Here is a 61,965-nt window from a genome sequence, read left to right as displayed (position 1 = left end):
GCAGCAGGGCAGGGAGAAGATGCCGACCATTGCTCGCTTCCTCTCCATTCTCCTCCGGCAACACTTACGTTAAGTTCAAAGCTGGACGGGACCCTGAGGAGCCACCAGATGGTGAGTTCTCAGGACTGGGGCTCTTCAGTCACAGTCTCCCAAAGTGACTGCTCAGCTGCCCCCACCCCAGTTGCATACCTGGAGTGACATAAATCTCACCATCTCGTGGGGCAGCTCCTTTGTTCTCTGTGCATCTCTGATCATTCAAGTTCTGTTTCAGATTTAAGGAGAAATTTGTGCCCCCCTCCATGATCCAAGGCCCTTTCCTGTCCCGACAGGACTAGCAACCCCTCCCAGCCTCCTTCAAGCATCCACACTGGCAGGAAGTCCTGCTTTATGTCCAACCTAAATGCTTTATGCTTCAACTAAAACCTTCATTGTCCAGTCCTTCACTCTTCTGCCCACCCCACCGCTCGTCACTGGGATGGGCTCTGTGGACATGCAGGGCGCACATAGACTAAAGGTCATGGAAGGACTGTTGACGAGGGGCGACCCTCAAAGCTGCTGGTGAATGGGAGTGCAATTCCAGGCCTCCGCAAGAAGCAAGGCTGTGGCCGTCTCTCCTGGAGGCCCTCGCTGGCTGCAGGAGCTTCATTTATTCATTATTGCTATTTATATTGGGCCTGGTATTTGCAGAAGGCTGCAGCAGCCGTGCACACTCATTAGGCCCCGCCGTGCCCTGGGAGCGGGAGCCTGCCAGGGCCCTGCCAGGAGGTAGGTGTGATGGGCCCCAGCCCGGAGTCCCCTAGTGCACCCACCTGACAGCTGGGCCAGGCTCCCTATCCCCTCCCCCAGGGACAAGACCCAATCCTTGTTGGACCCTCACTCCCTATTCCAGCAGCTGCTGGGCTTCTCTGCCCGTCCCCGAGGAGAACTTTCTAGCAATTGTAGCGGCTGGAAGGGTAGGGAACACCTGTCAATGGGCATAAGCAAGCTGGGACTAAAGGAAGCTGGGGCAGGATTCCTGCCCTAGGACATGAGATAGGTCCCTTCCAGGCCTAAAGATCCAAAGAGTACAGAGACAGAGATTCCAGTATCCTCAGAATCCACACGGATTTATTTCTCAAACACTTACAAAGCACTTTTCTGTGCCAGGCCCTGGTCTAAGCCCTTGACAAATATTATTAACGCGCTTAATCCTTTCCGCAGTCTTGTAAATTGTCACTACTATTTTACAGATGAGGAACCAGTGGCAGAGAGAAGTTAGGTGACTTGCTCAAGGTCACACAGCTAATAAATGGCAGAGCTGGTATTTGAATTCAGGGGACCAGGCTCCAGAGTCTGTGCTCTTAACGAGGATTCTGGATTCTAAGATTCAAAAACTCTGAGGCTTCCCTGGTGACGCAGTGGTTAAGAATCCGCCTGCCGATGCAGGAGACACGGGTTCGAGCCCTGGTCCAGGAAGATTCCCACATGCCACGGAGCAACTAAGCCCGTGTGCCACAACCACTGAGCCTGCGCTCTAGAGCCAGTGAGCCACAACTACTGAGCCCACGTGCCACAACTACTGAAGCCCGCGCGCCTAGAGCCCGTGCTCTGCAACAAGAGAAGCCACCGCAATGAGAAGCCCGTGCACCGCAACGAAGAGTAGCCCCCGCTCACCACAGCTAGAGAAAGCCCGCGTGCAGCAACGAAGACCCAACACAGCCAAAAATAAATAAATTTAATTAATTAATTAATTTAAAAAAAAAAAAAGGTTCAAAAACTCTAAGAGTCAAGGTTTCCAGGATTCCCAACAGGCAGAATAACCCCACCTACTAGAGCAGGGAGGGGATGGCCTGAGATACCCTCACATGGGCCACCCCGTGCCGCTTCGAGCACATTCCGCCGGGGCGTGGAGAGGGACTGCTCTCAGCCCAGTACCCTGGATGGCTAAGAACCAGGCCCTGGGAGCAGCCCACCATGATCAGAGCTAGGGATAGAAGAAAACCAATGGCAGAAAACGAACGTCAACATTCCAAGAGCTTTTATTAAGCATCTACTGGGTACCGGGCCTGTGCCAGGGCTGAAGGACGTGACAAGATAGAAGGGTGACAGAAATGCTGACTGCGGATGAAACAGGGTGGAGATCTGGAGTCAGACTCAGAGGGAAGGTGGGCCAAAGCTGGTCCCCCCAGAGGCAGGTGCTTGATGGGTTCAGAGAGGCCAAGGTGGACCCAGAGCTCAGTCTGGAGGGTCGTGGCTGGATTGGTCAGGGGAGAGAAGAACCGGAAGTTTCAGAGGGGAAAGGGCAGAGAGTGAAGGGAGAGGAGAGAAGATGAGAAGCCTGGGCCACAGGGAAGGAGAGCCCCTGGGAGGGGCCCCCAGAGAGGAGGACCCCGATGTGCCCGTCCCCTCTCCCCACAAGCCCCCAGAAAGTTGCTAGATGCACACAGGCCTTGTGAGAGTGGGGTTTTCAGTGTGGGAATGTCAAGAGAGGATGAAACCCCCTGGGAGCTGCTGTGCACAAGGCCAGCCCTGGGCACGTCAGCCAGTTCATCCGCCAACTGGACGAAGCTGGCGGAAGCAAAGGTCAGAGCCAGAGGGGCCCAGGAGGACACTGGCATCCCTTCAGGGTCGCTGCAGCCCCAGGAATCCTTCCCAGGCTGGAAGGGTGGTGGTCCAGCATCTCACCCAGCTGAGGAGAGGTAGCCCCTCCCCCAGGCAGGTGCCCATGTCCTCTATCACCCCACTTAACCCGGCGAGAGGGATCATGGAGCTCATTTTACAGATGAGAGAACCAAGATCCAGAGAAATGAAGTCAATTGCCCAGGGTCACATAGCTAGTGAGCGGCAGAAACAGGATTCTACGCCACAGTGAGTGAGTGAGCGAGTGTGTGTGTGTGTGTGTGAGAGAGAGAGAGAGAGACAAGAAGAGGGAGGAGAGAGATCCATCTCCAGCTGCCCAGGAAGGAGGCTGGAGGTGGCAGAGGGAGAGGGGACAGATCTCAGGACCCCCAGCTTCCTGCCAGGTGGGAAAGCCCTGACTCACAGCCAAAAGAAGCTTCCCAGATGGGGCTTGAAGAAGCTAGTCTGGGCGCAGTGGACAGGGCTGCCGTGCGCCCCAGACGTCTGCAGTGAGTGGGGGCGGGGCAGGGGCAAGGAGAGGCGGCAGCTTCATTCCAGGGTGAACGGCAGCCCTGCCCAGACCCCCAGCCCAGACAGGACACCAGAAACCCCCTAACGTCCGACTAGCGCTTGACCATTGGCAAATCACCCCCTCTGTGCCTCACAGCATCGGGCGCACGTAACCCGGCATGCAGTAGGTGCTCAGTATTTGCTCAGTGCATTCCTTGAATGCCAGCACTCAAACAGTCATTTCCAGGTCCGTGTTACTGATGAGGGAATTGCGGTGATGTGGCATGGGACAGTCACTCCAGTGGTCACTCAGTGGCATTTATGAACCACCTACTATGTGTCAGGTATTGGATGTAGGGAGACGAATGAAACCCAGCCCAGCAGGGGGATGGCCATGTTCAGATAACCGGTGGTAAGCGCAGTGGAGAAGGGGGCCCACAAGGAAACCGTCTTTTCTGGGGGGGGGAGGGTCAAAGCAGGCTTCACATGCAGAGCAACCCTCTGAAGGCTTGGGGTGGGGGGGCGCAGCGGGCAGCGGGTGGGCAAGGGCTTTCCTGGCAGAACATTGCAGGAAGGTCATCTCAGGCAGGGGTCAGGAGGAGAAAGGCCTGGGGCTGTGAAGGAGCAGAGCTCGTTTTGGGAAAAACCCTGCTTTGAATGCCAGGCCAAGGGGGTGCAAGGGGGGAGTGGCAAGGTCAGGTTTGTTGTGGAAGCCCGGACCTGGGTGCCATGTGAGAGCCCATCGCAGGAGGCAGGATGAGGGCCCGGAGGCCTAACTAGCCTGGGCTGTATTGCTGACAGGACGGGTGGGGACAGACTTGAGGGATGCTTTGGAGGCAGAGGGACAGGACTTAGAAACTTAAGGAGGGAGGGCCCTGGTTTCTGGTCCTTCCCCAGGTGGACGGTGGTGCCTGACATCCCCCCCAGCCTGGGAAGGCAGACAGTGGGATGGGGGGTGAGACAGGCACAGTGAGGGAGACACAGCAAACGAGAGAGATGGGAGAGTATGAGATAAAGGACATGGGAAGAGAGAGGTGAAGGGAGAGACCAGAGACACAGTGGAGCCGGAGGGGAGAGCGACGGGAGGAACCAAGGGGAATCAGCCTCTGCTTTCTTCTCTCTGTCTCTGTCTCTGTGGGAGCGCTTCTCCTTTTTCCTGTTCCTCTTTCCCATCTCCCTTCCTCCTTTCTCTGACTCTGTCCATCTTTCTCCCTCCATCCCCCTCTGTCCATGTCCACCTCTCCTCCCAGTATTCCCCTGTCTCCCTAACTCGGGGGGCCACTCCCTCTCCATCTGTCTTCATCCTCTGTGTGTAAGTCTCCCTGCACACGTGCTCTCACTGTCTTTTTCTCTCTGCCCTTCCTGCTGTTTGGAGAAAGAATAATGGAGCAGGCATCTCTTCCCTTTATCCTCCGCTGGACAAACAAACGCTGGCACCCCTGCAGTCAGGCCTCCGGGAAGCCACCTTCAATGTCGCCCTCAAGGAGAGATGATTGGGGGCTGTGCGGGTGGGAGAGGGGCCCTGGGCTGCAGAGGCTACTCCAGGTTGCCCTCAGTCCTCACCCTGCAACCCCGGGACCCCTGCTGGCTCAGGATAGGCATTCGACGGAGCAGCTCCTGGAGCTCCCTGCCTGGTCGAAATTCTTCCTTTCCTTTAAGGGTCTGATCTTTGTTAAAACTGGAACCCACCTCACCCCACCTCCCACTCCCCTACCCGCCCCACCCCTGGCCCCGGGAAGAATCATGGAGCCCAGTTCCCCAGCCCTGGGGCCAGGTCTGTACCTATGCCAGCTCTGGGTTTTGGAGAATAATCCCCAGTCCTGCCCTCTGTTTGGCCTTGGTCTTGGGGGTTGGGAGGAGGGGATGAAAAGCCATGATCAAATGTCTCCACCTAGAGAGTGCCTTTGCGTCCTCAAGGCCAGCTCAGTCTCTTCCCCCCATCACACCAGACGAGTGTGGTCCTCACCCCTCACCCCCACCCTGAATTGACGGCCTAGCACTTTGTCCTGCCCCTGCCAGACTGGGACCCCTGCAAAGAAGGGCAGAGCTGGGCATAGAGCAGGTGGCAGGGGCTTGCTGAATGAATGAATGGATGAATGAATGAATGATTATCGCACAGGAGGGTGTAACAGGGCCACTTTGTCCGTTTAGCAGCTCCTCTCGGAGCCCCAACTATGTGCCAGGCACAGTTTTAGGCCCTGGGGGTAGAGCAATGAACAAAATGAAGTTCTTGCCCTGTCACGGAGCTTACATTGTAGTCAACGAGTCAGAATATACGTAAGATAAAAATGTGCAATATATAGTACATCAGATATGATCAGCCTGTAGAGAAAAATAAAGCTGGGGAGAAAGATAGACAGCGAGGATGGAGGGGTCATTTTAAGCGAGGTAGTCAGGGACATGATCAGACTCAGATCCTAAAAGATCATCCTGGCTGCTGCATAGCGACCAGGCTGGGAGGGGGCATTGCTCATCGGTCCCCGCACGCTCTAGGGCCAGAGGACTGATGCTTTCTCAGCAGGTCCCTGGTCCCTGATGCACATGGCCCCTGACACCTGGGCCCACCTACCCAGCTGAGGGCCCAGACTCTTACTTCTCCCTGTGGGTGAGCAGAGCCTGGGGCTCAAGCTGCCCCACTTTATCTCAGCCCCTCCGTCCATCTCTCATCTCCCATTCTCTTCCACCATCCCTAGGGCACACACATTCCCTTTATAAAACCTTTCCAGGAATCCTTCCATCTAGGGCGGAGACACAGACCATGGTCAGGGTGTTTGAGGGGTCCCCGGGGGAATGGAGGACACAGATGCACATCCTCAGTAGAGATCTGGAAGGCTTCCTGCAGAGAGTGGCTTTCAAGATACACCTTGAAGGTGAGAGTAGCCATCCACAGATTAAGATGGGGGGACACTTCCAGTGGGGGGCGGGGGGGTCGCAGAATCCAGCCTCCAATTCTATTTGAATGTCAAATTATATATACACAGTTGGGGAAGCAGTATGAGCTAACCCACTGAGGCAGAAAAGCACGCACCTGATAGAGAGGCCTCAGGTGTTCTGGTAACCAGCATGACCTCACCACCTCCACATCCGTGAATTCCCTTGCTCCCCACCCCCAGCTTTTCAAGGTGAGCAGGGTCATCATGGTCCTCTGGCAGATGCAGAAGCAAGGACCAGAGAGGCCAACAGACTGGCCGAGGTCACACAGCAGAAAGCAACAGAGCTCAAAAGCCCAGCCTGGGTCCACTCTCTGCTCCCAGTCTTTGGGGACCTTGACATCCCCCGCACCCCAAGCCTCTGGGTAAAACAGGAGAGGGGTTCTCCACTACTTTCACTTCCGGGGTATAGAGCTGCACGCCCCCAGAGAAGAAGAAGCACACAGAGACACACAATCCCCACACTCCTGTGTGTACACCACAAACACCACAGACAGCCTCACACATACACCCAAACAGATAGAATTTTTATTAAATACACCCTCACAGCAAGACACAGATTCGCACAGATACGTTCACACTCCCTCTCAAGTACACACAGCCACTTGAGCGTTACTGTTATTAGGTTCACACAAACACAAACACAGAGCAAAAATACCCTTTCTCAAAGGCACTCATGCAGGGAGAAAGGCATAGTTAGGTGTTAGAGAGACAGAGGGAAAGGGAAGGACGAGAAAGAGGAGGAAGGTGGAAAAATCCAGGGAGAGGGAGGGAGGGAGGGAGGGAGGGAGGGAGGGAGGGAGCGGGCAGATCAGGGAGGGAGCGGGCAGATCAGGGAGGGAGCGGGCAGATCAGGGAGGGAGCGGGCAGATCAGGGAGGGAGCGGGCAGATCAGGGAGGGAGCGGGCAGATCAGGGAGGGAGCGAGTTTAGAACATCCAGGGGGAGAGAGATTTAGGGAGAAAGATAGGAGAGGAGAGGGGAATGTTGGGGAGGAAAAATAAGGAGACAAGGAGGCAGTAAGGGGACGGAGGATGAAGACGGGAAAGAGGGAGAGGGAGCCTGTGATTGGAGCCTAACTTTAGCTGCAGCAGCGCTGATGACTCACACTGGGGGGGGGGGGTGTGGAGCGTTGGGTTGGCTCCAGGCTTCTGTTTATATACCTCGATGAGCTAAATATACAGGCTAAGGGGTTCTTCTGTTCTGGTCCAGCAGCTCCTCTGCATTCTTCCTCCCGCCCTCACCTCCCCTCCCTAGCACACACAGGCACACACAGGCGCACACAGGCGCACACACGCGCGCGCGCGCGCGCGCACACACACACACACATACTCACTCAGAGCCCCTGCCTCTCCCTCCCCCAAGCCCACAGGGCCCTGCCTGTGCCCTCCTGCAGCCACCAGCACACATCCTGCCCTTGCCTACAGCTCTCCCCACCAGTGTATTGGCTGCCAGGAGCTGACCATGGAGCTTGGCTCCAAGCTCAGGAATGACATGGTCCAAACTGCCCCTTTCTGATTTCAGGAGGTCAGGTGGGAGGGGTTGACACGTGTCCAAGGTCACACAGCATGCAAGTAGATGAGCCCCACCAGAGCCTCCTGTGACTGCCAAGCCAGAAGCTCCCGCAGGAGGCAGAGGTGAGGGCCTGAGGTGGTGGGACTGAGTGCCCAGGGGCAGGCAGGCTGGGGCCTGGAGAAGGGAGAGTGGAGCTTGGAGGGAGAGAAAGCGCGAGCCAGATTCTGCAGAACACGGAAGAAATGGAACTGGGGCTGATGGTAGGGGGTGGTGACTGAGGGTCTTGGGAGAGAAGGAGAAAGAGAATTCCATGGGCGAAATCATCTCTGGACCCACAGGGAGCTCTTCTGTCATCATCAGCCCCCAACCCCGCTCCCTGCACCCAGACCTCCTGAGTTCGCGTGCATGGCTAGCCCACCACCCCGGTCATAAGCCTGTAGAGTCCCGTCCTGTAGATCGTGGGCCGTGTCGCTGTCCGTGGTGCTGAACCTCTCCAGGTCCTCTCCCAGGCCTGGACAGGGTCCATTCCCACCCAAACCTCTCCCAGCAGTTCAGCAGGGTTGAGGGATGAGATAGTGGTGGGAAGGAAGGGGGAGATGGAGACAAAGGACAGGGATTGTGAAGGAGGTGGCCTCAGCCAAAGGTTTTCAGGGAGAGAGAGCGATTTCTCCTTTGACATAATTTTCAAATAACCACAGTGACCAGGAACACCACAGCAAAGATGGCTGACGAGTCGCGGAACCAAGGCAGAGTGAGACGTCTGCAAATCTGGGCGAGTGTTGACACGCACAAACGAATCCAGGCCGGAGGGCGGAAACTGGGCAGCCTGAGGGTAACGTCCTCAGCAGACTTGAACCAAAACGCTTCTAGTTTTCCTGTGTTTTTATTACCCATCTTGATGAAAAGATTGTGCGTTTTCACACTGTCACAGAGCAAACAGAGCCGTGACTTCCGTTTCCCAGGGTACGTGGCTGGTTCATGTACTCCTCACAGCTCCATCACATTCCTGACAGTTTCGAAAATTTTTGTTTTCCTCTGGGAACATAGAAGCATGCTAACCCTCCCTTTCCCCATCACATGCCAGGCTCAGGAGCCCCGTTCCCTGGCACACACCTGCCCCCCCCCGCAATGCTCTAATTACACTTGCCCCCTCCCTATGCTGTCTCATGCCTCCAGGGCCTTTGCACATGCTGTTCCCACTCACACACCTGAAGTGCCTTCCTTCCCCCTTTTCTCCTTCTAGGCCTAGCTTCTCTGTCTCCTCTGCTGGACTCTGCAGGGCAGGAAGTACCACACTCATCTCAGTATCCCCAGCAGCCAGCATAGGGGCTGTCATACCCACTTACTGGGTTTCCCTTCCATTTAGATGAGTGAGCTGAACTGAAGAAACACTTGACTAAATATTCTAGGATTGGGGAGGAGGGGTGCAAATTGACTTTTCTAGCAAGGAGATTGGTGCAGGTGTTCAAAGGGAGAGGTCTCCACGTTCTTAGACAGAAACTTACTGCATAAAGCAACCTTAAGGGAAGTTTAATACAATCCTCCCTCCCTGCTTTGTCTCATTTTGCAGATGAGAAAACTGAGGCTGAGAGAGGAAGGGCCTTGGTGCACAGTTGTCCAGGGAGATAGTGAGCATCCCGAAGCTGCCCGAGACGACAGGGATGTCCTTCTGAATGGAGCAGGTGGGGAGGGGGCTGGCTCTCTCTTCCAGGCCCCTGGGCCCCAGCTTGACCATACATATCCCTTAGGAGAGAATCTATCAGCCCTGGCAGAAAGATGGCCCCACCCCCTCTCCTCCACCACCCCACCTGCCAGAGAATCCCAGCCTTCAAATAATGAACGATTCCTAATTTAATTACATCTTTAATTCATTTGGGTCTCTGAGGAGCTTTGATCTGGAGTCTGAGGAAATGCTCAATAGTTTCCGAGAGGGAGGGAGGATTTCCTTTCCTGTTTCAGAGAAGGGAGAAAGAGAGGCCGTAGTCCCCTTTTCCTCTGGGACTGTGTGTGCCCCCTACTTTCCCTGAAGGGAATCCCTCCATCAGACTTGGACTTTGAGACAAACAAGGTGCTGGCAGAGGGCAGGGTAGCAGCTGGTGGAGGAAGCAGGGGGTATTGGGGACCCCCCCACTATTTTAAAAGACACAGTGCTCGCTCACACAGCAGGGAACTGGTTGTGGACTCCCTTCCGTGTGCTGGGGCATCATAATCACTGCAATCATTTCTTGAGGGTCTTCTGTTGTCAGGCCCTGCATCCAACTTAACGTTTACCTCTCAATATTACCATCTGTGTTTTGCAAAAGAGGAAACCAAGGCTCCAAGGAGAGGAAATGACTTGCCCAAGACCATAAGGTAGGTAAGAGGCACAACCAGGACTCAACAGTTTTCTTTCTGGCTCGAAGCCGCTGCCCATAAACTCTACCTCCACCCCCACCCCCACCTGCCGCATCTCGGACAAGGAATCCCAGGAGATGTCTAATCCAAGGATGCTGACACTCCAGGGATGAACCTCTTGGAAGTATTTGGGAAATCTTGTGCCTATTGCAAATTTCATCAACATAATAATAAGGGCAGACATTTATACAGTCTTTACTGTGAGCTAGGCACTGTTCTAAGCACTTTCACGTATTACCTCATTTAACCTTCACATCAGTCCTATGAGGTAGGTGCTAGTATTATCACCCCCATTTTACAGATGAGGAGACTGAGGCACTGAGAGGCAAGCAACCTGGCTAAAGGTCACATACCTGGGAAGTAGTGGGTTCTTAGAGTCCTGCAGAGTAGGGTTTATAATCCTGACTTTAAAGATCAGGAAACAGGCTTAGAAGGGGCAGGGCATCTCTCAAAGACACACAGGAAATGACCTAACTTAAACTCACACCAGGTCTGACCAAGTTCCAGCCTCTCCATTGCACTGAGTAGGTGGGAACCTCAATTTCCTCATTTGTCAAATAGGTCAGACATCTGTGTCACAGATTAACTGGGAGGACCAGAGGTTAACTGGGAAAGCACTCTGTAAATGGATAGGCACCAAAAACATGATAGCTACGTTCCTAAGGCACTTAGAATGTGTTCATTTAATCCTCACAACAACTTACAGGGTTGACATTATGGTTAAGCACAATTTATGATGAGGAAACTAAAGCACAGAGAGTTTAAGTAATTTGCCTAAGGTCACACAGCCCATAGATGGTGGAGCTAAGATTTGAACCCAGGCAGCTGGTCCCAGAGTCATGCCCTTAACCACCATGCTCTGCTCCCTCCACCTGGGAGCATCAGGGAGGGTGGGGAAGGGATGGGAGCCAGTGATGAGACCTGGGAGGACACAGAAGGAGGTCATCTGGCAGAGAACAAGTGAGAGCAGAAGCAGAAGAGGGGACAATTCTGGGACCAGACCTGGGGCGGGGACACAGCCTAGCGCCCCACCCCAAGGACCGAGGGGTCTTAGGAGCCATTTGTGTAGGAGCCAAAGCCATGGTGTCCCAGGCACAAAGGTTTGTATGGTGGGGAGGGGGTGTGTTGCCAACCCAGGGGCCAGCAGATGGGGCAACAGCAGCCCTAAGGGCCACATGGACCACCAGCTGGACAGGCAAAAGGTGCCCAGCAACTCCTGCCACTAGGAAGCATCTGAAGGGGGACAGGCCTGGGGGCAGATGAGAGGCTGTCCAGAGGGGCTGATGACCTGGGCTGGGGCGTAGTCCTGGAGGTGGAGAGACAGGAGAGTCTCAGGTGATTTAGAAAGTTGAATGGACAGGACGGGTGACTCCTCTCATGGGGGGTAAAGGACAAGGGGAGAGTGGCACCCCAGTTTCTGGCTGACGTGAGACAGAGGAGAGGAGAAGCAGGTTTGGGGGAGGAAAGCAAACTCCAGTTGGGACAAGTTGAGGCTGAGAGGTTTATGTAACATGCAAGAGCAGAGGACACGCCCAGGAGGCCATGGAGACATGAGTCTGGGGCCCTAGAGAGAGGTCTGGGCTCATGTAGAAGCCATACAGCCTGGGATGGCCCAGCCACGGGCTGGAGGACTCACCAGCCTCCTTTTACCTGTTTCTCAGGAGAGGAGTTGAGTGGAGCTGCCAGGACCCTCTGGGGACATCTCCTGCCCCTGTCCACCAAGCCAGGGCCCCAGTGGGGGGGCCTGGGGGCCTGTCACCCAGGACTCCCTCCTAGACTGAGGCTGCAAGTTGCGCTGTCCTCAGGCTGGGCTTTGCCTCCCGTCCAGGCAATTCAAGAGACAGGACCTCAAGCACAGACGCTGGCAGACAGTGTGGGCACCAGGGGCTGACTTTACCACAGCTTCTCCAAGTCTGAGAGCCATCCTGCCAGGGAACAGGCTGCCCACTAAGGAGTGAGCTCCCCATGACAGGTTACAGCCACACAACTAATGAATGCTTCCTCCTCCCAACCAAGCCTTCCCACCCATCTCCCTGTCTTTGAGTCTGTGGGTACCATCTGTACCCCACCCATCACACCAGGCTCTAGCGTCTCACATTCACACTCACTCTGCTCCCCTGTCACGCTTCCTGCCTCAAACCTCGCTCATACTGAATGAGGAAACAGTTTCCGGCACATAGTAAATGCTCAGTAATAATTTTTACCTAACAAATGGCTTGACATTCATTCATTCATTCAACAAACATCTGCCAGGCACCACTTGAGGGTCTGCGGCTACAGGCAAGAACGAGATATAAACTGTTTCCCAGACAAGCAAAAGCTAAAGGAGTTCATCACCACTAAGCCAACCTTACAAGAAATGTTAAAGGGATTCCTCTAAAAAGAAAAGAAAAGGCCATAACTAGAAATACAAATATTATGAAAGAGAACATCTCACAGTAAAGACAAACATATAATAAAGGCAGTAGAACAACCACCTATACAGCTAGTACGAAGGTTAAAAGACAAAAGCAGTGAAACCGTCTATTCTACAATAATGAGTTAAGGGATACACAGAACAAAAAGATGTAAAATATGACGTCAAAAACATAAAATGTGGGAGGGGGAGTAAAAATGTAGAGCTTTTAGAACACACTCAAACTTAAGCGACCATCCACTTCCAAGAGACTGCCATACACGTAGGTTGTTACATAAAACCTCATGGTAACCACAAACCAATAGCAGACACAAAAAATAGAGAAAGGAAGACAAACATAACAGTAAAGAAAGTCATCAGATCACAAGGGAAGAGAGAAGAGAAGAAAGGAACAGAGAAGAACAACAAGAACAACCAGAAGTAATTAACAAAATGGCAGTAAGTGTGCTATTACATTTAATAATTAATTTAAATGTAAATGGACTAAAGGCTTCAATCAAAAGACTCAGGGGAAAAAAGGGTGTATAGAAGCTCTGTGGCCCTCACATCATGATTGAGAAGACAGACAACAAACAAGAATAAGAAGTGGAAGTAGGGCTTCCCTGGTGGCGCAGTGGTTGAGAGTCCGCCTGCCGACGCAGGGGACACGGGTTCGTGCCCCGGTCTGGGAAGATCCCACATGCCGCGGAGCGGCTGGGCCCGTGAGCCATGGCCGCTGAGCCTGCGCGTCCAGAGCCTGTGCACCGCAACGGGAGAGGCCACAGCAGTGAGAGGCCCGCGTATCGCAAAAAAAAAAGAAGTGGAAGGAAAATATCTGGTGGTCAGACCATGGTAAGTGCTGTGGAGGGAACAACAAGGAGGGGTGCGGGGAGTGGGGTGTTGGGGTGTTGGCCACGGTAATTTGAAGATCCCAGGGTGATCCACCTGTGGATCCATTACTGCCCCACGCTGGCTCGAGGCTTTACGTGCTAGCACTCCTGAGTCCTCACAGCCCTAGAAGGTGGGTGTCATTCTTTTCATTTTGCAGATGAGGAAACCGAGGCACAGACAGGGTGAGTCTCTGGCCCCTGGTCTCACACAGGACCTGAACCAGGCTGTCTGGTTCCTGTGCTGGGAGAGTGGGGTGAGAGCGTCTTAGAAAAACCCTTCCAGGCAACCCGTGGGCCCTCACCCTCGGGCAGGGCAACATCACTGGGGTGTGACAGGCACAGTCCCACGGGGCTCCCCTCCCCCCGCCCCCGGAAGGGCCTCATACTTAGTTTAATGCTCTGCTCTCAGCTCACCATCTCAATTATTTTTTAGTAGTTATTATTTTTTTAATATTTATTTAGTTAGTTATTGGGTTGTGCCGGGTCTTTAACTGTGGTACGCGGGATCTTCGTTGCGGTGTGTGGGATCTTTTAGTTGCGGCATGCGAACCCTTAGTTGCAGCACGTGGAATCTAGTTCCCTGACCAGGGATCGAGCCTGGGCCCCCTGCATTGGGAGCGTGGAGTCTTAACCACTGGACCACCAGGGAAGTTCCCCCATCTCAATTATTTTTGAACAAGGGGCCCCGCACTTTTCTTTTGCACTGGGATCCACAAATAGGTAGCCAGTCCTGCCCTCAGAGAAGAAGGCCTCTAACAGATGCTCCCCTCACTCCCAGCCCCTCTTCCTCAGGCCTGCCAGCCCTAATCACACAGCCAAGGGGCACTGTCACCCGTCTTCCCCAGGCTCCTTGACAGTGGTGGGGGCAGAGCATTCCTTCTCTGTGTCTCCAAAGCCCAGCGGGCAAAAGCAGACCCTCTGGGACTGTTGGCTGGGTTGGACCAGCTGGGTTGGGATGGAGTGAACTGGCCCCTCTTGCGGGTCCTTGGTGGAGTTATTGGTGCAAATCTCTAACAACTCTGCTTCCTTCTGGGAGATCCTGCGATTCCCCTCTGGCCACATCTGACTCCTGATGCCAGGCTCCTGACTGGGAGGCATCCTCTCAGGACACACCCAATTAGGGGCTCTGGGGTCCAGGGACGTCCCCACCACCCGCCCAGCCCCTGGCCCCTGCACCCTCAGCTCCACCTGTGTGGGGTGAAGAGAGTCAGACATTTCACACCTTCTCTTTCACGGGTTGGCAAAGAGGATCAAAGAGGGCTGCCTCTCCTGGGCTGAGAGCAAGGACGCACAGGAGTGCGATGAGAGCCCCAGCCTCTGACCCTTGTTCCTCTCTAAGTGCCCCCTCTGAGCATCTCAGGACGCTGGGGCCTCCTCCTCTGTGGTTGAGGAAGCCCCAGAGGCCTGGCCAAAGTCTCAGTACACCCCCAGGCCTGAAGCTCCAGCTCCAGGCTTCTTCGTCCTCTGCATCCTTGAAGCCTGCGCCTGCAGGGGACCAGGGTTTTCACCACCGAGCAGACACGGGACCCTGAAGCCATGACAAAGCCTCCTCGTTCTGCCTCTGTTCATAAACCTCACATGACACTGGTCATTCCAGACCCCCAGCCTGACCTCCTGGAGGCTCCTGGGGACTGCCAGGAGGGAAACTGGGAGGTGTATTAGTCAGGATGTGACTGGCTGTGCTGTGGTAACAAATCGATCCTGAAATCTCAGAGCTATAAAAACTATAACAACAAAAGTTTATTGCTTGGGCTTCCCTGGTGGTGCAGTGGTTAAGAATCCGCCTGCCAATGCAGGCGACACGGGGTCGAGCCCTGGTCCGGGAAGATCCCACATGCCAAGCAGCAGCTAAGCCCGTGCGCCACAACTCCGAGCCCACGCTCCACAACTACTGACGCCCGCGCGCCTAGAACCCATGCTCCGCAACAAGAGAAGCCACCGCAGTGAGAAGCCTGCACACCGCAATGAAGAGTAGCCCCTGCTCACCGCAACTAGAGAAAGCCCACATGCAGCAATGAAGACCCAACGCAGCCATAAATAAGTAAATAAATTTATTTAAAAAAAAAAAAGAGTTTATTGCTTATCTGTGTCACAGTTCAACTGGACCATCCTCTGCCATCCACAGTATAATGTACCAAGGTCATGGTAGCAAGAAGCATGAGCTGAAGCTTGCAAGGGATGCTTGCAAGAGCCTGGCCAGGCCCAGAGTGGCATCATCCCCTCCACCAACACTCCATCAGCCAGAACTAATTTCCTACCCTACCTAATTGCAAAGGAAGCAGCGGTAGAGGTAGGGGAGCTGATGTAAACACCAGCACTGTCCAGTCATGACTGGTAAGAGAGTTAATGCACATTCTCTGGCCACTTCTGAGAACTGAGCCCCTGTCTTGTTCAGTATCTGGCCCCTCCAAGACCAGCCCCTAGAGCCCCACCCTTGTCCTTGCAGGGATGCAATCTTACCACTTTAGCATCAAGAACTCAAAATCAATCATCAGTCGCATTTTACAGCTGTTACTCCCCACCCCTGTCTTCCCCTCCCAGCACTTAGCATAAGGCCACAATCACCCAGAAGTTCAGGAGCTGAAAGGTTTGCACAGAACAGCCCATGCTCATTCTTTCTCTCGCTGTCATAATTGTTAATTTATCATTTATACTCTCAGCTATTTCTAAAGAGGGTTTCTTAGAAAGTGAAATAAAAGATTAGAAATCATTTAGGGAACAGGAATGAGCTAGATATATTAGAAAGTTGAAATGGACACATTACAGTTGAATAATACAGTAATGTAATACAATAATGTAATCGGTTACCTTTATTACTACAGCACAGTAATAATGCTATCCAACTGGAGCTTCCTAGCAACAGAGGCAAAAAGAGAAACAACTTCTCCCTCCATATAGGCATCCCTTCCTGCTTCTTTGGCCAGCGCTCTTTTCCCTTCCCAAAGCTCTTTCTGTTTATCCTCCCTTGTTTTCAGATCCACTGGGGATAGAGAGATCCCCCCACCACTTTTTAGGCACCCATGTCCCCCTTGCAAGGAAAGAACAGCATAAAGTCAAATGGCTAAGGACATGGAAGCAACCTAAGTGTCTGTCGACAGATGAATGGATAAGGAAGATGTGGCACACATACACAATGGAATATTACTCAGCCATAAAAAGGAACGAAATTCAGTTATTTGTAGCGAGGTGGATGGACCTAGAGTCTGTCCTACATAGTGAAGTAAGTCAGAAAGATAAAAACAAATACTGTATGCTAACACATATGTATGGAATCTTAAAAAAACTGGAAAAAAAGGTTCTGGGCAGGACAGGAATAAAGATGCAGACATAGAGGACACGGGGAGGGGGAAGGGTAAGCTGGGATGAAGTGAGAGAGTGGCAGGGACATATATACACTACCAAACGTGAAACAGATAGCTAGTGGGAAGCAGCCGCATGGCACAGGGAGATCAGCTGGTGCTTTGTGACCACCTAGAGGGATGGGATAGGGAGGGAGGGAGGGGGATGCAAGAGGGAGGAGATATGGGGATATATGTATATGTATAGCTGATTCACTTTGTTATAAAGCAGAAACTAACACACCATTGTAAAGCAATTACACTCCAATAAAGATGTTAAAAAAAAAAAAAGAGTCAAATGGTTACAGTATTAGTGTAAGGGAAGCTCCAACCTGAAGAACTGAGCGTACACAGGACTTGAAGGTCACTCTCACTCTTTTGGCTCTTGGTTAAGGGATGGAGCAGAGGCTAGAACTCCAGGGCAAGAGACACCTTATTCTTCACGGGGAGGGGTCCAGGCCATGGCTTCATCAAGTACCCTGGAACTGCATCTGGAGGGCAGACGCCCCCTCCCCTGATGTCCTACACGTTAAATCACTGAATCCCCAGGATGACCCTGCGAGAGAGGCCTATATCCCCAGTTCGCAAATGGAGCTACTGAGGCCAAGAAGGGAAATGACTTCAGCAATGTTACCCAGCTTCCCCTAAAGACCGAGCCTCAGGGCAGGAGACCCCAAAACTGTGGACGAAATGCTCAGAGTTCTGAGAGGGGGAGGAGTGGGGTTCCCAGCCAGGCCCCAGCTTGGTCAGGAAGGTTCAGGAGATGGAGACCAGCTCCCCTCTCCCCAACCTCAGACTCCAGTTGCCATGACAACAGGGCCTCCATTCCGGGTGTTTGTTGGAAATTTGCATTTTAATGGAGATGTAATTAGAATTTAAAAGCTGAGGCTGGAAGGGACCGAATCCTTCCCAGTCCCTGGGGAGCCAGAACCCCCCCCTCCGACTACTCACCCTCTGCTCCACCCAGAGCCCTATTCTGACATTTTCACAACCGCTATACTCCTGGCGTCTGTCCCCACTGCCCAGATGGGGACCCTGAGGCCCCGAGCAGAGAAGGGACTTATTCAGGATCTCACAGCGAGGACAAGTCCCCAAGGTATGCTCTGCCCAAGGACCCCCTCCGTGGTGGTGAGGTCTCAGAGCAAGAGCTGGCTGGAGGCAGGGGTGCTGGCTGGCTGAGGGCCCCTCAAGTCCTCCCCTAACTCTTCCAGGCTCACCCTTCCTCTCCCTGTAATCTCACAACCTCTCAGTGGCCCTGGCGGCCTGGCAGGGCTGGGGGACTCCTCCCATCGCACCCCAGGGGGAACTGAGGCCCAAGGGATGTGCCACGGTCACACAGCAGCTTAGTGGCAGAGCTGTGCCTTTGGCTGGTCAGCGTTGAGCCCTTCAAAATATTCCACCCTTGACCCCCCACCCAGAGCCACTATCTGACCCCAGACCTCCGTGGAGAATTTCTAGCAGCTTCTTCCTGTGTCTTTACTAAGTTCTTAAAATCAGTCATGCCAGCAATTTTGTCTTTTCAAATCGTTGAAAAGAAGCTACTCTGCCTCTGCCTGGACACCCCCAGACAGGCTGCTGTCCCTGGGGAGTGTCTATGCGCACCATCCTAAACTCCACAAACCCTGGGGTCCCAAACACAGGCCCTCAAGAGGCAGAAAAGGCTCACACCTGCTGAGAATGTAACACGAGTGTGTGAGCAGCACAGGACCCAGATCCCTTGCTCACCTAAAATCCACTTCCCTGCACATGGCCTGGCTCCTAGTATGGGCTCAGCAGATGTTTATTGAGTGAATAGAAGATTAAGTGCCGGGCCTGGTGATGAGAACATGCCATGCAAACTCCCACTGCACCCTCCCCCTCCACACACCCCTGAGGGAGACACCACCAGCGCCCACAAGAGCCCTTCCCCGGGTCACACAGCTGGTAGGTGGCAAAGGCTGCATTTGAACACAGACCCGCTCACTCCAGGCTCTGGAGCATTACTCTCCCCTTGTGCTGATCACAAAAGCATGGAGGTCCAGCAGCTACATACATGTGCAGGTCACACTCACAAACGTGGACACGGGTCCCACGGGCACACTGCTGGCCCACATGGCAATCCTTTATTTTCAAACATGTCGTGCTTACTCTGTGCCCAACGTGCTGTTCCAAGTATATACTTTGTACTCAGTCCTCACAGCCACCCTGCAAGGTAGGGACCGTTATTATAATCAACATACAGATGAGGAATCCAAAGCACAGAGAGGTTATGTGACTTGCCCAAAGTCACACAGCGAGTGAATGAAAAAGCCAGAATCGGAACCTACACAGCCTGGCTCCAGAACACGTGCTCCCTCCAGACCTCAGGACCCCGGAGCCAGGAGCTCTGGGTCCCCACCACCCTCAGCCGTGGGAGGAGGGCTGGACAATATTTCTCAAAGCCCAATTCACAGAGGAGGAAACAGGTCTGGAGAAAGAAGGTGGCCTGCTTTGGGGTACACAGCTGTGTGAACCCAGGCCAGGAAGCCCAGAGCATCTGCATCAGTCCCAGCCCCCTGGGGGTTCCCCCAGCCCTGCCCATCTCCCAACCCTTCCCTCTGCCCACGGTGCCCTCCCCCACCCGGGGGGACTGAGCAGGAGTGATTGCCTGGTGACAGCCTGGTCAGGAGGAAATGAGACCTGAGGCAGGAGCATCACCTCTCAGAAAAGAAAGCTCCAGAGACCCTGAGAGGGATGTGATGAAACCAGAGGCCGAAAGGAGCCCATTCCTCGCCCATTTAGAACCAGACAGCACAGAAATGGATTTTCTCTTGAGAGCTCTTGTGAACACACTTCAAAGCCACTGATGGCAGGAGTAGGAAGTGAGAGGGAGGGAGGGAGAGGGGCCTTGGAAGTAACGCAGGGCCAGGCAGCAGAGAGAAGGGAGAGGGCCAGGCGATCACCAGTCAGAAGAGGCAATTGGAAATTCCATTTGGGTTTTCAATTTGAAGGTGGAGAAAGGCCAGGAACTTGGGGGAAGGGGGGTGGTGACTGCATAAGAGAAGGAAAGAGTCAGAGATAAGGAGACAGAGACACACAGAAAGATGGGGAGGCAAAAGCAAATTACAAGATCCCAGGTGTCCCCCCCAACACACAATTCAAAAAGGTCACACACACACGCTCACCCACGCTATTGCTCAGGACTCAGAGACCTGGGTTCTAGTTTTCCCTCTGCTCTTGAAATACCCTGTGACCCTGCAGAAGACCCTACCTCCCTCTGAGCCTTGGGGTTCCCCCCACCAAGGCCTAGTGAGGTTAAGTTGGTTCCAGAAAGGCCAGGAAGGAGACCGGGATGGGGCACGTGGGCGACAGAGGCTAGGGAGGTGGCCACCTCACTGTGATGCTCCTTCTGTGTGGCCCAGGGCCTGGGCTGAGCAGGCACCGAGGGGCATCCAGAGAAGGGCCAGGGCCCAGCGTTCCCACGTGTAGATGAGGCTGAGGGCAGGAAAGCACCCTGAAGCCAGGCAACCAGGACAGAAACCCACCTGTGAGACCTCACGACTCCCGCCCTCCACCCCCCACAGGGACAGGGACAGAGCAGGAGGGAGCTGCCCTTTCACAGCCTGTCCCATCAGGGGTCCAAGACAGGCCTGGCACTTTTTAGGTGCCCATATGCGGGCACCTCTTTCTTGCTCAGAGTGGGGCGGACCCGTCTGTAACATCACTGACCCACCCAGTTCCTATTCGGGTAATAAGAGCTTTACCCGTATTAACTTACTTGCTCCTCACACCCACTTTATTACGGAGCTAAGTCCCATTTAACAGATGAACAAACTGAGGCACTGTCTATTAAGGGATTGAGCGAGTGAGTGCCCAGCTGTCATGTGCACACCTTTCCGGAAGAAAGCCTCATGTCCCCGCTGGGCAGCCCAGCCTGGTGGCTCTGCCTCAGCTTCCCCATTCAGTCTTGGAAGGCCGCGGGGCAGGGACAGCCGGAAGCCAGGGCCACGCAGGGCTGGCTGCAAAGAGCCAGCTGACGTCGAGGGGCGTCCAGACCCCACTCTCGGACACCCCAGCCTGGACGGCGGCGGACCAGATCACGGTGCCGCGCCGCGCGAGAAAGCTGTCCTGCGGCGCCACCTAGTGGCCAGAGTGGCCGCTCGGCCCCTCCAGAGTTTGGCAGAGACGCTGCAAGAATCTACTGCTTCGCTGGGACATTGGAACACAAAATGTCCCTCCACCCTGGGGACCGTGTTCTGACCACCCCAGGTCGGGAGGAGAAAGAGGTACGGTGGAGTTTGGTCCTTTGCCCTCCTGAGGGGCGGACTCACTCATCCCACCTGGACATCTCTGCCTTCATCTATCTGATTCGTGCATTTATGGAGCCCTTACTGTATGCCAGGCTCTGTTCCAGGCGCTGGTGAACAAAGAAAGATCCCTGCCTTTGTAGAGTTTACAGTGGAGAATGGGTGAGGAAACAGTCAATAAACAATAAATGAGTGGGACTTCCTTTGTGGGCAGTGGTTAAGACTCCATGCTCCTCGTTCAGGGGGCCCAGGTTTGATCCCTGCTCAGGGAACTAGATCCCACATGCATACCACAACTAAGAGTTCGCATGCCACAACTAAGGAGTCCTCCTGCCACAGCTAGGACTCGGTGCAACAAAAAAAAAAAAAAAAAAAATTAAAATAAAACAATAAATGAAGATAATAAAAGAAATTAAAAAACAATCTGGCTATTTCAGAAGCAGGAGAGAGCCTGTCTGACAGCATCACTGAGCTCCAGGGGACCCACAACCCTCAGGGCAAATCCGTGGAGCCTGATGCCAATGAAACCATGCAGCCCTCCTTGCTCCTCTGGGGCCACTCCTGTCCCAAGGGACATGCCCTCACTACAGGATCCTCTTGCCTGAGATACTCCCCTCCCACATGGCCAGCTCCTCTTCTCCTCCAGAGTCCTCCTGACTCCCACCCAGCGCCCCTGCAATGCTCTCCTGGGTGGGTGGCACTGGGGAGCAGTGCATAACTGCTCAGGCCAGGCTGTCTGTCTTGATTCCCAGCTCTTACACCACCTTGTGACCTGGACAGGTTCCTTGGCCTCTCTGTGCCCCTTTCCTCATTTGTAAAATGGGGGAAGCAGTTGTTCCTGCTCCAGAGGAGGGGAGGGCAGTGGTGGTATAAGTGAGTTAACAAATGTGAAACACTTAAGACAGCACCTTGACACAATGTCTGTTATTATTAACATCTGTTTAGGTTTTTCCCTCCTGGACTAGCTGATGGAGGTTAGTGAGGTTCATTCACAAAGGACCAACTGAGTCACCTCCATGTCCTACACTCTACAGTGTCATGTATACAAAAGGATCTCAGAACATGTTTGTACGGTGAATTCAGTGGTTCCCCCTCATTCACCACTGATTTATTGAGTGCCTTCTGCATGCCAAGTACTGGGCTAGGAGCTGCAGATGGAGCAGTGAACAAGACAGGTTTCCTCCCCACAGCAAGAAGCGTACTAATTTCTAAGCCAGAAGTTCTCAAACTATTTTGTCTAAGAACTCTTTACTCTTAAAAAAATTCAGGATCCCAAAGAGCTTTTGTATGTGTAACTAACAAGAGTTACCATGTTAGAAACTAAAACAGAATTTTAAAAAATACTTATTAATTCATTTAAAACAACAATAACAAGCCCGCATATTAACATAAGTGACATTTTAATGAAAACAAAACAAAATAGTGGGAAAACACTGATATTGTTTTGCATTTTTGCAAATGTCTCTAATGGAAGATAGCTGGATTCTCATGCCGAACTAGATCTGTGCGATATGTTCCTCTGGTTGAAGTATAATACTTCCAAAAATACATTCCCCTTTCTCGTAAAAATTGAGAATACTAACACTCCGTCCCGAGCCCGGCCTCGCCCACTACGGAGACGCCTGACGCGATAGGACTGACCCACCAGGCTGGGCTAGCGGTGGACGGCTTCCGGGAGAAGGCGGGGCCTGGCTCCCAAAGGGTCGGTGGGGTTGCGATTGGACGACAAATGCGTCCTTCGGCGCGTTGGCCCCGCCTCCAGATCCCGCCCAGTGATAAACCTAACGCCTGCGTCCTAAGGAAGGTGGGCACTTCCGCCCGCCCATTGCGGAACCTTTTGTTCTAGCTCGCGTTTCCACCGAAACGACAAGGGCGGCCAAGGCGGAAGTAGTTGAGGCGTGTGGGCGGAGCTAAGCGCCGCTATGTCGGTTTCCTTGCTGCGGCGAGGTTTGGAGCTTTTGGGGGTGCCTGAGGGTGAGGAGCTTCTTCCCAGAGACGTCCAGCCTGGGCGGGAAGGCGGCAGGGGCTGGGGGCAGGAGCCCCGAGGGTGCGAACGATCCAGACCGGGCTTAGCCTCGGTGAATGGGAACCCTGAGCGCCCTCCGAACCGAGTCGGTTCCTCTCTTCCCCTACAGCCCCCAGGGACGCGCCAGGCCAAACCAAGACGAGCGAGGCTCCGATGAAGCGGACGCGGAAGGCAAAGGCGGCCCAGGCCCAGAAACTGCGGAACTCGGCCAAGGGAAAGGTGCCCAAATCGGCGCTGGGTGAGCTCGGGAAGGGGCTGGACGCGCTGCTCCCGGGGTCGGGGGGCGGTGCCGGGGAGGAAGGGGCGCTAGAGTGAGGGCTTGAAATGTTACCCAGGAGTTTCTAGAATACTTGCTGTGCGACGGGCGTGGGGCGGGACCCTGGGAACACGGAGGTGAACGAATCACATTGTCCCGCCCTGCAAGGTCTACAGCCCTAGTAGGGAGAGAAGCATCGAAGAGTTTCAAAATCAGCGTATGGTTGCTGTGATAGGGTCTATGCATTAAGACTGTGGTGCTCTGAGAGGGACTTAGAATGAAAGGCCAAATCGGGCTTCTCTGAGGAAGCAACAGTTAAGCCCAGACCCGATGGAAGTATACGAGTGAACCGGGGGAAGAGTATTCTAGAGAGAATGGCATATGCGGAGTCAGAAAGAAGTTTATTGCCTTTGAAATCTTGAAAAAAAAGAAGCCTGGTCAAAGTGACATACAGGGAACGAGGGTCAGAGACGGAGCATTAAATAAAATTAATACTCCGTGTGCCAGGTGCTGTTCTAAGCCTCGTACAAATGTTTGCTCATGTAATTGCTCCCAGCAACCCTGTGAGGTCGGCACTATCATTACCTCCATTTTACAGAAGCAGAAACAGGCCCCTGCCCAGATAGTACAGGTAGAAACCAGGCAGATTGTCTCCAGAGCCCTGATCCCACCTACTGCTTCAAGATGCTATGGCCTGGGCGGTGGTGATGGTGCGGAGATGAGAGAATTGTGCAGGTGGAAGATGCGGTGAGGAGGGGGCATTGATGGCTTCAGTGGTGAATTGGCTGTGAGGATGGAGGCAGAGGGAGTCAGCGAGTACGGAATGTCTTGGGGGATGTGGCGCCACTTAACGAGACCTACAGACTTGAGGAGCTGGAGTGGGCAGGAATGCAGGGTGTTTTTGACCTGTGGCAGGACTTGGTGAGCTCCTAGTGTGTCTTTGAATCCCCAGGGCCTCGTGCATAAAAGGTGTTCAAGTTGTTTGTTACAAGAACTATGAATTCCGAGGAAATACAGCATGAGCAAAAGTGTGGAGGCAGGAAAGTGAGCCTGGGTTGAGCCACAGTGGTGCTGGTGTGGAACAGGCACACAAGGGGCCCGAGGGAGGTCACTCCTCCATCCCAGCCCCCGCCCCACCACCCTGTCATGGCACATGACTGAGGACTGAGGGGACTCTCTCAACCCTCAGTGGCCAACCTAAAGAACACCTCTGTGGCTGCCACCTTGGTCTGAGCTACACACCATCTCTTGCCTGGATTGTTGCAGAAGCCTCCTAACTGGTCTCCCTTCCACTGCCCCCTCCCCCAGTAATCTTGTTCTCACCATAGCAGCCGAAGTGATCCCGTAAAATCCTGAGTCAGACCTGTCTCTCCTCTGCCCTGCACCCACCAGGGTGAGAGCCTGAGTCTGTCGGTGCCTGCTCAGGCCCCACATGATCTGCTCCTTCCAGCTTCGTCTCCTCGGCTTCTCCCCTCTCTGTCCAACCACTTTCTGTTCTTCAAGCACATTAATCACACTTCTGCTTCAGAGCCTTTGCACTGGCTGTTCCCTCTACCCAGAATGCTCTTCTCCCACAGTGTCACACTCTCTGCCTCCAGTCTTTGCTCAGAATTCATTTCAGTGAGGGCTTCTCAGCGCCTCCTGTTTGGAATTGCAACCCTCCCCCCAGCATCTCTCATTTCTGTTTACTATTCTCTTTTTCTCCATAAAATGATCACCCTCTGAAGTACCGTTTACCTTGTGTACCATCTCTCTTCCCACGGAATGGAAGTTCCATGAGGGCAGGACTTTTTGTCTGTTCTGTTTCCTGCTCTGTGCTCTTGCACCTAGAACAGTGGCTGACACACACACAGTAAGTGCCCAGGCCACCTTTGTTGAGTAAATCACTTGAGCAGGTGGAACCAAGGGGGACTTTGAGCAGGGTCTGTGTGGAGTGTGGTTTTGACAGAAGAGCCCAGGCTGTTGCAGCAGCCTGGGGAAGGGACGACAGGGCTTTTGGTAGGGCCATGGGAGGTGGGAGTGGGGTGGGGAGATGTCAGGAGGGGACCCAGAAGGCTTCCAGGGAGTGAATCTGAAATGATGCCACCCTGCCTGCCATCCACAGCTGAGTTCCAGAAGCGAGAGCGTCGAGGTTACCTTGGAGTAAACCTGAGGTTTATGACTAGTGCAAGAAGCACAGTGGCCGAATCCGTCACCCAGCAGGTTCGTCAGGGGGATGGGCTGTGGGAAGGAACCTGGGGGGTGAGAACTGAGGCTGTTCCTGGGATCTGTGGGAGTCTCAGCCCTGAGCATAGGCTGGAGGGTGGAGCCCCCTCCAGGCTCCTAAGAGCTGGACACCCCGCTGTGCTGTGAGGGGCCTCCCCCTGGAGGGCCGAGAGCAGTGTGGGGAAGGTGGGAGGCCGGGCCTGGCCTTGCTCCCCTGGGACCCCTGTGGGCCTCCGCTGGCTCCTCTGTAAATGGAAACCACACGCCCTGCCTCCCGGGACGGTGTGAGGGCCAGGTGAGAGGGTGGCACTTGGTCGGCTGCACCAGGTTGTGTGGCTGCAAGTGGCTGGGAGTCCCCACCCAGGGCTCCTGACTCTCACACCCCCCAAGATTGTGTGCCAGGACCGGGGCCGCAAGGCCTGTGACCGGCCTGTGGGCAAGACTAAGAAGAAGAAGAAGGCCGAGGGCACCGTGTTCACCGAGGAAGACTTCCAGAAGTTCCAGCAGGAGTACTTCGGCAGTTAGGCTCCCGGGAGGGCACAGCCGCCTCGGACCTCTCAGCCTGGCTCAGGAAAGCCGTGGAGTGGAGGCTGGCACGGAGCTGGCGAGCTGGAAGCCCAGGGGAGGACCTTCGCTCAGACCCGAACTGACATCTGCAGGCTCGGGAGGTACCACCTGCCTGCTGGAAAGGAACACATTGGACTGTTTTGTCTGCTTTGGCCCAGGGAGGGCCTCGGGGCTGTTTGCTGTGGAGAGGCCTGTCACTGGGCCCTTGGGGACCACACCTCTGATAGGATGAGGGCCGCTGGGTGGGCTTCCAGGTTCTAATAAACGTGGCCCAGGGGCTGTGTGTGCTGCTCTAACAGGGTGTCTCCCGCCGCCTCTGGCACCGAGGAGCCTTCCCTCCCTCCCCCACCTCCCGGCTGGTTCTTAGGGCTCCAGGTCAGAAGTCCTGCAGCCCAGCCCCGGCGCAGATACCACCAGAGAGCAGTTCACCCATCCGCAGACCCCGCAGGCCTCCTCTCCCTGGGGTGGCAGCCCCAGCTGAGAAGGCAGCTCTTGAGGAAGCTGAGGGAGGGAGCATGGCTGCCTCAGCCCAGTGCCCAGGGCTTGTGCCCTTGTGTGTTTTTTTGGGGGGGGGGGGGCAGGATGAAAGGCCACTTTTTGTTTCTCTGACCTCTGTCACAGGAGGTGGGGACTAGTGGGGCGACTCAGGAGGTGAGCTCAAGAAACAGGGTTTTACACGCAGGTCTGCCGAGCAGAAGGGTGGTGCTGGGCCCAGAGCTGCACCACCAGGGGAAGGTGGAGGCCGGGCCGCGTCCGGCGGGGGCAGCGCAGGGCAGGTGCTGTTGAGCAGATGCCCGAGTGAGCGGGTGGTGCTGCCCAGCTGGGTCTTCAGTGTGGCACTGATGACAAGTCCTAGAAGCCCAGGGGTCCCTTCTGGGGAGGGGGCCCTGGAGGCCTCCAGGCTGCTCCGTCTGGCTCGCCTAGTGCCACCCCCCGCACGCCTAAAGGCTCCCTGGGACACGTGTTGTCTGGTAGGGGACTTCTGAAGGGACCCTGCCGTGGGCTCTTCTGTGCAAGAGAAGGAGAAGTTTTACCCCTCACACAGCCAGACCCCGGCAGGGCTGTTCCTGGTTGCTATCCAGCTTTCCATGCCAAGTGGGGACAGGAGGGGACCACAGAATTGCCTGAGGCAGAGTTGGCACCTGTCCTGTCTGCAGTGCAGGTGGCCTCCGAGAGTAGGAAGCAGACCAGCCATCCAGGAAGTCAAGGTGGGCAGAAGAGGTGTCGTGACTCCAAACCGGTATTGCGCCACCGTCCTCAGATGGCTTGTTCCAAGAAGGGAGAGGGGGTGTTTTCCCAAGCTCTCCTCCTGCCTGCTGAGCTTCGCTGACCCCTGTGAGGAGAGACACTCCGGTGTCCTTGGAGGCTCATTCCCTTCCTCTGTTAAGCATCTTAGCAAGCAGCAGCCTCAGCTTCTTGCTTTCTCTCACCAGTTCTCTGAAGAACCGGCTGACCAGAACCTCTAACGGGCACGCACCTGCTGTTACGTCATCACGAACAGGTTCCTGCCCCCTCCCCAGGTGTAGAATGAGGGGCCTGCCTCTGCGGGAGGGTGAGAGCAGGGGTCCTGCGCTTCTCTGCTTGTGAGTTTCCAGTAAGTCTTAATGTTTGTGCTGAGTAGCACCAGTGGGTGTGTGTCCGTGACCCCAAGGCATGACTGACGTTAGCGTTCACCCGACACTGGTCCTATGGGTCGGGGTGGGGCCCCACAATCTGCTGTTAACAGTCACCCTGGACGGCTCCGTTGCAGGTGGTGAGAAGGCAGCGGGTGGGGGCCCTGGGGAGGCGGGTGCTGGCGATGGAAGGAGAAGGATGTGCCACCGGGGAGGGGTGCTGGTGCAAGAGCCACACATGGGGGTGCTGACCATGAGCCGCGGACCGGGTGACTGACAATCTTTTGGGAAAGGGACAGGAACCAAGTAAGAGGACACTGTGGTGCCACACTGAGGGCTGGGAGGAAGAGGCCTTCCCTGATGGAGCGGCTCTATCACTGGTGGTTTGGAGGAGCTGACACATTTGCCTAGAGGAGACCCAGGAGGGCAGGACTGCCACGTGGGACCTCCGCCAGGGTGTGTGTATGAGGCTTAAGTTCCTGCAGGAGCTGGGCGGATCCCCATCAGGTGACATCTAACACAGCTGGGGCCAGGGAGCCCTCCTAGAGAGGTGGGTGGGACCGTGTGCCCATTCCTCCGAGGCTTTTTTCTCAGGGTGCTCTCTCCATTCTACGTCCACAACTTTCCCTGTCCTTCGAAGCCCAGTTCAGGGCAGTTAAGACCTCGAAGATCACCAGGTCCAAGGTCCACATGTGACACCTCCCTTGGTGCCTTGGGGAAGCATTCCCATCTGGGCCACCACCATTACTTCTCCCACATTACCCTCTGTTAAGCATCAGCCCCACCACAGGAGGCAAAACAGGCAAACGCCCATAACCCTGGGTTCAAATAGGCTCTACGACTCCTCCAAACGCCCTCTACCGTAGGACCTGTGTGCCTGGTGCCCCATCTGCATCACCCTCATCCCAGCCACTCCTCTACAGTCTTTCACAATGGAAAAATGGTCCTCCCTCAGCAGGCCCTAAAGGACCCAAGGAGAGAAACCTGCGCCGGCTGGGCTCAGACTCTTGTACTCAACAAAAGATGACATCTCCCTTATCTTGCAATAAAATAAGTTACCAGCCAGGACTGCAGGGCCCTTTCATCCCGACATCAGGGATGGCAGGCCTTCCAGCTCGCCGAAGATGCCAGCCAGGGAAGCAGCCAGCCTTTCGGCCCTGCTCTTCCGTTTGTTCCAGCAAGAACCGAGAAGCCATCTTTCCCTGAACAGACCCTCCTGGGAAGGCCTCTACAGAACTACAGCAGCTTATCAGTGAAACCGAATCCCCTTGTGCCCAGCTCAGACTGTGGGGCCTCATCTGGGTACTTACTGTTGGCACAAAGCAACAATCATGCGGGAACAGGGGGAGCCCAGGCTCCACTTCTCTGCCACCCTGCTCCTTAATAAAATTCCCCAGCCTCACTCGCACCCAAGGGTGCTTAACATCGAGTCAGACAGTTTTTGGTTCTGGGGAAATCACCCAGCCACCTACTAGGGGGGTATCTAGCCCAACTCCGTCTCAGGGGTCCAACTGGTCATCAGTGACCCTGACATACAGCCCAACAGTGTCAGAAAAAAAAATCTCACCCTGGGCTTAAATTCCAAGTCCCGATAGCCAACCCCAAAGCAAACTGGTGCTTCTGGGGATTGACTGGGCTCTTTACCAGAGGCAAGAAACCAGACGCAGCAGTCTGCAAAAGTACTTTCACTACAAAATAATTTATTAAAACACACAGCTTCAGCACTAGCCTATGTACAAACACACACCCTCCTGACTACCCTACAGCTAGGGGGTCCTCTTCTTCCCCCTTGCCTTGCGGACCTCTTCTATTAAATCTTTCAGATACTGGATCTCCTTGGCCAAGGAATCTGCCTTCTCTTTCAGAGCCTCATTCTTCTTTTCTAGCTCTTTACATTCACCAGTGAGGGCCTCCTGCTCTGCCCTCTTCTTCTGGCGGTACCTAGTGGCTGCTGTCTTGTTCTGCTCCATTTTCTTCAGTTTCTTATCTAGTTTCTCACCCTTTACTTTCGCTGCTATCATCTTCTCTCCAGGAGGGTCATAGGGCTTGGGGCGGGCAGAGCCACCAGGGGCACCTGGAGATAGCAGGCTTCTATTTGGAGAACCCCTGGAGGTAGGGGGGCTATGCTGGGGAGAGCCCAGATAGGAGTCAGGGCTCATACAGATGCCACTATCATTATCTGAGGGGGCATCCTCTTCCTTTACGCACGGAGGGACCAGCATAAGGTAAGCAGTGGAGTCTGGCTTCCTATCTTCTTCAGACGTCACTTCACTGCATAGCTCTAAAGTAAAAGAATGATCTGGAGTGGAGAACAGGGCCCCTGGGGAGAGGGGAAGAGGCTGCAAGAAAGTGAAAGGGGCACCCTGGTCAGTTGTTGGCAAACTTTCTGGAAGATGGCCTATTGGGTTCACAAGCTGAGGGGACTCCTTAGTAGCCTCCTGGAGTAGGGGGTCAAAGAGATCACACGTGTCATCCAACGAGGCCAAAAGCTCATCTGGCATGGTTTCCAGATCATCTATACCCAACAGAGCATTAAAATCAAACTCCTTCAGATCCATTTTCTCCACCATCCAATCTGTCCCAGAGAACGCATCCTCTGCAAAAAATTAAATAGAGTTGGAACCAATGAGTCAAATGTACAGGACTATCACCAGATCCCACCAGCAGATAAAAGCAGCCCACTCACCCTTGCCGTTATCTGAGGCACTGACCAACCCATCCATAGCCAGCCATTCGGAGAAGCCCGCCTTAGCCTTGTCGCCAGAGAACCCATGAGGTTTGAAGTGCTTGGCCACCTCCAGGTAGTCATCTAGGAGACCCAGGCTCTCTTCAGCCCCCAAACCCGACTGGTCGAAGGGGGACATGAAGTCCACCACCAACACCTCGCTGCTCAGGAAGCTCTTCTCGGCCATGTCGCGAGGTTTTGGTGGAATCGAGGAATGTGCTTAACTCGAAGGTGTCTTTGTCGGTTACAGCAACGCTGCTGCTGAATGCCTTGAAAAGCCTGAATACAAATCAGAAACCAAGTCCCATTAAAGATTAGCTGGCCTGAGAATTTCATCTTTTCATCCATGAGGCAAGATGGCCAAAATAGAACTCCATTCGGTGTTGAGAATCGGTACCACGTGGCCCCAGGGCCATCGCGTCACCGCCGCGTCCCTCAGGCTGCACAAAATGGACGCCCGGCCGTTCCCCCACCGGCCAGAACAGGAAGCCGCCCCACCCGCACGTCCAAATCCGCCTCTGGACGCCCGACCCCGCCCACGCCCCCCGTGACTCACGCGGCGGCCGCCGCCGCCCTACCACGCCGCCATCTTGGCTGCTGCCACGTTTCGCGGGGCACCAGGTGGAAGCCGGCGGGTTCGGGGGTCCGGGGCTGCCGGGGGCTCCCGACCCAAGGGCGCCGGCGTTTTGGGCACACCCAAGCAGGGGCCACGCATTATGGGCGCTCGTAAAACCACTCCCGCCTCCGCGAAGCCGCCCAGCCGCCGGCCGCTCCCAAGCAGGCAGAAACCCCTCACCGACCCAGGGGTGCACGGCCAGAGCAGCGCAGGCCCAGTACTTACGCCATGGCTTAAGCCGCTGGGGGGTGCCGCTGCAGAGCCTGGTGCTGCTGCCGCCGCTGCAAAAGCCAATGCTGCCGCAGGCACTGCTGCCTCTAATACGCCATGGTGGCTGCGGACGCTACGGGAGCGGAGAAAAGAAGGCACGCACTCGCACGGAGAAATCACATATATAGACAGAAGGAGAAAAAATGGCGGCGAGACGCCGAGCTCGGGGCCTTTATAAACTCTGCTCCCTGTGAGGACGCATCACAGACCATATCCTTCCGCCGCGGTCACGTGACTCGCGCCTCCCACCCACGCATTGCCATCTATTCGACGGCCCTATCGTTTCCAATCTCCGACTTTTAAGTCTAGGGCGTAGCTGTGAAGAGAGATGAATTGTTTTTATTTACGGCCTCAAGAAAAAGACGCACTACTTTACAAGGATTTTAAGATGAAAGGGTCACTCCCGTCCGCCGCCGGGGAGCGCGGAGGGATTCGCCACACTCATTTCCGGCGTTACTCCGAAGGGCGGAGAGAGAAGTCTTTCATCCCAAGAAAGGTTTTTACTGTGAAGTACGAGGTCTCCTAGTTCTCGCGCGATATGCTGGAGGAGAGCGCGCATCAAGATGATTGGTCAGACATGGTGAGTCGTATATATCTCGAGTTTCTATTGGCTCAGGCCGCTGATCTGCGCGGGAAGGGGCGGAGCGGCCGACGGTTCCCTCCGTCTGGTTTTGCGGTTTCTGTGGTTTTCTCTGTGACGGCGCTTTGCAGTGGCTTCCTCAGCCCTGCCCACCCGCAGCCGGTCAGGATTGCCCCAGGCAGCCCGGGCCCAGTGCGTCCCAAATAGTGGCGTTAGGCCCCGCCCCTTGCAGTCCTTTCCTGCCGTCCTCAGTGAAGCTCCAAACTAGCGACCAGGTTCAGGCCCAAAAATGAAACTAGGCAAAAGGAAATGTCATTTCGTGTGCGTTTTCACACACAAACACTTGCAAAATACTGAGGACGTGCAAGCCCTTCAGTAGTTGAAAGGGGAGGCTGATGACCTCAGTCGAGATCACTCGATCTATGCGCACCTACCATCAAAGGCGAGTCGGGGAAATGCGTAATCCTATAGTCTATCGTATTTTTACATATCCGTTTAGCTAAAATATGTTTGCTATTTTATTGAAGAATGCAGCCTATCACAGGGGAACTTCTTTCAGTTTATGTAGTTTCAGTTCCTCTAAGAAGAAAGAGAGATTTTATTCAGCTGCTCTCTCTCACTCTAGGGTAGTTTCAATTAGCTCCCAACGCTGTGTAACTCCCAGGCATAACCGCTTCCCAGCAAGTCCTCCTAATGCCCAATTGCCGGAGTTTGTGTATTCGGAGGCCGCAGTCCAGGTCAGGCCAACAACTTGCTCTCTCTACTGGGGAACTGTTAAGAGCAACAAGAAAGCCCTCCCCCACCCTCCAGCCCTCTCGTCAGACACTGCAGGGGCGGAAACCTTGAGTTTCTGCTTCCATTCCTTTCAGTAAGCCCTACAAATATTATTTCTGAGGACTGATGTCAAAAATTTGGGAAGGACTGTCCTACATTACTGACCATTCATTGACTTGATTCAGTCTAGCCCAGCAATTTTACAATGGTAAACTGAGGACTAAAGGGATGAAGGGTCTTGCCCAGTGAAGGCAGTATGGGGTAGGAGTTAGAAGAGATTTTAGGGGCAAACCCCCCAAACTTGGCTCTTCCATTTATTAGCGGAGACATTTTGGTTGAGTGACTTATCCTCGCTGAGTCTCAGTTTCCTGAGCTGTAAAATGAAGCTAATGGTGAGTATCCTTGCACTTAGAATGAAGATAATATAAGAGGCACTGAGCTTAGCGCCTGGTATCTGATAAGTGCTGGATAAATGGTTGCTATTACTACCATTATTAGAACTCAGGTCTCTGACACACCTCCCAAGGCCCCCTCCCCATCTTCATTACATCATCCTGCTTCCTCAGAGGACTATTATTAACTGAAATCAACAACTATAAACAACTGTTATATGCAAAGCATACTGGATGCTTGATGTGGTTTTTTTCTCCCCTTGGGGAATCACGAGTATCTAGATATATATAAAGCATCTAGTCTTTCAGTGCAAAGGCAGTAAGAATCCCTGAGCTACTACTCAAATCTTAAAAAGGACCCTCGGGGCATGTCCTCCTTTCGCTGTCAGATGACCATGCAGATGGCTGAGAATTAAAAGTAATGCCCCAGGTTGACACTGCAGAGGGGTGGGAGAATGACTCCAGTGGCACCTTGTCCCATCCTTTCTATTATGGTGACCCAGATCAGGCACTTCAAAGGTTCTCCTAGCTGCAAATGGAGAACCAGTCCCACTCCTGTAGGAAAATGTTTCATACCACACACACAAGTCAAAGCTGTTGGAAAGGAGACTTTAATTTTCTTCTTCCCATGCTGTGGAAGGACAGCATGTTCCCCAGCTTTATTTCCTCCCTCAAGGAGAAAAAGGACAGTAGTTTTCTGGGTCTCAGGGCTAAGATGCTTCTATATGGACCTAGCCAAGACAGGACAGAAAGACTGGTGACTGATTCCAAATCTATCAGCTAAACACATCAACTGCTTATTGAAGGGCAAGCAAGTGACTGGAAGGCAGGTTGTGGACTTGGCCTCAGGGGCCAAGCACAGAGAGCATAACGTGATCAGAATGAAAAGGTAAACACCACGCTATATGCAGTTAACCCCAGAACTCACATCCCTGGTATTTTGGCCGCTTAGAATCAGCTAAGTGTATCTACAAGGGCTACAGCCTCACAGCTCTAGTCCTAAGTCCTCTTTGGCCTTGAGCTTCAGCACGAAGAGCAGGGTTCTCACAAATCCTGTGAGAGCAGAGCCTCTGGACACATGCAGGGATCCCAGGCCCCCCGGCTCCTCTCCAGGACCTTTTGATCCTGAAGCTGATTCCTTGTCAAAACCATCTGAGCTCTCAACTTGAGTGGAGTAGAAGGGGGCAAATTCAGCTAATCTGGAGTGTGAACAGGACCACCAAGGGCTGAGCCTAGGAGGAAAGACTGTAGGCCTCACAACAGTTTTTCCAAACATGAGCTTCAATTATTTTTTTATTTGAAAAAAAAAAGTCACAACCAAGCATATAAAGAAAAATACTGTTGTCCTGAACTCACATTTTAGGAAGGGGCAACAGGGAAAAGCAGAATACACTTTGGAATTGATTGGGTTTTCAAGATGATGAGTCTTTCTTCAAGCATTAGGCTAACTATGTGCTTTGCTAACCTGGATGGTGCAAAAAAACTTCCAGATGGAGAAGTAGGAGCAGATGCTGTTACTTCAGGCAAACGTGGGAGTTACTGAGTAGAAAGGCAGAAAAGCAGGAAAAGGCCCTACATATTTCCCCAAAGATTAAAAAAAAAAAAATGTGTGTGTGTGTTGGGGTGGGGGGTATTCCCCTCCTCTAACCAAGAATCTCAAAGCACTGGACTGTCGTCCAGGTATTACGATGAGACTTGCCCCATCTCAGTCAGCAAACCCACCAGGACCTGAGCCAAGGATTCCCACCGCTTCTAGTTCTGAGGACTTCTAAGAGGTTCTTGCTTGTGAAATGGCAGTTATGGTTTTTGGTTTTGTGAAACATAGGTAAGAGACAGAGCTGCCCTTAGAAAGATGCTCTTTAAGAGGAGATAAACTCAAATCACCATTACACTTGGCTTTGATAATTTGGGATTTGATCTTTAAAATCTTTTCTTTTTTGAGCTCTCCTTCCAATGTTTTATATGGAATTTGGTCAGACTCCAGCTTGGGAAAATTATAGGTTTTATAATATTCACATTGGGAAAACCAAATCCTTTATCTGAATGAAGACAAACCCATGCTTTTCCAACACATTCAGCCCTCCCCTCTCCCTTCCCTCCAGTGACACTAGATGGGCGCAATAGAACCGTCAGTGCCAGGCTCCACCCTCTGTGGACATCCTCTACACCAATCCCCCAGGGTAGCACTCAGGCATATGGAGTGTTTCATAAACTCCAGGTTGATTGTGATGAACAGCCAGGATGGAGACTCTCTCTCAGGGCTCTGGGCTTTCTATTTTTCATTCTCTCTCAATGTCTTCATACAAATGAAACAACTGAACCATTTTAGGGAAGCTTCACATGTATATGAGAGAAGAGGCAGGAAGAGTCTCCAAATATAGCCAAGGTTAACCCTAGTTCTCAACCTCCTAATCCAGGACAAAAAAGGGGACAAGAAGCTCTACCTTAAATTCAAAGGGAAGCTAAGGTTTCAATGCTATTTAAAGAGTCATTTCATGTCGCGGTCATTGGGAAGGAATGAGACAGCTGCAGAGAGCTTCACCAGAATCTCACTGATGGAGAGGTAGTAAGAATAAAATTAATAATAGGATTTGATGGGAGGAGAACAAAATACTGGATGGGCAGATCAGAAACAGAATTATCATCAGCCTCTTGGCACAAACAGGAAAAAATAAACACAGAACAAGAAGATGCACTGACATTGTATATTAAACTTTCCTCCCCACTCTCAGGATACTTTTTACATTGCAATAAATAGTGCAATTCTAGCAGCGGGAAACAAGAAGGAACGTGGCAAGTACCCACCTCCCTCTCAGATGTGTTTTAGCCATACGCTCTCTTCCTAGGTAGCACCGGTTTCCCAGGTGCTGGGTGAGAGACAGGACAGGGGGAAGAGGTCTGTGCATATGTGCCTGCCCTCTAGCCTCTGGAGGTGCCTGGAGAGCTCAGCAAACATCCCCATCACATTCCTGTGACAGACACTGGGGAGCGGACGGCTGGCTGCTGGGCCCGTTCTTCCTCTAAGGCAACATCCTAGAAAGGCAGGGCCTGACGTGGGAGAAACATGGTCACTGACGTTCAGCCGCCTGTCTAGCTGAACCTCTAGCACTAAGACTGTGTCCTTGAAGGCCTTGTCCTAATTGGCAAGAAGGTGGGGAAGGGGCAAACAACAGCCCCTTCCCTCCCGGTCTTTGTCTGACTCCCGCACGCAGTGGTGCCGGGCTGGACCAGCCACAGATGAGGCACAGACATCAGGCACGCAGACCCTTTCCACCACCTCCAGGTTCCCCCACTCTACACTCTCACTGATGGCCACTGAGAAACACAGTCTCCGAATAACTACGCATCCAGTTTATCTTGAGCCCTCGCTCCCGTGTGCGGCAACAACAGTGCTCCCATGAGAGACCTTCTTAGCACTTCCGGATATGAGCTGGTCGAGAGGTTGGTTGGGGGGGGCCCGGGGGGGGATGGGCTTCTTTTCCAGGAACCTGGGTCAAAGGCCAGCTTTTCCACCAGCTTTACCCCTAGAAACCCTAAATACTGTCTGGGCGCTCTCTGCAGAGTTCAGTTTGAAACATGCAATCATAACTTCAGTGACAGTCAACTACAAGGCAGCATCTTGATTAGGCAGATGTGCTCCAGAAAAAAAAGCAAAACAGGTGTGAATAGGTGGAAAAAGAGAAAACACTGAAAAGGGGCAGGTGGCAGGGCAGACACAGCAGACCTGTGCCGAAATGCAAAACACCAAGTGGTCTCCACAGCTCAGGCCACTGCTCCACCTTCTCAATTCATTCCAAGAAACACTAGCCTGGAGCAAGGGGGAGGGGAAAAGTAGGGAGCACAGTGTTTGGTAACAAAAATAGAAATGGTTGGTGATTAAAGAGGAGAGAGGGATACCTTTCTAATCAGCATGAAATGCCCAGGGCGATGACCAGCAAAGACGGGAGGCACCTAGGGACCCTGTGAGGCATCAACTATGGAACCAAGTGTTTCTAACAGAGAATCCAGGGCCTGACCGCTCGACACCTGCCTTCACCTGCCCTACGTCTGCAGCAGCACCTCTGGCTCAGACAGTGAGCAATAGAGAGTGTATCCCAATTCGTCTATTTCCTCAGGGGTAAGCTCTGCAAATAAGTTCACCTTGGGGTTTAGGGCGCTGGGCAGAACTCCGGCCTCCAAGTAGCTGATGAGTCCCCGCAAGGCCTGCAGGAATCGGTCAGCCAGCACGTCGGGAGACCAGTCAGCCTCCTCCTGGGCCGCGTGGAGGATGACGTTGGTGAGCTGGCTGGCAGTGAGGTGGCCCAGGGCCGGGGTGGACTTGCACACGGCCTTGAGGATCTTGAGGCACAGAGAGCGGCAGCCAGAGTCGGCCTGGTCCAGAGCCCGCAAGCGCGCCGTCTCGGCAGGACGCAGGCTCAGCCGCCACAGGTTGTCATACTGGGCTAGCCGGTGTGGTTTGGCCACCAAGACAGTGTCACCAAGGGTCACCGACGGCAGGAAGTCAATGACGAGATGCCTGTCGCGCTCATACTGCACTTCCAGAGTCAGAGCCTCCGGGGGTGGGGCCGGTCGAATCACATAGTCCAAGAGGGACCCGATGGCCGGCCAGTTGATGGAGCCAGCCACCACCTTTTCGAACGTGTCTGCCACTGTCTTTGGAGAGAGGTAGCCCCCTACTACACAGCGGTCCCAGTAACTACTACCACGAGGAAAGTACTCTGGGTTCTCCCGGCGCACCAGGAAGAAGCCGGGGACGTTCATGATGGTGTCCTCTCCGGGGATACACGACCACAGGTTCTGCTCCAGCACAAGGGGCACGATGAGTTGGATGTGGTCGGCTGTCACCACCTGGTGGAGAAGAATTAAAAAGGTCTTGAGGGATTTAATCTGCTCAAGAGCCAAGTTTCCCCAAACACAGGTCCCACCATCTTATATCCCCCCAACAAAAAGGGGAACTAAGAATTCTTCCACGTGACCATATCAATTCAGAGTGTGGATTTCAACCCAGGTCAGTCGGACACTGGCGCCCGTGCTCATTCCACACACCACGTTGCCTCTGGACACAGAAGTACACATGACATCCCCCAGGCCTCGACGGCTCGAAGGAAAGCCAGAAAGGAAAGATAGGGACAAGAATATAGGAAGGAGGAGGCCTCTGACAGCTTGCTAGAAGTTGTGAGTATGACTAAAAAACAAAAAACGTTAAAGGCAGGGATCTCCAAATGCTACCGCAGTATGTGGAATTCAGACGCAGTAGGACTAACCTTTCCGGCAAGCCTGAGAGACTGATCTCCTATACCAACAGCCCTACTGAGAAGCATCCTGGTCAGTACAACCCTGCCTTTCGTAAGAACCCCCTGCTTACCTGCAGGTCATCATAGAGGCTGCCACTCAGGTACATGTCCCGAAGTGGCATGTCAGGCAACTTGGCCCGCAGGAAGCTCCGGAGCTCCGCACATATGTCCACGGCAGCTTGCTTGGCCCGAGCCTGCTCGCCAGCAGGGATGGCCGCCCGGTTCCGGTAGTAAGTAAGAAGTTTCTCCTGCAGGGACATGCGGAGTCGTGACTTCTTCAAGTCTACCTGGCCCTTCCTGGCCAATGGCTTGGGCCGGGGCGGGCAGAATGTATCTGCCAAGGCAAGAGAGAGAGGCACGTGAGCTCTTCCCGTGCTTGCTCATCCACGGCTGCCTCAGCCCCAAAGGAGACGGGCTTGGCACAAAAGGCTAGCATGGTGCCTGGCATGTATGTCCCTAAGAAATGTGCTGAATGCATGAGTAGCACTGAGAGCCCCAAGGTCAGTCCCAGAAGGGGTACCAGCCTTCCTCACCTGTGTCAAAGGCCGAGGAGCCTGTGGGAAGGGCCTGTAGGGACCTGCTCAGGCCTGTCTTCATGTCCTTGTTGAGCAATCGGGGGGAGCCCATCCAGTTTGGTTCTTCCCAGCTCCTTTTCCCTGAATGGCTCAGGCGGGTGGGGCTGGTAGGGGCACTGATTGCCCTATCATACATCTGAAACAGCAGAGAGGACCCAGCACATGACCTTCTTTCCTGTTTCCCTCCTTCCCAGCAGCTTTGCCTTAATGAGTTCAGCTACTATTTTTCAATAACTTTGTTTTATTCTAGATTATGGAATACTTTGCTCCACACAGAAAATCTCAGGAAATACTAAATGATATAAATAAGAAACAGATTTATCCATAATGTCATAACCCAGAGATAATGGTTAATATTTTGGTATATTTCTTTCTGAAAAAATATATTTGTGTAATTAGAATCCTCCTCTATATATACTTTTGAAAACTGATTTTTTTTACGTATCATTTTTATCACTCCCCCATATCACTAAAAATGAATCAGTGTTGAACATTATGGTACAATTTCTAACTATACAACACTGTACTTTATGAATGTACTGTAATGTCAAACACTGATCCATTTAACAATACATCACTGAATGGCTGCTCTGTGCCAGGAGCTGTTCTAGGTGCACAGAATAAAGCAGTAACCCAGAGACCCAATCCCTGCCCTCATGGAGTTTGCAGTTTAGCAGAGGGATACAGGCAATACATAATCCAAGCTAAACCGTGCAGATATAGGTGTTAAGGAAAGTAAAGTAGGAAGGAGAAATAGGAAAGATGTGTGGTGGGAGTCCTGCTATTTTAAATAAGGTAGTCAAGGAAGGCTATTTTGATTATTTGCAATTTTTCACTCGCTGGGATAAACTTTTTATTTGTATCTCCAACAGTTTCTTTAGCGCGGAGTCCTAAGAAGCAGATTTACTGAATCCTCTTAAGGTCTCGTCTAATAATGCCAAATTACCAAGTTACATTTCCATTAGCAGTAGCAAAGTCTTCTTCTAAGTCAGCTCCACTCGGCAGCCTCACCACCTCTCCAACCCCTGGCTGAGTGTACTTACCCGCTTAACCGCCAGTGTAGCAATGCCCAGCATGGCTGCTCCACCCACCCCCAGCACCAGCCGGGCATTGGAGAGCACAAAATCAATGGCCGTCCCGATGCCATTATCATCCTTCTTGCTTTTGCGCTCACCAGCGCCTGCCATTGCTCACCTGAGAAGGAAGGCAGAACACAGCCATCACCACCTTGGACCTTGGGAAGCAGCCCTCCTCCTCCCTCCCCCATCAGGCCAGTCCCCAACAATTTCAGGGTACTCTGTGAGTTCCAGGAACCCAAGTCCTCCGGCCTCTAGCACTCCATGTTCTAGGGTCAGGAGGGAGGTATCGTGTCCCTTGATGTATCTGGATGCGAGGCAGAGGAAATGATCATGCTAGTCATGGGAAAGCCTCCCCACCAATCTACTGAGATTACAGAGAGCGATAATAAGCTCACTGTCAACCCTTTCTCGTATGAGAGTGAAGTACCCCGCCCCCACGCAATACAACCCTCCGGACCCCTTCCCAACATTACAATGCAGATCATATTTTGATCCTCTGACCACTGCTTATGGAAGGTTAGACCTGAGAAGGTGTAAATTAATTAGAGACCCATCTAATCCCATCACATCACTTCACATGTAGGGAGGTGACTTGCCAGAGGTCCCAGAGAAAAGGAATGACAAAGCCATATGCAAAACTCAGGCCGCCTCTCAACTCCTAGCATGATGGTTTTTCTACTGTATCATGTTTCCCCTTACCCAAGTCAAACTGTTCCTATTCTATGTATTTTCTGCGAAAAATAATAACAACAACAACACAGACTAAATACCCTGGCACACGGAGACAAAACTACAAGTCCACATGTGAGAAAGATCCAGAGAAGAAGAGAATTCTGTGGACAGGCCCACTTGACAAATGCTTTGTTTCTTGGGGCAAGTGTGCAGGGGCACCACAAGAAGCTCAGGTGAGCCTGGCACTGTGACAGAGACTGAGAGTAAACAAAACGGTCACTGCAGACTCAGCTGTTAACTGGAAAACAAAATATCCACCTGCTCAAGTGTGCTTGGAAAATGAACTAAAAATGTGGTCACCTAAGCGGAGATCAGGGGCACAAGGCAGAAGAGGCTGGCCTCCGTACAGTGCTGGAGCGAGGCGAGCACGCCTTTGCTCCCTGGCAACGACGGGGTCATCCTGACTGAAGTTCCCCTGGTCTCCCAGTAAGCGCACTTCCCATGCAGTTAGAACCCTGGGCCTGACCCAGATAAAGGATGGCAAAGTGGCTCAAATCTGAGCACTGCTTTTAACTCTGCTACCCCTCCTACCTCCCGTGTCCTGTACGCCAGGAACCACGTAGGGAAAAACAGTTGTTTACCATTCACCAATATACCTAGAACGGGAGGACAGAGAGGGACAAGATCACTGGTGCATCTTCCAGTGCCAAGTAGCATTCTTTCTAATACCCTTACAACTGGGTATTGCTAGTGTCGCATGTCATGCCCCGGCCTCCCCTGTCAACAAGAGAGAAATATTTCTGCCTCTACTTATTCCAGCAATTGAGTTAACTAAGAGTCGCTGTCGATCCCAAAATTATTGTTTCCCAACTAGAGTTCACAACCATGGCACTTTTCTCTTCTCCACCTTTTACCTTCGACAGGAGCTTCAGGTTTAGGGACGTAATGAGAAACTGCTTGGCCCAATGAAACATACTCCCACTTCAAATGCACAGAGCAAACAAGGCTGAGGAGGAGAGTTAAACTCTGTATCTACAGGTGGGGTCAGGCAAGAACTCTAGTCATCCACCCTCCAGTGGCCACTGAGACAGAGATGGGACATAAACTCATCTGAGGCAGAGTAATCCAATCAGGACAAAGGTGATCATTACACAGTTCCCGATACAAAACCATTGCCACCGTTTTATTGCTTTTAAAACAAAAGAACCTTTAGAGATGTATTTACAATAGGGAGGACCACCCTCTAAATCAGGGGACCCCAACCCCCTGGCCGGTAGTGGTCCACAGCCTGTTAGGAACCAGGCCACACAGCAGGAGGTGGGTGGTGGGCGAGGAAAAGCTTCATCTGCCGCTCCCCGTCGCTCCCATCACCGCCTGAGCCATCATCATCCCCCGCCCCCGCCCGGGCCGGGGAAAAATTGTCTTCCAACCGGTCCCTGGTGCCAAAAAGGTTGGGGACCGCTGCTCTAAATGATCCTTGCATGTGATGCAGCAGAGCAAGAAGGGCACATTCTCCCTCCACACAGAAGCCGGAAGGAGCCTCTCTGGCTCCTTGGCCCCTCGGCCCCTCTGAGCCTGGGTTTGAGTCGGAAATCTTGAGATTGAGCACTTGCCTTTGAGCCCTGACTAATTAGCTGGGTGCCCTCAAATGAGTTAACCCCTCAGCTATGTAATGGGGATAATGATGCCTGCATGGCCTAAATCATAGGGTTGTAGTGAGGAAAACATATCTACTAAAATACCGTATGTGAACACTTTATACACCATAAAAGGACTCTACAAATGTGGGCCATCATTAAGTCTTTTAAGATCTCCATCCACAGGACAAAAGGTCAACTTCCAGAAGGCAGTCAGCAATCCAGACTGTCCTGTGAGTTACATCTTACCTTCTGAGACTGAGCCAGGAATGGCCTATGAAACCCAAGCTGATGCTATCCTGGGCTTGAGACCAAAACTATGAAGTTGAGCAAGCTTGGGAAAAGGCTTTTCTACTCTAGTGCAATATACTCCCCGCCCCATCCAAGGACCAGGTGATGTCAAAGATCTGGTGACCTGGAAGAGGAAAGAACACCCACAGCTCCCACAGGGAGATCAAAGTTTCTATTCTAAAACTGAACTCAGTCTGTTCCAGTTGAAACTACTTAACCATAGTCTACCCTCCACTCAGGCTTTGCCGCACTACCTGGGAGCCTGCAGGAGGTGGGAGCTCTGCCTGGCAAGGAGAAGGGCCTGGAGGAGCCCTCTTGTTTAATGCATTTAGTTCCAGTTTTACAAGATGAAAAAGTTCTGGAGATCTCTTGTGCAACAATATGAATATCCTTTTTTTTTTGTTTTTAATTTATTTATTTTTGGCTGCGTTGGGTCTTCGTTGCTGCGCGCGAGCTTTCTCCAGTTGTGGCGAGCGGGGGCTACTCTGTTTTGCGGTGTGCAGGCTTCTCATTGCTGTGGCTTCCCTTGTTGCGGAGCATGGGCTCCAGGCGCGCAGGCTTCAGCAGTTGTGGCACATGGTCTCAATAGTTGTGGCTCGTGGGCTTTAGAGCACAGGCTCAGTAGCTGTGGCGCACGGGCTTAGTTGCTCCGTGGCATGTGGGATTTTCCTGGGCCAGGGCTCGAACCCGTGTTCCCTGCATGGGCAGGCGGATTCTTAACCACTGCGCCACCAGGGAAGTCCCCACAACATGAATATTCTTAACACCACTGAACTGTACACTTACAAACAGTTAAAATATTGAAAAAAAAAAAAAAAAAAAAGAGGAGGCAGAACACTGACCTGGTGGGCAGGGCTGAGGATGGGGAATGTGAACTCTAGGAACATCTCAGACAAGTTGTTTAACCTGTCTCCTTAGATACAAAAGTGGGAATAGAAATACTCATCACCCCATTACAGTGGGAATGATGAGTAATGGAGGCCCTGTATCTTCCTAGGATGACAGCACAGAACTGTGAAAATTCCAACTTATTCTCCTTGAAAAGGGCATATGACTTAAACATCTGGCTTGAGTACACTTGAGAAGAGCTAACATATACTGAGCGTGTACCGTGTGCTGGGCATTTTACACCTATTAGTTCCCTTAGTTCCAACAATCCCATGAGATCAGTCACATTGTTACCTCCAACTTACACATGAAGAAACTGAGGCAGAGGTAAAGTGGTGGCCCCAGGTCACCGTGTCAGAAAGTTGTGCAGCCAAGAGTTGAACGTGGAGCTCACGGGGCTGGGGAGTAGCTTACAGGGGTCCAAGTAGCCTGCAGCCCCTCCTCGTACACGTCTCTCTGCTAACCACTCGGACTCGGCCGTACGCTTCCCAGGGGCATTTTGGCTCATTCCCTGCTGTGTCCTCAGGGCCGGCAGTATTTGACACATAGCAAATATCTGTTGCATGAATGAGCTACTGATTCTATGGCTTTTTTTTTCTGGGCGGGGGGGGGGGGGCGGGCAGTGAGGAGGTGGTAGCAGCACCTGTAACCCAACTCAGTCAAGATACTAGGAACACAAAGCCTTCAGTGTTCACTTCCACTCTCCCTGGGCAGGCAGGCCCTTGTGGGCATCATCTCTCACCTGGCCCTTTACTCCCCAAAGCCAGTCTGCCCAGCAACCTGAGTGGCCGAGGAGGACCCAAAGCCATTACGTCAGGCTCCTCCTCCTGCTTTCCCTCTGTTAAAGACAGCGCCACCCACCAAGCTGGCACGCCTAACACCTCCCGGTCATCGCTCGCTCCTCTCTCCTCCTGCTGCAGCCAGCGTCCGCCTGGTGAAGTCCGCTGCTGCACACAGTGTGCTCACGGGCCACCCGGCCGCCACAGTCCCTCCAGCTCACCTGGTCGGAGCCGCGGCCTCTGGTATCCCCTACCAATGTATTCTCCATGCCGCCACTGCCACGATCCCTCATCCACGCCATTCCCCTGCTGACAAAGCTCTGATGGTCTCCCTCTGTCAGGTGTCACAACCTCCTCAAGAGGGGATTCGATGTCCTTCCAGACCTGGTCCAGCCTCAACTCTGGTCACCTGCCTTACAGGTGCACCACTCGAGCCACTCTGGACTCGGGTTTCCAGACTATAAAATGTGAGTCTCTGTTTCCAACTCCACACTTGCTTACTGCCCGTCTGCCCGGCAAGCTTCTATTTCTCACTTGAGGCAGACCTCAAATGTCCTCTTTTCTATAGCCACCTGTGATTCCTCCACTGCCACCCCGCCCCCAAGGCACAGTTCTGGCATCATCCCTGTCTCCAAGCTCTTTACCTGACCTCTAGCACAGAGCTGTTCACCCTGGAATTACCTCCCGTCGATCTCCACGAGACCCGTCCCTTGACGGGCCACGTCATTCACCTCAACCTCAGAGCCTACCAGAATGCCAGGGCCAGAGAAGGCCCTCTGGGAAGTTGCTGAATTAAACACAATCATTTGGTTACAGTGGGACTATCACACTGGCATGGGAACTAAACAGAACTAACATACCACTGGCCAACTAACATACCACATTCCAAGTACTTTGTGTGCATTATCTCTTTTTTTCTTTTTTGGCCGCGCCGTGCGGCCCTCAGGATCTTAGTACCCAGACCAGGGACTGAACCTGGGCCCTCAGCAGTGAAAGCGCAGAGTCCTAACCACTGGACCGCCTGGGAATTCCCGAGTTGTCTCATTTAATTCTTGCAATAAGCTGAAGAGGTAGGTACTGTTATTTTACAAATGAGGGAATGGAGGCCTAGACAGATTTAGTGATTTACCCTAAATCCCACAGTTGTTAGTAGCAGTGTCAGGAAGGCACCGTCCTCCGAGGTCTGTACACTGTGCTTGCGTTAGAGACTGTTGCAACAGAGTCTAGTTATGTTTGGGGAAACATGATCTTGCCCTCAATAGAAGTGAATCTACCAAAGAATGAGGCAGCCAGGAACTGAGTTCTAATAGTTTTAACCAATGTCTTTTCTAGCATTTTCACATGTAAAATGTTTTATGAAACAAAATGGTCTCCTGGTGGGGCCTGAAACTCAGGGCCTTTTTTTTCTTAACAAGGGAACATACTGCTGTTAATATGTTTGTATTTCCTCCATTGATTTATGACTAAAGGACTCTGGTCACTAAAGGAAAGGTTCTCCCTCTCCTGGACCCCTGCAAGAGAAAAAATGAAACCTACAGGAACAAGGGCCTACCTACCTGAGGCTTCTTACCGCATCTGTGAGGTGGAGGTGGGAGAGAGGCAGGCGTGTCTATGGAAGGCACTTTTGTCCTCTTTCCCTTGGAATTAGGATGGGAGGGGAAAGGAGAGGATCCTAAATAATCCCTCCCAGTTTGCTGTGGAGGAATACCAGGCCCTTTTCCAGCTGCCTCTCCCGGGCCTCAGGATCCTCTAGCTTCTGATTTTTCCGGAACTCACGGCGGATGGAGGCAAAGTAGAAGTCTCGGTCAGTGTAGCGAAGCTCTCGGCCTTGGCGCAGCAGAGCCCGGTAGAGACTCAGCACCGCCTCTCGGCTCCATGGGGCCATGGGGGACTGACAGGGGCTGGGCGTCAGGCTATACGCAGAAGGGAAGAAAGAGAAGCCTAGAATCAGAATTAATGATGGAAGGGCCTGTGGAGATTATCTAATTCAGTAGTTCTTAATCTAGGTCTTAGAGACCCCCCCAAGGTCACAATATGACTTAGTGGCGGGGCTGGGACTGTATCCCACCCTACCGCCTCCTGCTCGTGGGAAACTACCAGTTACGCTGAAAGGCCAGGGCTTGGAAGCTGGGCTGTGCGTGCTTGAATCTTGGCTCTGCCACTTATCTGCCACATAGCTTGGGGCAAAGTACATAACCTCTCTGAGCATCAGCTTCCTCACTCTTAAAATACAGATAATGCTACCTACATCTACATACTGCTATGTATCAATACGACATATGCTAACAGTACTTACCACACAGGGTTATTTTGAGAATTGCCTGAGATATCACTTGTAAAGCACCTGTAACTGAAGTTCACCACAAGGGGTGGTCTAGAGCCGTTGGAGACGAGGGGTCTCAGTCATACTTGAATCCTGGCACCACCGCTTATGAGCTCATTCATTACCTTGGGCAAGTTTCTTAACCTCTCTGGGCTTACCTTAGTTCCTCATCTGTAGAATGAGGATTAAAATTGTATTTTCCATATGGTTTATATGAGGATTAAATGAGTTAATGTATGTAAACGTGGTTAGAATAGCACTCGGCATATACTAAGCAGTCTATCAGGGACAGGTGTCAATATTACTAATGCTACCTACCCTCGTTTGTAAGTGCTCAGTAAGTATTAGATACACATAAACTGTCACCATCTTCCTTCCGTAACGATAAAGCCTTACACAATCACAGAGAGTTACCCTCTGTAAAGTGCTTTGTCATCCATTATCACATTGAAACTGAGGCATTTATAAAGTAGTCAAGGTTCGTAACAAGAAGTGTTAACGCTTATCGAGTGTTTACTATGTAGCACGCATGGGCCAAGCAGATCCCACGTGACAACTCTTCTCATTCCATCAACAATCCCAGTGTCGTCAGTATCCCCATTTTAAGTGGAGGAAACTGACGCTCCCAGAGAGAAGTAACTTGCCCACAGGGGCACCCAGCTATAAAGGGGCGGGGGGGCACTCCCGACCCCAACTCTGACTGCCTGTGTAATGATAACTCCTATTTGCTGGGATCTTACCATGTGTACAGCACTTCCAGGTGCTTTACAAACTTTCCCAGCACACCGCCTGGCACATACCAAGGGCTCAAAAAAGAAGCTGAACGAAAGCGGGAACCCTCACAACGTCCCTGTGCGGAAAAAAGCATCATCCCTCTTTATGAAATAAAGAACTGAGACTGAGTGGAAGAGGTGTCTGCCTGGTAAAAAGGTCTGGACTTTGGGCCCAAAGTCGGCTAGCCATCAGCCTCCGGCCTTCATAACTTGCTGCGCGAGCTCGAGGAAGCCACTGTCCGCGTCCCTTTTTCCTCAGCTGTAGAAGAGCGCCCCTCGGCCCCAAGGGCCTCCCGGAGTGAGAGATGAATCCAGAAATCAACAGGAAAAATGCTTTATGAAGTAGGAGGCGATTGTCACGCGAGGGCTGTTACTACAAGGTCGATCGGCGAGTGCACCGCTGGGCCCCGTCAGGTCCCCAGGTCCTCCCCCTACCCTGCGGGGCGTCGCACCTAGCCGGGGTGGAGAGACCCCGAGGCTGGGGCAGGCCGGCTCAGGGGCCCCGGGAGGGCTCCGGAGGCTGAGGCGGAGCCCCGGGGCGGCCTCCAGGGGAAAGCCCAGGGCGGGCTGGGGCGAGACCCCCGACGACCAGGCCGGTAGCCCGGGCCCGGGCCGGATGGGGGGGCCCAGACAGAGGCCCTGAGAGAAGGCGTGGCGAGCCCCCGACCCCGGCCCTCACTCCACCCCTCACTCACCTGCGGACCGCGCGCGCTTCCACTCCTCGGGATTCGCCTCTCGCCCGGTATCTCTCCTGGGGTCACCCACCAACATGGCCCCTTCACTTCCGGGACACGACCTTGCGCACGGAGCTGAGGAGTGGGACCAAAGGGAGCCTGGAGGCAGGCGGGGGCTGGAGGACTTCCGGTCTTCCAGGCCTATGCTTCTCTAGGGGTGGGGCCAGGAGCCGCGTCAGGCTACGCCCCTTGCGCGGCTCCGCCCCACAGGCCGGAGTCCCGCCTCCATGCGTGACGTCACCTAAGGACGGGCCGGCCGAGGCCATTCGGGCCCCGCCCACCCATTCGGGCCCCGCCCAGTCGGGGGGCGGAGGAGCGGGAGTCCGAGTTGGGCAGAGCGGGGGAAGGCGGGGTGCAGACGTTGTGCGGCGTAGTCCCCCAACCTGCTGCCGGCTCTGTAGCCTGTGTGGCCCCAGCACTGTCTGCTGATCTCGGGCTGGAGCCATGGGGGTGCCTGCGGGAGGTTTAACACTAAGGGTATTCCATATTGTGGCTTTTAAAGGTCTTCCATTTTCTCAGATTGCTTTCTTTTCATCCCTCCGTGCTGTTCCCGCACCACTGGCAAGGACCTACCTTTCAAGGTCCCCCTCAAATGTCCCCCTCTAGAAGTCTTTTAGGTACCCTTCCTCGCCCCTCATCCAACACACTTAGGTGTCTCCTTTGGGCCCCACAGAAATGTCTGCACACCGCCGTTAGGGCTTCGCTCCTTCAACAGCAAAACGTGTTTATTGGCGCCTGTTATTTGCCAGGCACTGTTTTTTAATTTCTGCATTAGTTTCTGTCTCTCATCAGATTTGAGGGCAGGAGCCACGTCATTATGGAATCCATAGAGGGAGAGGGGAAGAGGCAGGCTTTGGAATCAGGCCCAGGCGGCTCCAGATGCAGCTCCACCACTTAAGGACAGCTGCCTGCCCTCTGACAACTTTCCTAACCTCCTCAGCACCTCTCAGCTTTTGTGAGGATTTAAAAGGCATCTATCAGAAAGGCGTGGGCACTTACACAGAGCAGTTGCCCACCCATCCTTTTATTCTTGCACAGATCCTTGTTTGGGGTGTCTAATGTGCAAAGCACTGCCACAGGCATTGCAGGGAACAGAGAAATCAAGTCCTCATGCTTTTTTTTTTTTTTTTTTGCGGTACGCGGACCTCTCACTGTTGCGGCCTCTCCCGTTGCGGAGCACAGGCTCCGGACGCGCAGGCTCAGCGGCCACGGCTCACGGGTCCAGCCGCTCCGCGGCATGTGGGATCTTCCCGGACCGGGGCACGAACTCATGTCCCCTGCATCGGCAGGCGGACTCTCAACCACTGCGCCACCAGGGAAGCCCAGGAGTTGCTTTTTTACTTGGAGTGTTGCTGGAAGGCCTGTCTGATAAGGGGACCTGAGTAGGACCTTCAGGAAGGGCATTCCACGTGTTGGCCCTCAGGTGGGCCCTCAGGCTGTCCTAGGAGCAACAGGGAGGAGGCCAGTGCATGGGGAATAGTGTGAGAGCATGAGCAAGGGCTAGGGGGGTGGGGGGTGGGAAGAGGCAGGACAGGGGGTCCTTATCAGGGGCAGGGGAGGGGAAATCTTGCTGGGACGGGAGTCACCAGAGAGTCTGGAGCAAAGGAGTGATGGGACCTGACTTCCATTTGTCTGTTTCTGGTGAAAACATTTATGTTTAGAGTTAGCCAGCTGGATGCGGTTTAGATGATTCCAGCTTTCTTGGCACCACCAAAGCATCATAGTCAGGGCCTTGAACATATGCCTTCTTCTTTCCGTCAGACCCCATCAGGGTGTTGGCCTTGGCTATGCGATGTCACAGAAGTGTCTTCCCAGCCTGTCTGATACGTGTTGATGGCCTTGACCTCCACAGCGAACACAAGTGTGTTGCTCTCTTCTTCACGGCAGACTCAGTGGTCTGGGGAACGCGGTGTCGGTGTAGTGGTCAAGCTTGTTTCTCCTGGGGGCGCATATCCGAGGATGTTTAGGCTGCCGTTGGAGCCGCTGTGTCTTTTGTGTGTGTGTCTGTGGATCCACTTCAGCACCGCCTTCTCGGCCTTCAGAGTCTTTGCTTTGGCTTCAGCTTTGGGAGGACAGGGGCTTCCTTCTTCACTTTCGGCGCCATCTTTGTGAAAAGGGTCCCTGACTTCCATTTTTCACAGGATCATTCTGGCTTTGAGACTAACGGAAGGATGTAAGGGCTAAAGCAGGGAGACTGGTCAAGAGGCTGCTGCAAAGCCCCAGGGGAGAGAGGACAGGGGTTCAGACCAGGAGGTGGCAGTGTGGAGGGGAGTGGTCAGATCCAGGAAGTATGTGGAGGTGGAGCCACAGAAGTTGCTGATGTGGGGGTGAGATAGAACGGTCAACAGTGGCTTCAGCGTCCTGCCTGAGCAATTGCCCTGCTGCCTCTCTGCTCCAGCCTAACCAGGAGCATCTTCCAGGCCTCCCAAACTGCTAAAAGAAGGCGGTTGTCCAGGGCCCTAGGGTCCCCACTCAGGTAAAGGAAGACTTTCCATGGCAAATGGAGCCCCATCAATACTGGGGAGATCGTGAACCCCTGGAACTTCTAGGAAAGGGAGGGGCCCAGATGCGGGCCTTGAGGAGGCTTAAGATTTATAGCAATAATGCGTGTGGCCTCTGGGATCTCAGGCACCATTCTCCCAGGGCTGGCTTGGTGTGGGAAAAACACGCACACTGCGGTGGCACCAGCCGCTACATCTGCTTTTATGAAGCGTCTCTTGTGTGTCAGACACTGGATTGAGTAGTTTACAAATGTTGTATTATGTCTAATCCCAACATCCCCGTTTGGTCAGCATGATTATCCTGATGATGAAAACCAAAGCAGAGAAAGGTTCAGGCATTTCTCGAAGACACTGAGCCAGGCAGACAAAAAGCTCGCTGTGGAGCCCAGGTCTGTCTCACTCCAAAATGCGTGTCCTTTCCGCTCTTCGAGGCTGCCCTACTTTGCTCTTTAAAGAAATAATTTTGTGACGCAAATAAATCTAATTGGTGACATTCCCAGCTGGAAGACCAGGGGACCTTTTATGTCTCTCCTAATCCCCCTGTCCTACAGAACATTGTTTTTAGGAGGGAAGGAGGGAGGTCCCTTGGCGGGGAGGGGTCTGCCCTTCAGATCAGCTCCCCCGGACTCTTCTTACTCTTCAGGGTCTTCTTTATTTCCAGACTCACAAGGCTCCTCCCTGCCCCCCCCATGCTCCCATGGCAACGGAGGTGGGGCAGCAGGGCAGGCATCTGGCACCCACATGCCTCCGTGGTCCCGAAATCTCAGGGCTCTACCTGGTTCGACAGGACGGGCAGGCTGAGACCTGCAGGAGATCAGTCCCCAGGCCACTGTGGTGTCCCTCGAAGGGGTCATCAGTGGGCCGTAAGAGTGAAGAGTTCCTGAGCTCTCCGCCTGTGCCAAGACACACGCACCAACCCCCACCTGCCATCAGAGTCCTGTGAGGATAAGACTGTCATTGTCCCATCTGCATCCGAGGAGATGGGATCTCGAAAAGCCATAAGCGGTGGGACTAGGGTCTGAGCTCCAAACCACCCCAGGGCTACATGAAATCACTCAGGACAAGGTGGAGGCAGGGGAAAAGGAGGAGCAGCCCTGGCGACACCGATCGGAAGCAAAGGATGCTGGAGAGGACCAGTCAGAAGACAGGAGTGTCCTGCAGGCCTGGGGGGAGGAGGGTGTGTTCACAGAGGCCAGCGCCCCAGCCAGCCCCATATCATCCTTCCCCTGTTAGGAGCTGGTCTCTGACTGACTGGCTCAGCAAGAGGTGGGGGCAGAGGCCCAGGGGCTGAAGAGTAAATGGAAAGTAGAGAGAGACACAGTGATTTTGCTGAGAAGGGAAAGAGCAAGATGAGAGGACAGTTAGAGGGGAAGAAAAGCAGATTGGGTTGGGTGGGCTTGGGCTTGGGGTTGGCTGGTGCCCGTTCTAGCCTCAAGCAGGGGAGGGAAGGAGCCAGTAGAGGGAGAGAAGCTGAAAATGCCGTCGTGAGTAAGCCCTCCCTGGAGGGATGTCACAGAGGAGCAGGAGGGGAGAGTGAGAGCGGGCCCGGTACCCCTTCACCTGCAGGAGGAGTGGCTCAGCGCAGCCCCAGGCTTCCCTAAGAAGGCAGAGAGAGTGAGAACCCTGAGGCCTGGGTCTTTCCAGTCTCATTCCCTTTACTTTGCCCGGGAGGATGCCTTATAAAATTGAGACGCTCTGTAAATGCTTGGTGCTCTGAAGTGGAGGGAAATTGCTATTGGATGACAAGACAGAAGGCTCAGTCCAGCCCACCAGCCCTCCGCAGCCCTCCCAGGGGAACCCAGGGTGGAGTGAAGGTGCAGATGCTCTTATCACCCAGGATGACAGAGATGTTGGCTGTAGCCAGATCAATGAGGCTCTGGAGTTTCACCAGCCAGGGACCTGGAAATCATTCTCAGAGAGCCACCCCCCTCCTAACGGGCTTTGCTGTCCTCAGATGTCATTGATCCTGTGTTCACCAAACTAAAACCTGATATCCCTGGACAGGAGTGAGGTTCTCCCGTTGTCCTGTGAAATCTCTGCTGCCCACGTTGTGCCAGGTACTGTTGCAATGGGCAAAGGGAACGTAGGCTTGTTCACAGAATACCTCCCTTTGGCAGGCAGCAGGAGTGGGTGGCCAGGGCGGCAGATGTGTGGGCTCGGAGCCCAGATCCCCAGTTCCCACCTGTGCACCTCTGCACAGGGAATTTCAGGGCTTAGGAGAAGGATCGTGCCCAGCCCAGAGCAATCGCTCAGTGAATGCTAGTTGGTTTCCCTTTACATCCTTCATCCCCATGGATCACTACTACAGCCTGCAAGGGCTGTGTATCAATGTGCCCATCTTACAGATGAGGCAGCACCACTCAGGCTGACTATAGCTTCCACCTCCTCAAGGGGCAAACTGGAGGTCCACATGCTGGACTGGACTGAGAAGTGTTCTCCTTGCTCCACAAAGAACTATGTAAGATGCAGACAATTATAAAAGACAGCTTTCCAGGTTTGCTTGAATGTTTTTGTTTTTTTAAATTTATTTTTAATTTATTTTATTTTTGGCTGCGTTGGGTCTTTTTTGCTGCGCGCGGGCTTTCTCTGGTTGTGGTGAGTGGGGACTACTCTTCATTGTGGTACGTGGGCTTCTCATTGTGGTGGCTTCTCTTGTTGCGGAGCACGGGCTCTAGGCGCATGGGTTTCAGTAGTTGTGGCACACGGGCTCAGTAGTTGTGGCGCACGGGTTCTAGAGCACAGGCTCAGTAGTTGTGGCACACGGGCTTAGTTGCTCCACAACATGTGGGATCTTCCCGGACCAGGACTCGAACCCGTGTCCCCTGCATTGGCAGGCGGATTCTTAACCACTGTGCCACCAGGGAAGTCCTGCTTGAATGTTTAGGAGATCTGGAAGCACTGGACTCCCCACCTATGCTGAGGAGCTGCCACCACCTTTGGACAGAGTATGAGCTCCCCAGCTTACCCCAATCCCCACCGCTCCCTCTCGTCTCCTCCATGGGTGTTCACTCATTTGCATGACCCGTTGGGCTCCTCTAGTCTGCTGAGTCTGCCAAGGCCTCATGAGCATTTTTCATATGATATGGGAAGGAAAGGGATTCGGAGAGAAAGCCTGACTGCCCACCAGAGTCAGGATGAATACTCTCTCTGACATGTCTTCCCAGCTCCAATCACAAAGCACCAAACCTGGGCTTCCCTGGTGGCGCAGTGGTTGAGAGTCCGCCTGCCGATGCAGGGGACACGGGTTCGTGCCCCGGTCTGGGAGGATCCCACATGCCGCGGAGCGGCTGGGCCCGTGAGCCATGGCCGCTGAGTCTGCGCGTCCGGAGCCTGTGCTCCACAAGCAACGGGAGAGGCCACAACGGTGAGAGGCCCGCATACAGCAAAAAAGAAAAAAAAAAGCACCAAACCTTAAAATACAGCACAAGGAAACCAAAACAGCACAGCTGTGCTCAAGTCCAAGGTAAATACTTCCACAGCCCGGAAAGGAACTGAAGCAGAAGGCCTGGGTGCAGCCTGGGAGGTGGGCTCCCGAGGGATGCTGGGACCTGCAGGGCTCCCACACCCAGGGGCTAGGAGTGCCAGAGAGCTGAGAATATTTCAGTCAAGGAGAAAGTGTTACAGGAGGCAGATGGGTGTGGTGGGCTGAGGTCTCTGGGCTTAGAGTCGGGGTGAAATGAATGAATGGCAGCTTTCACCGTTGTTAGACCTGGGAGTTTATCCAGCTCAATCCTCCCTACTGACCGCCCCCCCCCAACAAACACAGTCAATTGTACAGCCACCCAGAGACAGAAAATACTGGCCAAATTGTACTTTTTAAAATTTTTATATCTGTGGTATATTCATCTGGAATTCACTTTGGTGTAAGGAGTGAGGGAGGGATCGTAATTAGCCTTTTTTTCTAAATGGCTGTCAGATATTTATGAAATAATCCTTCTTTCCCCCAGTGCCACCTTTATCATATATTAAATTCTTGTGTGTATGTAAGCACCCCATCTCCAGTTCTTCAGAATATTGTGACAACTTCACATTTCCCAACTTCCGGGTGAGTGTGTCCTCCGCAAGGCTCCCTGGAGCCGCATCAGGAACTTTGACTTGGCACGGTAGGTTACGAGGAGCTATAGACTATATTTAAGTTGGGAAGGGGTGCTAATAGAATCAGATCTAGAATGTAGAGGCAGGGCTGCTGGGTGTGGTTGTTCAGGTTACGTACTGCACAAGGACACCACATGCAAGGAGCGCCTGTCACATCTTAGACCTTGTAGAGTTGTGTGTTTCTTATGACGTTTCTTTAGCAGAAGGCAGTGATTTGTCTCATTCTAATGAAATCGGTACATTATGGCAATTTCCCAATAGATGGAAGTAAAATGTCTTGAGGAAGAGATGCCCTTCCCAGTTTTGCACAAAAGCCTGTATGGGCTGGCAGCAGCCCTACGTGGAGAATGGATTAGGAGGGGGAGACTGGAAGAGGGAAAAGGAAGAACAATGAATGATTTCTGCATTTCCAGGTCAAGGTCTGGGGTGTATGACAAGGCCAGTAATTGAGTCCTTGGGGCCTGACTGGGGACACGCCGGTGGAGCAGATAGCAACATCTACTACTACTAATTCTAACGCCAGTTAGAGGCCTGGGAGACGAGTCACCCAAGGAAGGGTGAGTTACTACGTGCATCTCGGGTCAGTAGAATTCGGCAAGGATTTAGTGAGCGTGGCCAGGCCCTGGGCAGAGTGCTGGAGACCCAGAAGTGAGGCCCAGCCCTGCTGGGTAGACAAGACAAATGCTCCAGAGGTGTGTCCTCCACCAGTGTTCCTCCTCAGAGCTCTGACACCTCCCGTGCAAGTTCTGGAAACTTCATTTCCTCTGTAAAAGGGGAGAAAAGGATCCCTTTCCTCTGTCTGCCTCTAGCACTTTGACATTCCCCCAGCACTGCCTTCAGCGTTTTGAGTTATATCCTAGGTTTGGTTTTCTTTTATCATTATCATTTTCCACGGTTCTGATTTTTATACATTTGCTTTTCCATTCTGTGGCCTGTATTTGTATAATCTACCTCATATCCTGGGTGGTGTCCAGTGAGAAGGAAGAAAGAGGAAGGAAAGGAGAGAAGGGAAGCCAGCGCCGCGGGTCACGGACATGCCCGGCTCTCCCACCAGGTGGCAGTGCTGCACCACGAGAAGGCTGGTGGAACCCTGGTCCTAAATCCCAGCTGGGAAGCTGTGTGCCATTGAGCAAATTCTACCCTTAATGTCCCTAAATCCTAGGCTCCCCACCTCCAATCTCGTAGGCTGGAAAGTGGGAGGAACCCCCCCCCCCGCCCCCCCGCCAAATACTATTCAGATTACAGGAGATCGCATATGCAAAGGGCCTGGCGTGGACACAGCAGATGCTCAGTGGTTGGGTGCTTCTGCTTACCTCTAACAATGTCTGGAGACATGTTTGGTTGTCACATTTGGGGGAGTGGATTCTACTGGCGTCTAGCGGGTAGAGCTCAGGGATGCTGCTAAACCTCTGCAATGCACAGGACAGCGCCCCCAGCATAGAACGACCTGGCCCACCATGTTGGTAGCGGTGAGGTCAGGAAACCCCGGTCTACTCCCCATCGATTTTGAGCTCCTGGAAGGCAGAAAATGTGTCTTGTCCTTTCTGTATCTTCCTCAGGGCCTGTCACACAGCAGTCTGTCACTGAATGGAGGGTCAAGTTGAAAGGCAAGTAGTGGCCCGGATATGGTGGTAGGACCAGCGGGCGTCAGACCAGAGGACTGATGGTCATGGTGCAGGGCCACGTGCCTGACTGCATCAGCAGTGGGGCTTCCTGAGGGCTGAACGGGATTTGCAAGAACGTAACTGCTTCCTAAGCGCGTTAGTCAGATTGCTTCAAATGCTAACGATCAAGGGGCCTCTTTGAAAGTTTTATTGAATTGAGCACCCCCCGCAGAGCCTTCTGTCCCAAGAAGTGGTCTCATTAACTGGAACGGGTGAATCAGGGAACTCTCTGCCTCGTACAAATCTCAAGACTGTCGTGTCTTGTTCCTCCCACCCCTCAACCTACGCCCCAGGCCTTGACCAATATTTGTGGAACCAAATGCAAGAACGTCTAGAAGTCCCGTTCCTGGAAGGGCAAGGCAGCGGCGGGCAGAGCAGATCACGGGAGGGAGAGGATTGTTATTTTTGCCTCCTTGATGGACTGTCACGTGGATGAGGGCCTGGCTTTGTCCTGTGTGACCCTCTAGAAGGCAGAGCCCCCTAAAGGGGGGCTTGTGTGAGGCAGGCTGGGTCTTCAGAGAGGCAGCCTGGCAGGACAGGCTGGAGGTTCTAATTACGCCACAGAGGCTGATCCAGTGTGATATTCAATAGAAGTGGCAAGTCTGGGCCAGGCTGGGTGGATAACTGCGGGGCAGCCGATCCCTCGGGTGGGCAGGGAGGGTGCCTGTGACAGAACGTCAGCCCTTGGGCTGGCAGAGTGAGGTGACCAAGGAGCTGGGGGTCAGGGAAGTGGGGGTATCAGACAGCACTGGAGACAGTCCCGGGTTCAAATCCTGGCGCCTCCACTGTTTTGTGGCGTTGAGTTGTTTAGTCATTCATTCCTCTGATAGCCATTGAGTTGTGCCAGAACTGTTTCTGGGAGACAAACACAAAAGCAGACAATTCTAAGTCCGTGTGGAAAGGGCATCATTGGAGACATTCAGGCAGAACGGGAGCCCAGAAGGTCAGCACCTAACCGGGGTGTGGAGAACCTGACACCGGCGTGGAGCCCAAAAGAGTGAACAAGTTGGGTGCAAAATGGTGGCAGAAGGTTCTGGGAGGAGAGAATAGTGGGTACGAACTGGCAGAGGAGTGATGAGTTCCATCAGATGAGTTCAAATGTTTTTGGCTGTGAGTAGCAGAAAACCCAACTCAAAGTGTCTTTATTTTTTATCTTTTTAAAAATATTTATTTATTCCACTTTCTTTATGGCCGCATCGGGTTTGAGTTGCGGCACGCAGGATCATTGTTGTGGCATGTGGGATCTTTCGTTGCGGCGCGCAGGCTCTTCATTGCAGCTCATAGGCGTCTTTCTAGTTGAGGCACTCAATAGTTGTGGCGCGAGGGCCCAGCTGCCCCGCAGCGTGTGGGATCCTACCTCCCTGATCAGGGATCGAACCCGCGTCCCCAGCATTGGAAAGGGGACTCTTTACCACTGGACCACCAGGGAAGTCCCTCAAAGTGTCTTTAACAAAAGGGAATTTATGGGCTCACATAGCTGAGAAGTCCTAGCTGTGGGTTTTAGCAGAGGCTCCACACAGCAGCCAGTGCTATAAGCTATATGCTCTACACACACCCCTGTATTTTTTCTGGTAGTGGAAGGGGGGTAGTTCCTTTTCTATTATTCTTGAAGAAGAGAGAAGAACTTCTTTTCTAGGAGCTTCCGGCAATTTCTTCTATATCACTGGCCTGAATTGGTCCACTTGTCCATCCCTGAAGCAATCGCCCTGACCTGGCAGCGGATGTCACTAATTGGCTTAGCCATGCAGGGCTACCTCAGGAGCTGGTGTGTGCATGTGTGGGCATGTGTGTGTGCACATGTGCTTGTGTGTCAACCTTGCCAAAATGCATGGTTAAATTCTGGGAGGAAGATCAGGAAACTTGCACAAGCCTCTTAGATAGCCTCATCCATCAGAGGGCAGACGGCAGAAGCAAAAAGAACTACAATCCTGCAGCCTGTGGAACAAAAACCACATTCACAGAAAGATAGACAAGATGAAAAGGCAGAGGGCTATGTACCAGATGGAGGAACAAGATAAAGCCCCAGAAAAACAACTAAATGAAGTGGAGATAGGCAACCTTCCAGAAAAAGAATTCAGAATAATGATAGTGAAGATTCTATCTTCACCACTATCTTCACTCTCACCACTATTATTCAACATGATTTTGGAAGTCCTAGTCACAGCAATCAGAGAAGAAAAAGAAATAAAAGAATACAAATTGGAAAAGAAGAAGTAAAACTGTCACTGTTTGCAGATGACATGATACTATACATAGAGAATCCTAAAGATGCCACCAGAAAACTACTAGGACTAATCAATGAATTTGGTAAAGTTGCAGGATACAAAATTAATGCACAGAAATCTCTTGCATTCCTATACACTAATGATGAAAAACCTGAAAGAGAAATTAAGGAAACACTCCCATTTACCACTGCAACAAAAAGAATAAAATACCTAGGAATAAACCTACCTAGGGAGACAAAAGACCTGTATGCAGAAAACTGTAAGACACTGATGAAAGAAATCAAAGATGATACCAACATACCATGTTCTTGGATTGGAAGAATCAATATTGTGAAAATGACTATACTACCCAAAGCAATCTACACATTCAATGCAATCCCTATCAAATTACCAATGGCACTTTTTACGGAACTAGAACAAAAAAATCTTAAAATTTGTATGGAGACACAAAAGACCCCGAATAGCCAAAGCAGTCTTGAGGGAAAAAAAATGGAGCTGGAGGAATCAGACTCCCTGACTTCAGACTATACTACAAAGCTACAGTAATCAAGACAATACAGTACTGGCACAAAAACAGAAACATAGATCAATGGAACAAGATAGAAAGCCCAGAGATAAACCCACACACCTATGGTCAACTAATCTATGACAAAGGAGGCAAGGATATACAATGGAGAAAAGACAGTCTCTTCAATAAGTGGCGTTGGGAAAACTGGACAGCTACATGTAAAAGAATGAAATTAGAACACTCCCTAACACCATACACAAAAATAAACTCAAAATAGATTAGAGACCTAAATGTAAGACCGGACACTATAAAACTCTTAGAGGAAAACATAGGAAGAACACTCTTTGACATAAATCACAGCAAGATCTTTTTTGATCCACCTCCTAGAGTAATGGAAATAAAAACAAAAATAAACAAGTGGGACCTAATGAAACTTAAAAGCTTTTACACAGCAAAGGAGACCATAAACAAGATGAAAAGACAATCCTCAGAATGGGAGAAAATATTTGCAAATCAATCAATGGACAAAGGATTAATCTCCAAAATATATAAACAGCTCATGCAGCTCAATATTAAAGAAACAAACAACCCAAAGCAAAAATGGGCAGAAGACCTAAATAGACATTTCTCCAAAGAAGACATACAGATGGCCAAGAAGCACATGAAAATCTGCTCAACATCACTAAGCATTAGAGAAATGCAAATCAAAACTACAATGAGGTAAAAAAAAAAAAAAAAAAAAACACTACAATGAGGTATCACCTCACACCAGGCAGAATGGCCATCATCAGAAAATCTACAAACAACAAATGCTGGAGAGGGTGTGGTGAAAAGGGAATCCTCTTGCACTGTTGGTGGGAATGTTAATTGATACAGCCACCAGGGAGAACAGTATGGAGGTTCCTTAAAAAACTAAAAATAGAATTACCATATGATCCAGCAATCCCACTACTGGGCATATACCCAGAGAAAACCATAATTCAAAAAGACACATGCAAAAAAAAAAAAGACACATGCACCCCAATATTCATTGCAGCACTATTTACAATAGCCAGGTCATGGAATCAACCTAAATGCCCAATGACAGACGAATGGATAAAGAAGATGTGGTACATATAAACAGTGGAATATTACTCAGCCATAAAAAGGAACGAAATTGGGTCATTTGTTGAGACGTGGGTGGATCTAGAGACTGTCATACAGAGTGAAGTAAGTCAGAAAGCGAAAAACAAATATCGTATATTACGCATGTATGTGGAACCTAGAAAAATGGTACAGGTGAACCAGTTTGCAGGGCAGAAGTTGAGACACAGATGTAGAGAACAAACGTATGGACACCAAAGGGGGAAAGCCGTGGGGGGTTGGGGATGGTGGTGTGATGAATTGGGCGATTGGGATTGACATGTATACACTGATGTGTATAAAATTGATGACTAATAAGAACCTGCTGTATAAAAATACAAATTAAATAAAATTCAAAAAAAAATTCTGGGAGGAAGAGATATGGGAAAGAGCAAGTGCAGATGTCCATGGCAGGTAGCACTGCCTGAGTGCCTACGGGGTGCCCAGCTCTGTGTCAGCTGCTTCACAGGCATCATTTAATACCCACGACAACCCACGCTTTGAGTTGTCATCTCTACTTTTAAAAAAAATAAATTTATGTATTTATTTATTTTTGGCTGCGTTGGGTCTTTTGCTGTGCACGGCTTTCTCTAGTTGCGGCGAGTGGGGACTACTCTTCATTGTGGTGCATGGGCTTCTCATTGTGGTGGCTTCTCTTGTTGCGGAGCACGGTCTCTAAGCACGCAGGTCAGTAGCTGTGGCTCGCGGGCTCTAGAGTGCAAGCTCAGTAGTTGTGGCGCACGGGCTTAGTTGCTCCACGGCATGTGGGATCTTCCCAGACCAGGGCTCGAACCCTTGTTCCCTGCATTGGCAGGTGGACTCTTAACCACTGCGCCACCAGGGAAGCCCAGTCATCTCTACTTTACAAATGCTGAGATGAACACATCTAGGGTCATGTGATTAGCAAGTGGGAATCTGGGATTTGGACCCTGGATGGTTAGATCATAACACAGTCCCCAGTATACAGCAGGTACTCAATAAATGGTAGCTACTATTAGGGAGAATTCAAGAATGACTCTCAGATTTCCAGCTGTTGTGATTGGGAAGATGAAGGGTCATCAATGGGATGGAAAGTACAGAACAGGAGGAAGAGTCTGTGGGGAAGCTGAGTTCCATGTGGCTCCTTGGTGTTTGAGGTGACCTTGACACCTTGGGGACTCATCTAACAGTGGGTTCCATGGACCAGATGCTCAGGAGACAGGACTCCCTGGAGAGAGTGAGCTGACGCCACCTTGACTAGAGTCATATACTGTAAGCAGAGCAGTGGGCCCAGGACTAAGCCATGGGGAGCCCCCTTATTGAAGGGGTGCATGGCGTAAAAGGAGCCCAGAAAGGCAACCAAGGAGGAATGTCAGGGAGGAGGAAGAAGTAGTCACAGAGGCTAAGGGAAGGGGTGTTGAGACAGGCTGTGTGATCCGTGTGTCAGATGCACCACGTGAGGAAGTGGAGCAGGAGAACGTAGTCGTGATGATGATAGCTCACACTTATGACACTCTCACAGTGCTCCACGCTTTGTCCCAAGCTCTGAGCATCTTCACAACCACTCTGGAAGTCTGTCCTATGAAGAGCCTCATTTCCCAGATGATCCAGGAGAGGGAGTTTACCAAGGGCTGGTAAAAGGCCTGATGGAGGAAGTTGAGGTTGTACCAATGGTGACATCTTTGCACCCACTTTGGGGGGACCATCCCCCCTCCTTTTCAATAAGGCGATCAGTATATTCCAACCCCCCTCCAGTCTCAGTGCTCAAGGCATGATCACATGACCACATCCGAGTCAGTGAGATCCAGGCATAGGACTTTTAGGGGGAGGAGCTCTACTTCTTCTGTGCTGAGTACGCAAGATGAGATGGTGTGAGACCTGGAGCTGCTACAGCCATCTTGCAGGCATGGGGGTAAACCCATCTGAGAATAAGGACAACACAGGTTGGGATGTGGAACTGAGCTGAGC

The 61,965-nt window shown here is 52.4% G+C and overlaps 4 protein-coding genes across 5 annotated transcripts; 1 reads left to right on the top strand and 3 right to left on the bottom strand.

Annotated features, from left to right (window-relative positions):
* The first annotated feature begins 22,650 nt into the window (after positions 1 to 22,650).
* RPS19BP1 (ribosomal protein S19 binding protein 1) lies at positions 22,651 to 26,184 on the top strand. The gene is made up of 4 exons (XM_004279505.4): positions 22,651 to 22,808; positions 22,970 to 23,098; positions 25,221 to 25,318; positions 25,712 to 26,184. Exons 1-4 carry the CDS (start codon positions 22,757 to 22,759, stop codon positions 25,844 to 25,846), a joined length of 414 nt encoding a protein of 137 aa, XP_004279553.1. The 5' UTR covers positions 22,651 to 22,756; the 3' UTR covers positions 25,847 to 26,184.
* Positions 26,185 to 29,181: 2,997 nt separating this feature from the next.
* ATF4 (activating transcription factor 4) lies at positions 29,182 to 31,273 on the bottom strand. Its single transcript, XM_004279504.4, has 3 exons — positions 31,068 to 31,273; positions 30,188 to 30,505; positions 29,182 to 30,097 (listed from the first exon to the last, which is right to left on the bottom strand). Exons 2-3 carry the CDS (start codon positions 30,411 to 30,413, stop codon positions 29,268 to 29,270), a joined length of 1,056 nt encoding a protein of 351 aa, XP_004279552.1. The 5' UTR covers positions 30,414 to 30,505; positions 31,068 to 31,273; the 3' UTR covers positions 29,182 to 29,267.
* Positions 31,274 to 33,453: 2,180 nt separating this feature from the next.
* Positions 33,454 to 39,914, bottom strand: LOC101283179 (mitochondrial dynamics protein MID51). 2 transcript variants are annotated; one of them, XM_049693923.1, is made up of 5 exons: positions 39,771 to 39,914; positions 38,686 to 38,863; positions 38,224 to 38,486; positions 36,999 to 37,706; positions 33,454 to 35,994 (listed from the first exon to the last, which is right to left on the bottom strand). In XM_049693923.1, the coding sequence occupies exons 1-5, from the start codon at positions 39,912 to 39,914 to the stop codon at positions 35,701 to 35,703; spliced, it is 1,587 nt and encodes a 528-aa protein (XP_049549880.1). In that variant the 3' UTR covers positions 33,454 to 35,700. The 2 variants fall into 2 exon arrangements, with proteins under 2 accessions (XP_049549880.1, XP_004279551.1); XM_004279503.3 differs by having other exon boundaries at positions 33,454 to 37,706.
* Positions 39,915 to 45,745: 5,831 nt separating this feature from the next.
* Positions 45,746 to 45,958, bottom strand: LOC125960386 (MIEF1 upstream open reading frame protein). The gene has a single exon (XM_049693938.1). The coding sequence runs from the start codon at positions 45,956 to 45,958 to the stop codon at positions 45,746 to 45,748; it is 213 nt and encodes a 70-aa protein (XP_049549895.1).
* Positions 45,959 to 61,965: the final 16,007 nt, after the last annotated feature.

Source organism: Orcinus orca, chromosome 11, assembly GCF_937001465.1.
Source record: "Orcinus orca chromosome 11, mOrcOrc1.1, whole genome shotgun sequence".
In the NCBI taxonomy this organism is placed as follows: Eukaryota; Metazoa; Chordata; class Mammalia; order Artiodactyla; family Delphinidae; genus Orcinus; species Orcinus orca.
This window is presented reverse-complemented; position numbering and strand designations above follow the sequence as displayed.

Coding starts and splice junctions, on each gene's coding strand:
- ATF4 (XM_004279504.4), bottom strand. CDS start 30,413: ATGGCCGAGAAGAGCTTCCTGAGCAGCGAGGTGTTGGTGGTGGACTTC. Junction 30,098..30,187: donor TGCCTCAGATAACGGCAAGG/GTGAGTGGGCTG, acceptor AATTTTTTGCAG/AGGATGCGTTCTCTGGGACA.
- RPS19BP1 (XM_004279505.4), top strand. CDS start 22,757: ATGTCGGTTTCCTTGCTGCGGCGAGGTTTGGAGCTTTTGGGGGTGCCT. Junction 22,809..22,969: donor GCTTTTGGGGGTGCCTGAGG/GTGAGGAGCTTC, acceptor CTTCCCCTACAG/CCCCCAGGGACGCGCCAGGC. Junction 23,099..25,220: donor GGTGCCCAAATCGGCGCTGG/GTGAGCTCGGGA, acceptor TGCCATCCACAG/CTGAGTTCCAGAAGCGAGAG.
- LOC101283179 (XM_049693923.1), bottom strand. CDS start 39,914: ATGGCAGGCGCTGGTGAGCGCAAAAGCAAGAAGGATGATAATGGCATC. Junction 38,487..38,685: donor CTCCTCGGCCTTTGACACAG/GTGAGGAAGGCT, acceptor TTGCCTTGGCAG/ATACATTCTGCCCGCCCCGG. Junction 35,995..36,998: donor CCAGCGCCCTAAACCCCAAG/GTGAACTTATTT, acceptor CTTGCCAATTAG/GACAAGGCCTTCAAGGACAC.
- LOC125960386 (XM_049693938.1), bottom strand. CDS start 45,958: ATGGCCCCATGGAGCCGAGAGGCGGTGCTGAGTCTCTACCGGGCTCTG.